This window comes from Acomys minous (genome assembly GCF_964271855.1).
Source record: "Acomys minous genome assembly, chromosome: 10".
NCBI classification, from domain to species: Eukaryota; Metazoa; Chordata; class Mammalia; order Rodentia; family Muridae; genus Acomys; species Acomys minous.
In genome coordinates this window covers 34,476,852-34,548,552 of record NC_140491.1, presented here as the reverse complement: position 1 = coordinate 34,548,552, position 71,701 = coordinate 34,476,852, and the positions used below count along the sequence as shown (strand labels likewise).

The window sequence follows — 71,701 nt, the reverse complement described above, 5'->3', positions numbered from 1 at the left end:
TGTGCACACATTCTCATATGTGTCTGGCTCTGTGTGTATATCACAGAATTCCTTCTTCTTCTTCTTCTTCTTCTTCTTCTTCTTCTTCTTCTTCTTCTTCTTCTTCTTCTTCTTCTTTTGAGACAGCGTTTCTCTGTAGCCTTGGCTGTTCTCGAACTTGCTCTATAGTCCAGGATGGCCTCAAACTCAGCTATCCACCTGTCTCTACCTCTCTAGCACTGGGACTAAAGGCATGTGCCACCACCACCTGACTCACAAGTTTTCTTTTTCTAAAGTACATTTTGTATTTACTAATTTGTGAGTGTATGTGGGTGTGGGTGCACAGGCCACAGTACATATGTGGAGGTCAGAGGAAAACCTGTGGCAGTCAGGTCCCTCCCCCCACCATGCGGGCTCTAGGTTCACCTCGCTGACGACTTTTCCTCTTCTTTGAGATAGAGGCTTACAGTGCAGCCAGCTGCTCTCCAATTCTCCCTCTCTCTCTCTCTCTCTCTCTCTCTCTCTCTCTCTCTCTCTCTCGTTTTGGGTTTTCTTTTTGGTTTTGGGTTTTGGTTTTTTTGTTTTTCGTTTTTTCAAAAACAGAGTCTCTGCGTAGTCCTGGCTGTCCTGGAGCTCACTCTGTAGACACAGGCTGGCCTCAGACTCAGAGATCCACCTGCCTCTGCACTCCCCTCGCCCCAGCAAGTGCTGGGATGGAAGCTATGCGCCACCACCACCACCCGGCTAGTATTGGAGTCTTTAGAACTTGAAGCTATAGCCAGCTGTGGGACACCATATGGATCCTAGTGTACTGGCTGGTTTTTATGTCAACTTGGCACAAGCTAGGATCATCAGAGGTGAAGGAGCCTGAATTGAGAAACACATCTCCATACGATCCAGCTGTAAGGCATTTATTTATTTTTTTTTTTTTTTGGTTTTTTGAGACAGGGTTTCTCTGTGTATCCCTGGCTGTCCTGGACTCACTTTGTAGACCAGGCTGGCCTTGAACTCACAGTGATCCGCCTGCCTCTGCCTCCCGAGTGCTAGGATTAAAGGCGTGCGCCACCACGCCCGGCTCATATTTATTTTTTATTATTATTATTATGTATACAGTGTTCTGCCTGCATGTACACCTGCAGGCCAGAAGAGGGCACCAGATCACATTATAGATGGTTGTGAGCCACCATGTGGTTGCTGGGAATTGAACTCAGGACCTCTGGAAGAGCAGTCAGTGCTCTTAACCTCTGAGCCACCTCTCCAGCCCCAAGGCATTTTCTTAATTAGTGATTGGTGGAGAAGGGCCCAGCCCATGGTGGTGGTGCTATCCCCGAACTGGTGGTCCTAGGTTCTATAAGAAAGCAGGCTGAGCAAGCCATGTGAAGCCATCTAGTAAATAGCACCCCTCCATGGCCTCTGCATCAGCTCCTGCCTCCAGGTTCCTGTCCTGTTTATGTCCTGAATCCCCAACTTGTTTTTTGGTCATGGTATTTCGTTGTAGGAAGAGAAACCCTAGACACTGGGAAACAAACCCAGGTCCTCTGGAAGAATAGCAGACCTGGCTCTCCTGGAACTTGCTATGTGAACCAGGCTGACCTCAAACTCAGAGATCTGCCTCCTGAGTGCTGGGATTAAAGGCCTGGACCATCACCGCCCAGCATGCAGCAAGTGCTCTTAACTGTTGAACCATCAGTCCAACCCCTGATTTCCAATTTTCAGTGCCCCGGCCTCTGCATCTGGACTGCTGGGATTACAGGTACGTTTCACCATCTCTGATGATGCATATGTTTTTAAATGACATGTTGCTAACTGTATCCAATGGAGTATTATAAGTGACACCTCCTGATAACTTTGGTCAAATACCCTCAGAAGTCTCCACACCAGAAAACATGCCACACAAAGGTGGCACAGTCAAGAACCTAGAGAAAGCAAACTGTACAGTTGTCTCAAACAAGCTCCATGAAGTTTAACATTGGGTTTGCTTGTTTTATATTTGTCTATGCGTGTGGTATACATATTTGGGCAAGTGGAGGTGGTCAAAGCTGACAATGGTTGTCTTCCTCCATTACTCTCCACTTTATTCTCTGAGGCAGGGTCTCTCTCTGCAGCCACTGCTCACCAATTCTACCTACTCTAGCTAGCTAGACCCAGGAATGCCCTGTCTTTGCCTCTCAGTTGCAGGTGGCTACCACACCTGTCTGGCTCTCACCTGCGTTCTAGTGATCTGGACTCTGGTCTTCACTGATGCTCTGAGCAACTGAGCCATCTCTTCAGGCCTTGATATCTTTTTTATTTTATTTTATTTTATTTTATTTTATATTTCAGTGTATGCGTGCTCTCTCTGTGTATAGACCTGCATGCCAGAAGAGGGCATCACATCCTCTTATAGAGGGTTTATACCTTTTCTTATTGTAACTTGTGCCGTGCTCTGCTGGGAGGCCTGCTCTTTTCTGAAGGGAAACAGAGATGCAGTGGCTCTGCGGAGGAGAGGGAAATTGGGAGGAGAGAAGAGAGGGGAAATTGTGTTTGAGATGTAATATATGAAAGAATATAACTTTTTTAAACAATAAGGAAATTTTTTACAAGTCAGAAAAATTCCAAGAGATAGCTACTGGTGAAGAATTCCCACAACAGGCATTCCACAGATGTGAACCTGACACGCTGCTTCAAGAGAACAGACACCAGTGCTCACATCCTGTCAGAGGCTGGCAGGCTCAGGAGGCCCAGGCCATTTGGATGCAGGCAGTAAGCCTTGGAGGCAGGCTATGGCTCAGAGAGGTCAGTGTCTGTGGACCATCAGCTTCCAAAGTCCTACTGTGGAGCCCATGTGGCTAAGGAGACCTTTCCAGGGACCCAGGTGCTCCTATTGGGAAAGAGTAGGAAAACGCACACTGCCTAACGCACACTGCCTAGACCACACCCAATGAGACACGACCACACTTGGGGCTTCATCACAAAAGTTAGGTGGGCAAGTATGCAATGACAGCCCGAAGCCCCACAGTAGCTTAAAACCCTCAGTGGATGCTCACTGGTGGAGGTGTTTCTGTTGTAGGTGTCTTCGGATACTGCCCAGAATATTCTGTGCCACTCCTTGGTTTCCAGGGTCAGGCGCTCATGGGCCTCTAGGTCACATCTTATCCCCTGACAACTCTTTGTTCTGCCTGGCTCATTTAAGCACAGACGGAATGCTCACTGCTGGTTAGTGAACGCTGTGCCCACAGCCAGCCAACACTATGTCACACATTTGGACAAGACTCCAGTAACACCCAGGTTCTCCACTAGGTAACAAGTAGCTGCCTGACACAGAGGAGCACTAGATGGCAAAGACCAAGAAAAAAAAAGCACAGCAAAAATGGGACACAAACAAACTCTAATATGACCTTTGTCACTCACAGAGTGTGGCCTTCTCACCTCTCCTAGGACCCTAGTAATTATGCTTGTCTGTAAATGACCACAAAGTACAGCGAGCATTGATTCGGAGCCCCCAACATGCTTTAACAGGAAGGCAAATTCACAAATACAGAATCTTACAAAGAACATGTTCTCCAAAAGTCACACACAGGACATCTATGCCAACACGGTACTGGAGGGCTGGTGAGGAGCAGAGAAGGTGGCTGTGGTCTAGGGACATCTATTTGGCCATAGGCACCAAAGCCAACTGACTGTTACTCAGGTGTGTGTGTGTGTGTGTGTGTGTGTGTGTGTGTGTGTGTTGGGTTAGGTAAGTGTAGCTAAGCCAGGCTGAAAGGGCAGCTGTGATAGAGGGGACTGGATATAGGGGATGACCAATGGCCAAGTGTGTAAAGACAAGAGGCCTGAAGGACCTAGAACAGTCCTGGGGCTGTTGGGTTGGAGTTCAAAATGACAGACACTCACATGGACAGACATGAAAATGTGGGGGGGGGGGCTCTGCATCTATAGATTCTATTAACCTCAGATCAAAACTATCTTTAAGTTCTGTCTATACTAAATGAATACAGATGACTCTTTTAACTCTGTAAACAGGTCAGTATGTCAACTGCTTGCATGGCATCCACCTTCTTGTAGGGACTGTAGGCAGCCTAGAATGACTGATACACCATGCAGGCTCTACACAAATAAAGCATCCTTCTACAGGAAGGATTTGAGCACCTGCAAGCATGTGCTGGAAGTTTTGGTTTCTTTGTAAAGTCAGTTATGTTCTGTAACTATGTTTTTGTTTTAATCCCAAGTGTGGGATTTTAGTTTGGGCTTTAGTTTGTTCACAGCTGACCACAGGGCATGGTCTTTGCCAGCTGGTAATGGCCTGCACAGAGGGGCATGGTCTAGGGCTCTGAGGAAGATAAATTGCAGAGCTCAGAGAGAGAAAGTGTGACCTGTGGTGGTGGCATGAGACACCAGAGACAGAGGTGTGGCAGACAGAGAGAAACGTTTCAATGCAGCAGCTCAGAGTAGATTGCTTGCTGCATTTGCTGTTGACAGAGATTTGTATTCCCCCAAAGAACCCAACTGACCCTAAACAGCCAGAAGTAAAGAGGTCTGTTCCCCCTCTCCCCGCTAACATTCTTTATGGGTTGACGGGAGGGTATAAATACCCAAAATAAAATAGAGTTTAAAAAGCAATCGTCAATACAAGGATCTTGGAACAGGGACTCTGGGGATCTGAGAGACATATGAACACTTACACATATTCGAGAATGGACACACCATAGATACAGGCCCTGTCCACCTACCCTGTGCTCAGAGAGCTTCCTCCATGTCCTTGCTCCTGTCCCTGAGGTCACTTCCCTCAAGACAACCCAGATCACACTTTGTCCTTTGCACCCTAGGGCCTCCACGCTACCCACTGTTGACTCCTATTTCTGACACCCTCTCCTTCTCCGGCCTCTTGTCATCCCTAGAGTCACTGACTCTAGCTGCCCCACGCACAGAATGCCACATCCTTGGGTTCTATTCCTGCAGAAGACTCTTCAGATGAGATCTGGATCCCACCCAGAGCTGGACCACAGCCGATGATTTTGGGACAAGCCCAGCTAAGGTCCGTATGTCACAGATCCTTGGACACAACAACATAGCCAATGGTTAATGTTTTGAGCAAATAAGTTTGGAGAAGGGCAAGATGGCTCAGCAGGTAAAGGCGTTTGCTGGCAAGCCAGAGACCTGAGTTCCACGGAGCCCGCACGCTGAAAGGATAGACCTGCCTCCTGCAAGCTGCCGTCTGATGACATGCATGGGGAGGGGCTAAGGAAGCCACACTGTCGCCACTGGGATCAATAAATGAATTCATGAGACTGTAGGGATAAGTTCAATAGACAAAATTCAACTTTATTCTACAAGCTTAGTGGAAAACAATCAGAAAATTAAAAAAAAAAAAAAGACCCAAATAACACCAAAAGGAAAGGCGTATGGAAATAAATTGAACAATTGTGTGCAAAAGTGCTGTGGCGATAATTGAGAGAAACTAAAGACGACAACTAAATAGGGCAAAGGTCATGGAAAACTCAATAGTGCTAAGATGTAAATTATCCTCTAAGTTGGTATATAGATCTAGCATGATACCAATCAAAATACCAATGGCCTCTTGTAAAACTTGCTGGGCTATGCAGAAAGTCTAGAATGACATAAAACTGTCTTAAGAAGGGATGAAAGGCCTGACATGTCCTACTGTAAGACCCTCTCTTACGCTTGAAGTGTGAAATGTCCCCACAGCGTCATGGGCTACAAAGCCAGGTGCCCAGCTATACTGAGGCAGTTTTGGGAAGTTCTTGAAACTTTAGGAGGTGGAACAAGTTCGATGAACCTTGTCTCTGGCCCCTTCCCCTCCCTCACGGGGTGCCTCCTCCAAAGCCCTGAGCTCAAGTAAGCCTTCCCTCCTCCCACAGTGAGGTCTGGTGTTTTGATCATGATGCCCTGAGAAGTGGGGCTGTTCCTGTAATAATCCTGACCATTTGGTTCTTTTTTTTTTTTTAAGATTTATTTATTTATTATGTATACAGTGTTCTGCCTGCATGTGTGTCTGCCCGCCAGAAGAGGGCACCAGAGCTCATTATAGATGGTTATGAGGCACCATGTGGTTGCTGGGAATTGAACTCTGGACCTTTGGAAGAACATATAGTGCTCTTAACCTTTGAGCCATCTCTCCAGCCCTGAACACATGGTTCTTATGCCACTGGAAGTGCATTGTGGGAGGAATATGGGCTGGGGAGTCATCGAATGCTGCCAAGCAGAGCCCAGTAGTTGGTGCTGCAGGGAGCTCAGAGCAGAACACCGATAGTAGTGTGGCCAGTGAGGTCTGCACTCATGAGGCTTCTGACGGGAAAAAGGACACTGTCAGCAACCGTGCTGGAGGTCACTCCTGTTATACTCTGGCAAGGTTGTGCACATGTCACCCATGTCCTGAAACACTGCAAGACCATAAGTCCAAAGTCGACAGGCTTCTTTTCGGAGGAAACACCTGGGCAGTGAGTGAGGTACTCCCAGCTGGGCAAGTTGTTTCTGGGTACCAGGTTCATAGAAAGAATCAGCAGCAAAAATCAGATACTTTGGAGAACTTGCAGTTTGGTCAGAAAAGTCCAGGCTAAGGAAGGCATTGTTGGCTTTCTTTCTTTCTTTCTTTCTTTTCTTTCTTCTGTCTTTTCTTTCTTCTTTCTTTTCTTTCTTTCTTCCTTTTATTCATAGGAAAGAAACCAAGGGCTTTCTCAGTGAGAAAACATGCATCTAGCATCCCTGAGGTTCTAAGTTCAGTTTTCAGCACGGGGCATAGAGAGGGGTCAAAGGTTGATGCCTTGAGGCCACCTCAGGAACCAGGTAGACCCACTGCAGGCTCCACAGCAGAACATTATGAGCCTGTTTAAAAGACTTTGAAAAGAGAGCTATCTTCAGGACACCCAGTCGCACAGGGCTACCTAGGAAGTGTGTTTTCCGGGTTCAGTCATCCAGGAACTTAGAAATCACTGAAGCTATGGGGTCTAAGAGGGCCCAGCCAATGCTCAGCCTGGCAGCAGACCCTGACATCACTCATGACTCTGGCTCTGTGTAATGCAGACTGCCAGGGCTACAGGGTCACAGAGATGATCATGAATGCAGAATCCAGACATGCCCACAACCACAGGGCAACAACAGAAGACACTAAGGGGTATGGGGTCAGCACATACAGTCAATTATATGGGACAAGACATTAATGCTCTTTAATAGAGTGAGGACGGACCCTCCCAAAAGCAGTTCTGCAGCCATCAGTTAACAGTCTGCAGAGGATGAACATCAGTGCCTTTATACTATAACCAAATAGGAACTTGGGCCTCACTCCAAAAGCTGACATCGTGACTCTTCTGGAAATTTCTCAAGATGACTTCACAGCTCTAGCCCATTCGCTGACGTCTGTGGCGCACTGTGGGCTGCTGCGGCCTATAACTGCTTACATACCACGTACCACAGCTCTGCTGCTACTGTTGTGCCAGCTGAGTGAAGTGTGGAAATGTCCCTTTGTCAGTGCCCCTCTGCCTGTCCCACTCAATGCACCTATCTCAGTCTGTGTCAGGAGTTGTGTAAAACCACGTCTGGTTTTTGCTTCAGGGCCCATGCAGGCTCTAGATTGTTCCCGAAGATGAAGAGGCCAGAGCTCTCAGCAATCACCAGCTGCTTTCTCCTCTCTCCTCACGCTCACTTCTTCCCAGGGGCACCACTAGCCACTCTTCTAGAGTGGTCTGCCAGTGGCCAACTCTTAACTTCCCATGACCTGGGATCATCTCGATCTACTAAAAGATAGCATTATGGGATGTCACATCTGCAGATATACCCTTCCTTCAGCAGATCCACGGGTTGAAGGTGTCTGCATCAGTGGGAACCTGTGTGTCAGGGAAGCTCCCTGCACACAACCTGTGTCACACTGCCATGGGAAGGGCACACCCTCAGCAGAAAGTGACCCAGGAAGCATCTGCTCGGCATGGGGTGGGCCAGTGAGCCGAGTGACATGCCACCGAGAAGGTGGAGGCCTGTGGGACACAGCAGCAAGACATTTGGAAAAACTGTCACATGCATTCCTTGGAAAGATGACAAAGGCAAGCAAAGTTCTAAGGGTTGGGGACCAAAGTGGAGCAGCCGCCACATTTGAGTGGCAAAGAGGGCAGCTAGGACTCTATTAAGGAGTTACCTCACACTGAGCCAGGGCCTCAAAATGCTGATGTTGAGTCAGTAGACATGGAAGGCGTTCATCCCAACGTGGACTGGCAGGCAAAGGACAGTCAAGCTCCAATGGAAACCAATGTAGGGAAATTCTGTGCCCTGAGTGTCTATGAGAGAACAGGACCTGATACCCTGGTCATAGAACTCAGGGTCCCTGGTACCCTGCTTCGTCTGGGTTCTGGGCTGGGACTCTACAGTAATGGTGGTACTCTGGGCCACTCCACAAAAGGGAGGATGGGAGAAAGACCTCTGGCCAGCCACAGGTGGGCAGATGTTTGCCTCTGACAATGGATGTGGGCTAGAGTGTGATCATGCTGTGAACCTGGCATGACCGTGGCTATGGGGCTGTAGAGTGGAAAGACTGACCCCTGGTCCCTGGCCAGCAGCTCATCACTGAGCTGGGTTGAGCAACTTGGACTTCACCCACACTGGCGACCCCTGAGCAACAGCGCGCTAGCTCTTAAATGGATACTATAAAGATATGGAGACATCTGTGAAACACCAGGCACCCCAACTAGAGCAGAAAGCAAGAGGAGGCTGAGCACTGTGGAGGCACCCAAACATCCCACGGTCCCCCTGGGCAGCAGGGCACTGAGGCTAGACACACTCAGCTACTCCCCTCCAGCACCTTTTACAACAAGTGGTTCACTAACACTAACCACTGCCTGCAGCTGCCAATGTAGGCAATCGGTCACCCTTCCACCCCATTGTGGGGCAGGGCAGGGGCCAGAGGCCTGTAGCAATGTGCAGGGGGAGGTGGGGCAGGACCCTGGGCTCCATGGGATCAGCCCACACCAATGGTCTAACCTCTTTCCTTTCTTGTCCAGCCAGGAACCCTGGGAAGGAGGCTGGAGCATGGATCCAGGGTCCCAACCAGGACAAACTCTGACAGAGAACAGGCCTGGCAGAATGCACAGAGGGGAATGCAACCTCCACACAAATGCTGGCTCCCGGACAGCTTCCCTCCCTCTGTCCCGTGACCATCTTGCCTCTCATCTCTTCTCTCCATGCGGCCAAGCTAATGTTTTATTGAGTGCCATCTTGTTCCCACAACAGATCTTCTCTGAGTGTGTTCAATAGCTGGTATTGAATGAACTGACTCTCCTGTAAGATATTCCCCAGGGTCCACCTCAGGCCTCGCCTTGTAGATGTGGGAGGATCTCAGGGCTGTTTCCTCTCAGAGTGGAACCTCCATGATTACTACCATCCTTGGCACTGTACAGGATCACACACAACCAACAACAGTAGACTACGAACAACAACAAACCATCCCAAGACACCAACACTCTCGCCAATACCGTTAACAGTAGCCCAACAGCAATAATAACAACACACCACCATCAATGCCAATATCATCAACAGTCAAAAACGTACCGCCATCAACATCCCTAATAAAACAGCAGCAATCCCTCAACAACAACAACACAATGCTAACAAAAAGACACCGCCAACACTGTCACCAATCCACAAGATACCAGCCACTGGGCACACCAACAGGCCCTGCAGGTGCCCTCAATCCTGGATGACTACATCGCTGAAGGCTCCTCACTGAGCCGCCCATACGGGAAATAGGCTTCAAATCCTGACAGATGCCTTAACCCCTGAATATACATGCAAACCTTGTACCCACCACTGAGATGCTGAGATGGCTGACACTGATGACAGGTGGTAACTAGAGGATGGCACATCTGTTGCGGCCACAGCAGGCAGAGGGAGGAGTCTCACTGAGGGTGAGAAGGCACAGGACTGCGCATGATCTCATTGTGCCACTAGGGACGGGTCACAATTTAAATTAGGAACTGGCGTTTCCAGTGAAATATTTCTGGGTGGAAGAAGGCAGCCTCAGCTGCCACATCCTGCTTGGATTGGTCCTGGAATCCTGACGGAGGTGATGCAGGGATTAAGAATGGACAGGCACACAGATGCATGTAACAGAAAAACCAGCATCAGGTGGGCTGTGCATCCTCTAATGGAGATACACCATCAACAACCGTAGCAACTCAGAAACTCGATGAGTTTATGTTCTACATCTGGATGGAGGAAGGGGGGGCCTTACTGTACATAGCTGAGCAGGAAGCAGGTTTGACTTGTCTCTGTAGGTGTTTCTGTAGTGGCGCCGGCTCAGGCTGCAGTTGTCCCAGAGGAGGAAGCTGTGGTGGGCAGGCCCTGCACACACCATCAGCATCCCCGTACAGAGAAAAGGAAGGCCTGCCGCTCCCACGGGTCTGAGACGCTGGGGTTCTTGACAATCCACATTCACTCTGCACCTCGTCCACTCACCACACCCAGGCAACTGAGACCAAGCAAAGCAAATCAGAGGGTGGGTGACAGACAGGTCTCTGCCCGACACTGTTAACTCCCTGTCCAGCCCTAGTTCAGTCAGCAGATCAGCCCACAGAGTTCATATAGGAAGTAAACAGAGACCAGGACAAAGGAAGGCCATCCCCAGGAGAACTACATCTGGAACTGGACTGGGCAGAAGACCTTCCTCGGTTGGCCAGAGCCTCCTCTGGTGACCAGGCATCCAGAGCAGGAGGGGCCGAGTGTGCACAGCACAGGTTGTGTGCTTTGCCCAACTACCATCTATCTCCATCCTAAACCCAAGCGGCAGACATCATGTCCCCACTGTTGCAGAGAGGGTTGACAGAGCATGGGGTGCCACAGTTACCACTCACAGCCATGTGGGTGCACAATGGCTCACAGGACCCCGTGTCTTAATTCTGCCATCAGTCCCCTTGCAGGACAGTAGAAACGAGGCTGATACAGCTGCCCACCTAGTGTGACAGCATTTGGACTATCTTCCCCAGGGCATGACACTGGCTACAGACCATGTCACCATGCTCCAAGTGTGTCCCCAGCTGCCGCCACTGGCAGGTGTCCTGTAGGGGCAGCTTTCCTGGTGACAGACAGCCTGGCTTTCCTGGTGATGTGCCCTGCGCCCTCCACAGGAGTGGCGGCACTGAACGAACAGTAGATGTGAGGCCCACAAGCCCGGAGTTCAACTGTGCTCTAGCAGGACAGGGCCATAGGGCTGGACAGTTAGTTTTCAGGGTCTATGTGGCTGCCTACCCTGAGATTGCCCATCTCCCCCAGAGGCCTGGCCCATTCCTCTAGTTTGGTGGCGGCTGCACGGTGACCTTGTAGTAACCCAAGTGCCATCCGTCAGCAGCCGGCCGCCAGCCTCCGGAACGCCGCTGCAGCTCATCTGAATTCAAATTACCCTGGGAGCTGCACGCCGGTGCCAGCCATAACTCAGCACTGGGAGGAGCATGGCCGCCCCTGGATTGGACATCACCATACATTCCTGGGGCGTCGGACAGGGCTACTAATGAAAATATCAATCAAAAAACTCGGCTGACTTAATGGTCAATTTAAATTAATTAATTGAGGAGGAGAAAAAAAAAAGTTGAGGAGGACAGCTCCGCCGGGCTCTGTCTCCAGCGGTGGTGAGAAGCACTGTAAGTGGCTAAGCACAGTCCCCGAGCAGGAGAGAAGCCCCATCCCAAAGGCTCCACAAGGCTCATCCCAGGGCCAGTGGCTATCCCTTCTGGGGAAGGGGTTCAGAGCCCAGACTGTCTGTCTCCGTAGTTCCTGGCCAGCTGTTCCAACCCGCACCCCTGCTAGGCTTTGCTGTTTGCCGGGATAGCCGGTGGCCTCCTGTCAGGTCCCCTCCCATCACTGAAGAACAGAAAACCCCACGCCTAGCAAGACTGGGGAGAGGCGCCAGGCGGTGGTGGCTCACACCTTTAATCCCAACACTCGGGAGGCAGAAGCAGGCAGATCTCTGTGAGTTCGAGGCCAGCCTGGTCTACAAAGTGAGTCTAGGACAGCCTAGGCTACACAGAGAAACCCTGTCTCAAAAAAAAAAAAAAAAAAAAAAAAAGACTGGGAGAGGCTGGCATCGTGGGCACTGGACAAGGGCCTCTGGCTCAGGCCTTGTCATTGTCCCTTCATCTGGAATAAGTTGCCACACCCACTGCCAAGACGTTGCTGGCTGAGGGCTCACCAGCCACTCTGGGTTAGTCAATAAACATACTTCTGCATAAGAGAGAAGATAAATAATCAATGGTCCAGAGTTGCAAGGTAGCCAGAGCCCTGGTGTATGGCGTTCCTGTTTGCATCAGGCAAAGCAGGATTCCAGTGCAGAGAGGCTTCCACAGTTCCAGAGCGTAAAGGATGACTAGTGTCTAACCCTCAGAGTAGCTGAGCAAGTCACCCAGGAAACCCCCCATGGGACGTTCACCCCAGGCACATGGGGACATTGCGCACCCTCAAAAGCAATGGCGGCATCCTCCGTGCAAACAGAGAGGTCAGGAGACCCATGGGTCCCTGCCATCCTGCAGGGCACAGATGAACTGACACACTCGCCAGGAAAGCTGCTGGAATCTGCACTAGAAGCAGCATCACCACCTAAGCTACAAAGCGAGGTCAGACTGAGGCAGAACAAGAAAGGCTTTATCTGGGTGGAGAATGCACGCAAGGACTCAGGACTGTGGGGATGGGACTTCCAAGGGCCACAGAGATTGCTGAGCCCAGGACTCCTCACCCAGTCTCACCACCAACCACTTACCTCATTGTACATCCCACCTGGGAAGGAGCCAGCTTTCTGCAAGGTAGGTACAGTGGCAGCAGGGATGGGGTGGGGTGGGGTGGGGTGGGGTTGGGTGGGGCTGGAGACAATGATGACAACGTGGACCATCTTTAAAGGGAAAGCTAAGGCCTTCAGGGGACAGTGCCTGTGAGAAAACCAGTCTCCAGGCTAAAGGCTTGCCACAGGCTAATGTGATCATCAGGACCCCCCTTCTGCCCAGGAATCTGCTCAGCCTGCCTTTGTGCCCTCACACAAGCTCCCTCACACTCAAGTCCCCAGCATGCGCACCCAGGGCTGTGCTGTCCAGATCAATAGGTGGGGAGGGGGGACGCAACACCCTGACCCCAAGCACCCTGTCTAGTCTGGCTGGACCAAGGCCAGTACATGAGTCAGCTGCCGCCACTATTCACTGGCCAGCTCCTGCCTTCAGGTAGCTCACTGTCATCTGAGAACTGCCCGTGCAGAGGCAAACATCCCAGACCTTGTGTGCTGTGATTGCTTCTCTAATAATCTAAAATGGACCGATCACCCCAGGGCAAAGCACACCAAGGTGCCACCAGGGTACACCCAATCGTGACTTCCCATTGTATGCCAGCCCAGGTAGCCCTCCATCCTCATGGCCAGCTAAGCCTTCTGTCCAACCTGAGGCCGGTCCTGCTCTCAGCACTCAGGCCAAGTCCTTGAGGCCAAAGGCAGAGTCTTCCATGAGTAGAATGGCCCAGAGCACAACCAAGACCAGCCAGAGGGGAAGGAGTCATGGAGGAAGCCAAGGCCAAACAGGTCCAGGTCATGCCCTGCCTTTCTCCCCGTGCCCACTTCAGCTTAAAGTGGTACCTCCTGGGACATGCAGCGCATCGGGGGCCTGGACTTGAACCTTGAGGCTCCCCACCCATGGTGAGGTGACTCCAACAAGCAGTCCCAGCTCTGCACCCAGCAACGAGGAGTGAGGAAGCCACACACAAGCCCCGTCGCCAACCCTCGAACTTAGGATCAGTCCTCGATGCCTTGGTTTTCATGGGGCGTGGGCAGGGGTCTCCTTCCCACCCAAAGCTCTACAGGATGCTTAGTGCTCTCTTCTGAGGGCAGCATTGATGCCCTCAGGGTGATCCTTAGGCAGAGCCAACTACAGCATGCCAAAGACACAGCCACTGCCTGGGCTGATCTCTGCTGCCACCCAGTGGCTGCTGAGGGCAGAGGACTGGCCAAAGGAGGCAGAACCACAAGGCCCTCGGCCCTCAGGGTAGCCCAAGGTGAGTCCTAGGCCTGGCCAGGAAGAAGTAGGGATCTGTGGAGGTCAGGTTAATTTCCCATCCATCTATCTGGAGATCTTTCTGCCCTCAGAATCACTTGGTGCAATGTTTATCTGCCATAGTTTCAGCTTCACAATGGTTCACATTTACGTGTGGCAAGGACCCCACATACAATGAGGCCAGGCTGCAATGCCCCAGGCTCTTAGGCTATGCATTGCCAGTCTCAGGATGGCATCAGGTTGGGCCACCACAGGAAGGGCCACGCCTTTCCTCACTATGTCCTCAGGCCCACTGGTGAGAGGTGGCTTCTCCATGGCTCTCGCCACTCCTGCTTCAGCCCTCATCTCGTTGAGCAAGTTGACACAAGGGTCAAGTTGCCTCCAGTACCACCACATCTACTAAGGGCCATCCTCCCTAAAGACCCCAGGATTCCTTTGGCTCAAAGACAGCATTGTCATTCAAGGCCCCAAATAACCAAAATCTCCTTGGCCATACACTCTATGCCCAGTGAGACTCTTCTACTACATCTAGAACATTCTGATCCCGTGCCTGACTCGGCACATCACGGCCACCCCCACCTCACCCGCAGCCCTCCAGCAAGGACCCAGCACATCTCAGGCCTGGAACCCACTTTAAAAACACTAATATGGGGACCGATGAGATGGCTCACTGGGTAAAGGCGCTTTCTGCCAAGCCCTGATGGCCAGAATTCAATCCCCAGAACCCACATAAAGGGGTTAGGAGAGAACTGGCCCCACAAAGTTGTACTAGTGCCATGGCGGAGGTGTGCACATAGTAAAACTTAAAAAAAAACTTATACAAGCAAAACTCAGATTACAAATGTGTGCAGATTGCATATATGTGAGCCAAGCAAATCGTTTCAAGGAAGTGTCCAGATGGAAGGGCTGGTCACCAGGGCTAGAGCAGGTACTCCAGGGAGCTTGGTTTGGTTTAAGGCTCTTTAGTGGCTTTGTTATAGGGTGCTATGCCTTGGAACTAAGAAAGGTTGTGTCTCACAGTCTTATGAATGTACTAAATGCTACTAAATTGAGCACTTTAAAATGGTTAATTTTACATTATAGAGTTTTTACTTTAAACCCTTAAGAAGACAGGTAGCATGCATATATAGTAATGTATAAAATTAATATTCCAAATCCATGAGTTTCATATATATAAGCAAAGGAGTATTTCTGGTAAGGCATCTCAACAGTCTCAAGATAATATTTGTGCCGGAGGAGATGAACTTGACCCTTAACCTTAGTCCCACCCCTCCTAGTTCCTAGGATGAATTCCATCTGAGGAGCAGCCAAGATTGGGGGACACGTCACTTGAGCCTCTGGACATGTCTGCAGGGCACACCTCTGCCCAGGCCCCAAGCTCTGCTGTGCACAGCAAGGACAAAGGAAGCTGAGAGGGGGACACACAGTGCCTAGGTCTCCTCTCTCATGCATCCTTGTGGCCTCTGGCTCTGTGACTATGCGCCTCCCTACCTGTGCGCTCCTGGAGGGGGAGGGGAGGGTCCCTTTTATGAACAGGATCGGTGGATGTGACAGTCAGTCACTGGGGAGCTGGTGACAAAGACTGGCTCCTACCTCTGTCACTTGCGTTTGAACTATGCTGTCCTAGCTGAGTGACAAGGAGCTGAGAGTGACTGACCCTGGAGGAGTCCTCTGCAATGCAAAGGGCAAACAGGAGCTTGACAGAGTGAGGAGCCCATGAAAGTGGTGATGGCTCATGGAGCTGAGAGAACACACACGGAAGTCCAGGCTTTAAAGGGCAACTGAGAGGCAAGAGGCTAACAGACAGACAGACAAAGTCCTGGTACTGTCAGGAAGGAAGCAAGGACACTAGAGCCACAGGCCCTGAGAACGTGAGGCCTTTGGAAAGGGCTAGACACGGCTGCAGGTCACCTTGTCACCAATTGGTAGAGATGGAAGGCCCATAACAGGGCTACAGAAGTTACAGCAAAGCAGAGTGTGAAACTGGTCAGGTAGGATGAGAAAGAGCTCTGTCTACTCCTGGAGCTCCTGAGGCTGAGTAAGCTGGTGGCCCAAACCGGAAAACATGTGCTGCAACTTCTGCACCAGGCTGGTGCACGGAGGACGACAAGGCCAGTTTACTGCGGGACCAAGGGATGCCAAGAGGAACAAGTTTTAGGCAGAAAGAGCTGCTAGCTGCAGAGCATACCTAGCAGGGCCCATGCCAGAGAAGAGAGCAGGCATGGGGAGTTGACCAGGCTTGGCTAGCAGCATGAACTACAAGTCCAGAGAGTAGGTGCTGTCTGGCCAACTCAACAGCCAAAGCCACTCCAACAGCGACACGGGCAACAGAGCGGAGCCCACAGGGACTCGGCGAGTTAACTAGTCCAAGAAACTAGGATAACTAGTCCATGTAACTAGTCCACCAACCAGTCCAGCTGGTCAGTTATTGGGGGGCCGAGGGGGGTCGCAACCTGTAGTTAAAGACATGGGCGAGAGAGACGCAGAGCTCAAGCGAACAGTTGCTTGTCAAGAGCCGTTTATTGAGGGTAATGGCAGGCTTTTTAAAACCTGCTTTAGGGAGGGCGGGGGTACGCAAGGAGAGTAGTGGAAAAGTACAAAATCTTCTGGGTTGAGCCCCGGGAACATTTGCAAGGGGAGGGGTCTTCCAGGTGAGACAAAGCAGGATGTCTCTGTGGTTATCTTAGGATCAGATCGCTGTCTTCTCAGGACTAAGCCGGATGCCTTGCATACCTAATGAGTGGCCCAGCAGGATGTTTGCTGCAAATGCTGAATGGGTGGGGGTCGGCCTCAGGCCTTTTGGTCCCTGGCAGGCGAGAAGGATTCCAAGGATGGCAAAGGGCATGAAGCGTCAAGACAAGCAGCATGAAGCACCTTTTAGAGACCCTCATGCAGCAAGCTGCAGTGGTGAGAATTAGCTTCAAACTTACCAAACCTGGGCAAGCCAGGTAATAGGACCGTACCCTAGAATCACAGAAAGGGGTCTGGTGACAGCTACCTTCTGTCTTCGGGCCCCACATGGTAGAAGGACAGAGCAGATCCCCACAGACTGTCCTCTTATGTCCAAGTGTGTGCTGTGGCATGCAGCCCCCTCCCACCAAACACACAATAAATACGTGCAATGTTTTAAAAGTTCATAAAGAGACGAGCTCTACGTAGCAAGCAACCTTCAAAAACAAGGCAAATAAAAGCAACTTCAGATCAGTGAAAGCTGAGCTGACAGACGTAAGCACAACATAATTGTAAACAAAGTGACCGAGGCTGAAGAGAAATGAATGCAGAGGGGAGGAAGCCCAGGGACTCTGGGAAAAGTGAGACACAGGAAAGCAGTAAGCCTGTGCCAAGGAAAGCTTGCCATAGCGACACTGGGGACGCTGCACTAACCTCTAGCAAAACAGAATTTAGGTGGAAAAAATATTACAAGACAAAAAGAAAAAGTCAACTTTAAAGTTTCAATCCATAAATAATTATAGTTCTAAACTATGTACCAAGAAAACTGGGAGGGATGGATAAATCAGCCAGTGCAGAATCTAACTCAGCAACCAGTAACTAAGATGCCATATATATATATGAACCACAAAGATCCAGGTGTGGTGGCACACGCCTTTAGACCCAGCACTTGGCCGAGGCAGAGGCAGAGGCAATCCTTGACTCACTTTGTAGACCAGGAAGGCTGGCCTTGAACTTACAGAGATCTGCCTGCCTCTGCCTCCCAGAGTGCTGGGATTACAGGCGTGAGCCACTGTGCCCGGCTGATTTGTACAATAGGAACTATTCCAGGTGTACATGGAATGGCCTGCACATGTGTCTGTGAGACATTTTCTTCGTTGCTGACTTACATGAGAGGCCTCTGGTAGCAAAGGGAGCATAAGAAAGTCAGTTGACGTGAGCCTGGGAGCGAGGCAGTAAGTGACGATCCCCCACAGCCTGCTTGAGTTCCTGCCTTGCCTTCCATCAGTGAGGACCCGTAAACCAAATAAGCCTTTCACTCCCTCAAGTTCCTTTTGGCCGTGATGTTTATCACAGCAACAGAAAGCACACTAGGATGCCAAGCGCATGCAGAGCGTCCACAGAAATTGCCACATAAAATTAAAATCAATTTGCTGCTGTGATAAAGTAAGCTCGATGATCAGCAAATCTTCACAGGCCATGGTGTGTGAACATTAGGATGCCAAATGAAACAACACACAGAACACGCTGAGTGCAGTGACGATGCCACTAAGCTGGAGCCCTCCTGTTCCACGGTGGCATACACAGTGAGTTGTACAGCCACTATGGAAAACAGTTGGTGCTTCAAATACTAAAAAATGCACTTACCAGTGTTAGTTACTTTTTTCCAAGCTGTGACAAAATTCTTGCCAAAAGCAACTTAAAGAAAGAAGGGTTTGTTTTGGTTCACAGTTGGAAGGGACTCCTCCACTGTGGAGAAGAAAGTCCAACATCAGGAGCCTGGGGCAGCTGGCCACAGTGTGCCGACAGTCAGAGCCACAGTGTGCCTACAGTCAAGGCCACAGTGTGCCGACAGTCAGAGCCACAGTGTGCCTACAGTCAGAGCCACAATGTGCCTACAGCCAGAGCCACAGTGTGCCGACAGTCAGGGCCATAATGTGTCTACAGTCAGGGCCACAGTGTGCCTACAGTCAGGGCCACAGTGTGCCTACAGTCAGAGCCATAGTGTGCCGACAGTCAGGGCCACAGTGTGCCGACAGTCAGGGCCACAGTGTGCCGACAGTCAGGGCCATAATGTGTCTACAGTCAGAGCCACAGTGTGCCAACAATCAGGGCCATAATGTGTCTACAGCCAGAGCCAGTGTGCCTACAGTCGGGGCCACAGTGTGCCTACAGTCGAGACCACGGTGTGCCTACAGTCAGAGCCATAGTGTGCCTACAGTCAGGACCACAATGTGCCTGCAGTCGGGGCACGGTGTGCCTACAGGCAGGGAGAGAGAGATGCATGCTGGACTTTCTCTATTCAGTCCAGGATCCACGGGATGATGCCACCGACATTCAGGGTAGCTGTCCTTTCCTGCATTAAACCTTTCTGGAAACACCTTCATAGACACACCAGATATGATCCCATGGCTATTCCAAATCCAGCTGTTGTGACACTTTGCTCCTGGGTGACTGAGCAACACTTCCTCTCAGGCCTTTCTGAGGTTCCAATGGCAAACCAGAGTTCAATTCCATTGGTGCTCCCTCTGGGGAAGCAGTGAATTTACAAGGCTATAACAGACCATAGATGAGGGGTTGGCTACCGACAGGAGCAAGGTGGCCTTAACCAGCCACGCTACATGTTCCGTACCTAGCGCCGCCACCACCGATTGTCTTATGGCTATGTAGATGGATCCCCCTCCAGGCTTCCCTAGGCTGTAACCTGACTGCTTCCACAAGACGGCCAGGTGTGAGGATTAGGGCAGAACTGCATGCAACTGGCCAGGAGGCGTGGCTAAATAGTCACATGACCTCCATGCTCCCTCCCTCTATGAGGAATTGTCAACAAGTAACAAGCCCAGCTGTGATGGGCAGGCACAGCAGATCTTATGAAGATGGTGGGTCAGCTAGAGGGCAGCACTGCTCAGCACCGAGGATGACTTCGCCATCACACGTGACCCAGCAACACTACTAGGTATAGACTGAAAAGAACAGAGCAAGGTCTTAAGAAGATACACGGACACCACTATTTATAGATGTATTATTCACAATAATCCCTCCCTCCAAAATGGTAGGCCCAAATGTCCATCAACAGTGAGTGAGAAAACTGTGTTTGTGGGCTGGAGAGATGGCTCAGCCGTTCAAGGCTCACAACCAAAATCATAAGAAAACTGTGCTTGATGGAATATTACTCTGCTTCAAAAAGGAATAAAAGTCAGATGCTTCCACAACATGTATGATCCTTGAGAAATTACGCGGAATGAAGAATGGGCCAGTCGTGAGAATGACGAATACATGAGGGACATAGAGCAGGGAGGTGGAATGGGGTGCCAGCAGCCAGGAAACAGGGAGCCAGTGTTTAGTGGGCATAGTTTCAGTTTGGGAAGATGGAAAATATGATGCTCAGGCTTGTATACATTGTGTGTTCTTACCACCACTGAATTGTACACTTTTAAAAAAAATGGTTAAAATGGCCAGGCGATGGTGGTGCAGGCCTTTATTCCCAGCAGAGGCAGGCAGATCTCCCAGTTAGAGGCCAGCCTGGTCTACAGAGCAAGTTCCAGGACAGCAGAACTACACAAAGAAACCCTGTCTCAAAAAAAAAAAAAAAAAAGTAGCAAATCTTACCATTACCTTCAATGTCTTTAAAGAAGTCATCAAGGTCCAGCCTGGTTTGTGGCAGTTTGTGATGGCAGCCCAAGATGCTCCATGATCATCTTAAGGGATGAACAAAACACAAGAAAAATCCCAGCTCCAGGAGAGACTAAAATGCCAGATTTGGAAATCTCCCAAGGGTCCCTCCACAGGGCTCTACGGCTTAACCATGTGAGGCCCTGCTGGAGGAAGAGCACAGGACCCCAGGACAAGGCCACCACCACTATGTTCTGTGCAGAAGACCCCACATCCCTCAGTGGCCTCTTCAGGGTAAGTCCAGTGACGTCAAAGGTGTCTGTCTTCCACTCTGAGTGTAGAGGAATTCAGATAGTCTTCACCCTCAGCCCTGATCACCACAGCACCAGTGAGCCTGGGGCATGTGTCATGCACATGGGTGCCAACTCCAGCGGCCCCTGGGAAGGCCAGTCTTCAGACCACCCTGGATGCTGCATGGATTTCACCAAAGAGCCTGAATCGAGAGAATTAAGCTGGAGTGCGTCCTTGCACCCCATAGATGGCATGTTCACCCAAAGCCACAGTTCATTCTGCATGTACACATACACATGTGCTTGGCTATGGACGCAGACTGCACCTGAGTATACACACATCTACAAAGTCACATAGAAGCTCATAGTACATTGGTATACACAGAAACACACACACATAGACCCACATGCAAACACACAGGTACATAGACACACACACGCGCGCGCGCAAATAGGTACATATGAGTTTGTAGGCCCCCACACAGATAGAGGCAAGCACACATAGCTATCATCTAGGCACATGTTAATGGTCATGTCTATAGAACTGTGCAATATATACACATGTGCACATGCATGTGCACAGAAGCACAAGGATGCACACACTTGCATGCATGCACATGTGTGTGTGAGGGTCCACCTTCATGCATACACACAGCTCTCTATAGGCATCGTTATTTAAACCCAAAAGTTCGGAAGAGGCTCTAAAAGCCAAAGCCAGATGGTTTGGAAATTCGGAGATGCTCTCCTAAATTATTCCTAAGCCAGAGAGTTAATAAAACGCGGGTGACAGGCGATTTTACAATTATACTGAAAGAGCAACTGCACATTCACGGAGCAGCTTCAGGGAGTTGGCGGAGAATTCACAACCTTAAATGTTTTTATTACTGAGCAAGAGCGACTGAAAATAAATGAACTAAACATTCGACACAAGGAGGGAAAAACAGAACAATAAAGTAAATCCACAGGAGGCAGGAGGGGGGTAAAGATAAAGTCGGATTAATGAATTGGAAACAAGAAAAATGGGAGTGCCTGTCAGTAAATCCAAGAGCTGGTTCCTCTAAATAAATAAATAAATAAAATAAAATAAAGAAACCTCTGGCCGTCTAATCAGCAAAGAGAGACACACACAGAGGCTCACAAGGATGTGGGGAAGGAAGTCAGAACAGCAAGAGAGACTGAAAGTGACAAGTTAATATGGCTGATATTCTTGACAAAATTGACAATTTTAAGACAATGTAAATTACCAAAATTAACTTAAAGATTTTCGTTTGCTTGTTTAGGGCACAAGCCCATAGAGTAGAACTGTAGGAAGAGGTGTGTTGCGAGGTTCCAGCTGGTGCCCTTGCTTCAGATCCAACACAGCACAGGGGCAGGAGCCCACGCCTCAGAGCCACCTCTGCACGGGCCCAGGACACTTCAAGGGGCAAAAACCCAGCTGGGGACCAGGGAGAGGCTTCTCTGGCAGTGGGGGAAGGGGGGTGAGTGAATGGCAGATGGAACCAGCTCAACGGCCCCCTCTAGGGGCACTGATTGGTGACTGTGAGGGATGCTGGGGGCCTTGTTCTTGGCCCTGTAGAAGGCTGGGCTGGAGGCTGAGGACCTGAGACCATGGTGGGCACCACCTGCCTGTGGCCTTGACACTGGGGGATGATAGGTAGGGCCTGAGTTTCTCTGTGCAACCAGAACCTGCGTTCAGATGTTGGGAAGAGAGCGAGGTGTGCAGGTGGAGAGGACCACTCATCTCCAGGACCAGCTGAGGCTCTGGCTAGCCATCCTCCGAGCTCTGTCCACGTTCCCTGACTGGACATGCATATGAGGTAACGATTCCCTCACACCATCCAGATATACAGGGAGTACAACAATGAGAGAGCACCAGCCCTCTGGCTCAACTCACAGATTCTGTCTGCTTTCATGTGGAGACCACGTGTGCCTTGTGCTGCGCTTTAAGAGGATCTTTCCCTCCGTTCTCAGAAACTATGACATTTTAGCTGAGCTGGGTGGTGTATGCTTGTAATCCCAGCACTTTGGAGGAAGAGATTAGAAATGCGAGGTCATCCCTGGCTCTTAGCTGAGTTCAAGGCCAGCCTGGATTACATGAGACCCTGTCTAAAAAGAAAAAGAAGGAAAGAAGAAAGAGAAGGAGGTGAAGGAGGAGGAGGAGGAGGAGAAAGAGAAGAAGAAGAAATTGTAAATGATCAGGATTTCCTTGTTTTGTAGGCCCGGCCACTAAAAATCACCCAGAGCAGGGTGGGTGATGGCTGAGCAGGAAAAGGTGCTGGCCACCAGCCTGACAACCTAAGTTTGATTCTCAAAACCCACATGGTGGGAGGAGAGATCTGATTCTCACAAGCACTATTGTTCATGTGCATATGTATGGTCATACACACACACATACATGTGGGGGTATGCACACATGTGTGAACACACACAATACATAATGCAATGAATATATATTATGTTATATTGTATTATGTTATATATGGGCATCTCGTCTGAATATATGTTCATGCCCAATGTGCGTGCGTGGGACCTGCAGAGGGAAGAAGAGAATGCTGGATCCCCTGGAACTGGAGGTACAGATGTTTGTGAGCTTCCATGCAGGTACTGAGAATCAAAGCCAGGTCCTCTACAAGAGCAGCAAGTGTTCTTCACTGCTAACCCACTTTCCCAGCCCATAAATGTAATTTTATTTTATTTTATTTTTTAGGTTTTTTGGTTTTTTTTTTTTTTTTTTTTTTTGGTTTTTTGAGACAGGGTTTCTCTGTGTAGCCTTGGCTGTCCTGGACTCGCTTTGTAGACCAGGCTGGCCTCGAACTCACAGCGATCCACTTGCCTCTGCCTCCCTAGTGCTGGGACTAAAGGCGTGCGCCACCACCACCCTGCTATAAATGTAATTTTAAAGTTTGCTTTTTTAAAAAAAAATCTTTTTAAAAAAAAAATCATCCAGAGTCAGCCATATGTGGTGGCACGTGCCTGTAATCCCAGCACTCAGGGAGGCAGAGTCCAGCCTGGTCTACAAAGTAAGTCCAGGAAAGCCAGAACTACTGAGAAACCCTGTCTTGGGGTGGGGGGGGAAAATCAGGGCCATTCTTATCTTTTTAAAAAAGCATTTGTTTATTTGCCTTGTGTATATGTTTTACTTGCATGTGTGTATATGCACCAAGTGAATGCCTGTCAACCCCTAGAAATGAGGCTAGGGATAGTCATGAACAACCATTGGGTGCTAGGAATCAAAGCTGGGTCCTCTGCAAGAGCAACAATGCTCTTAACTGCTGAACTCTCTCTCCAGCCCCCAGAACGAATAAGCAAGGTCTTACTGTGTAGCCCAGGCTGGCCTGGAACTCATGTGTCTCCTGCTTCAGTCTAAGTGCTGATATTAACAGGTATACCCTACCATATTCAGCTAAGGAAGCATTCTTTGTAATACGATTTCTAACTAACACTCAGATGAGCTTATGGCCCATAGACTACCTGTGAGTTCTCTTTCTTCTTGAGTCAGTTCCTGACGGCATCTTCTCTAAGATTTGTCTACCTCCTCTGAGCTGCCCCTAATATCGTCTCCCTTTTCTTGTCATCTACCTTTCTGGCACTGTCTCTGCTTCTATTCCTAAAAGTGTTAATCACTTTTTGAAGTCTTTGCCAGTGTGGTGGTTAAGTTTTTTGTTTTTGTTTCAGTTTTTGGTTTTGTTGTTGTTGTTGTTGTTGTTGTTGTTCTTGGAGGCAGGGTTTCTCTGTATAGTCTTGGCTATGCTGGACTCACTTTGTAGACCAGGCTGGCCTTGAACTCACAGTGATCTGCCTGCCTCTGCCTCCCAAGTGCTGAGACTAAAGGCGTGCACCACCACGCCCAGCTCTGTCTTGATTTTATTTGATTTGGGAAGCCCTGGCCATTTTAGGTGGCACCACTCCCTAGCTTTGGGTCCTGATGTGTATAAGAGTAGAGAAAGTGAGCTAACAGCAGGTGTGCATAGATTAACATCACTCTGCTCTCCACCATGGATGTGAGGTGACTGTTTCTGGCGCCTTGGCTCTGCTGCCATAATGGACGATGTCACCTGAAATTGTGAACTAAAATAACCCCCTTTTCCTTCTAAGTTACCTTTTTCTCAAGGTTTTTTTTGTTTGTTTGGTTGGTTGGTTTTGGTTTTGGTGTGTGGGTTTTGTTTTTTTTTTGTTTTTTTTTGGTTTTTTTGAGACAAGGTTTCTCTGTCCTAGACTCACTTTGTAGACCAGGCTGGCCTCGAACTCACAGTGATCCGCCTGCCTCTGCCTCCCGAGTGCTGGGATTAAAAGCATGCGCCACCACGCCCAGCTCTTTGTTTTTCTAAAACAGGTTTTTACTGTACACACACTGTACTGCACCTGGAACTCCTCGTGCAGTGAAATGGTGACAAAACTGTCCACCCCTGAGATCTGGAATTACAAGCATGAGGGACTATGCTGTGAGGCTTTTACACTTTTGAAGGGCTGAGAAAGAAGAACACGCAGGATGGCGCCTGTGGCTGATAAAACCCTAAATAAACACTATCTGATGCTTGAGAAGAACAAACTTGACACTCTTGCTTTCATTTCTCTAACTGGAAACTTACCTCATTCATGTTCTACTCTTGATTTCTTCTAGCACAATCGCCCGAGATAATAAAGCCCTGTCTATATTCAACTTCATATACATTTCACGGGGTCTGGTGTACAGCCTTTCCTCCAGCACCTAATCTTAAAGGTTTTCTGGGGGTCAGCCAAGCATGGTGGCGCACACCTTTAATCCCAGCACTCGGGAGGCAGAGGCAGGCGGATCACTGTGAGTTCAAGGCCAGCCTGGTCTACAAAGTGAGTCCGGGACAGCCAAGGATACATAGAGAGACCCTGTCTCAAAAACCAAAAGGAAAAAATTTTTTTCTGGGAGTCTTGGCAGGTGGGAGGTTGTTGTATTCATTTTTGGTTATTGTTTTTGAGGTTTCTTATTTGTTTTGTGCTGGAACCTCATGCATGCCAGGCAAATGCTGGGGTGCAAGCCATGCCCCTCAGTGGTGGATTCTAGACCAGAACTCAGTCACCAAGCCACACCTCCCCGTCTCTATTATCAAGCCATGCCATCTGCCTCTTACTGGTAGATTCCTGGTCAGAGTTTACTGTCAAACAATGCCCCAGTCCTTCACTGGTGGATTCTAGGCAAGGACTCTACTGTCCAGCCATGCCAGGCCCTCGCTGAAAGAGTCCAGGCAAGAGCTGTCACGGAGCCACATTTTCAGTTAGTTCTAAATGTTTTCTTTTCTAATTCCTATTATGTCTTCTTTGACCTGAGTTACAATAAGTGCATTTCTTGTGAATTTTTAGGATTTATTTTGTGTGCGCATGTACCAGTAAGAGGCAGATGGCATGGCTTGATAATAGAGCACTACCATGTGCTCAGACCCTACAAGACCCTATCATTGAGAACAGCCCCTCTCTGGCTTCTGGCCTCAGCTCTATAGTGATTGTCCTGGCTCCTTTGCTGGGGACCACTAGAATCCCTTGTGATCTCACCCATTCCTTGACCTGTCACCCTGAGGACATCACTCTAAGGCTGCTCAATGTCTCCCATGCCAACGATGGCCTCTTAGCCACCTGGCATACTGGAGGAGGGTGTCCTCATGGAAGACTGTAAGGACCGTAGGTTTGTTTAAGCCCCATCAGCATGCCTGAGTGGCTACATGCTTAAGTCAAGGCCAGGTAGGGCCGCCTGTTACCTGCTTGTTTGTCATATACCCTGTAGATTTTCTTTAGTTCTTAGAGAGCTCAGACCTTACAGAGACCACTGAGCCTGCCTGTCATTTATTCTGTTGCCCCTTCCTGTCGTCCTTCCCAGTTGCCTCTGTCTCCTGCCCTGGGCCTCTGAGCCCCACCCGAACTCCTCAGCCCTCCTGCATCTGCATAGGTGCCCTATTTCCTGCCCTCTTGACTGCAGCTAAGCGGCTTCTGGCTACAACCCTTCTAGCATCCTCCTGCATCCTTACCTCTGCCAGCATCCGCCACCTCCAACCCCTTCAGTGAGGCTGACTTCCCACCCTCCTCAGAGCTGTTGTCTGGTAACTGGCCTGCTGCTTTAGGTACATAGTTTGGTGGTATCACATGACTTCTATCTCCAGAACTTTCCATATCTTGTTGTTTTCGAGACAGAGTTTCTCTGTTTTAGCCCTGGCTGTCCTGGACTCACTTTGTAGACCAGGCTGGCCTTGAACTCACAGAGATCCTCCTGCCTCTGCCTCCCAAGTGCTAGGATTAAAGGCGTGCGCCACCACCACCTGACCCTCTCTTATTTTTTAAATTTATCATTTACTTAATTTGACATATGTGTGCTTCGCCTACACAGCGTGTTTGCAACATGTGTGCCTGGTGTCCTTGGAGGTCAGAAGAGGGTCTCCTGGGACTGGAGTTACAGAGGGTTGTGAGCCACCATGTGGGTGCTAGGAACTGAACTCAGGTCTGACTGTAAGAGCCACCAGTGCTCTTAACCTCTGAGCCATCTCTCCAGCCCTTGAACTTCCCATATCTTGAAGCTGAATCCTTCTTCCTCTTTCATCACCCTCATCACCTCCCTCTGTTGCTGAATGATGTCATTGTGTGGATCTTGTCTGTGACTTACACGGAGTCTCAAAGACACTTGTATTTGGAGTCTGTTAGACTTACTGTTTTTCAAGGACAGGCTAGATGGGTGGCCTGAGGCCTGCTTACTCTTGATTCATGTTGAGATAGATGATGGCTCTTATTGCTGTGAGGGGCAAAAACACACCCTGGCAGCTGCTCTGTCCAGCCTGCTGTGGACCCTGACTACCTGCTCAGACTCTCAGCTTCTGCTACCTGGCTGGCTCCTACCTCTTGAGTGCCATCTTCACAGGGCGAATCCTCTCCTGGGCCCAGACACTCCTGCCTGTCTCTGTGGGGCTCAGGTGGAGCAGGTCCTGCTGGTGTAGATGTGGCAGTGGATCCCAGACAATGGTGCCCTGTGGCTTGATACCTCACCCAGGCTTAGCAGGCACAGACTCTTCTCTGGGTTCACCAGAAAACTTGGTCTTAGGATCCATGTGCCCTGCGCTATTACCTGGCTGATGCCTGGGGACTGGGTGCTGCTGACTCGTGGGGAGGCATCTGAGGAGGCATGTTCTGCTCAGGGAGAACAGATGGTGGTGCAAAAGGCCAAGGGGAGGGACAAGCATAGGGTGCTGGTGGCAGCAAGCAGCTTCGGAGGAGGGAACAAAATATGGGCCCAATAGAATGGTAAAAATTGGTTCAAACACATAAATGAAAATAGACTAAAATATCCTGTGGGTAGGAAGAAACTGCAGATGTAGCTGTTCTCAGAAGCTGCATGCCATGACAAAACTGGACAGACTATAGAGGAAAAAAAGTCACCAATCTCCTATCCCAGTGGGGTATTCTGTTGAGTGCTAAGGAAAGACTGAGGTCATATGCATCCCCTGGGCTCCTAGTTAGTAGTGGGAAGTCCCAGCATTTCAGGCCCGGGAAATCTGTCAGAATGTGGCGATGAATAGGTCAGGAGGATATATCAATACATGCCAAAGGATTGATATCTGACCATAATTCTTTAACAAAAAACAAAGACTTTTTTTAAATAAACATAAATCTTGATTGTAAAAAAATTGATAAGAGGACTGGAGAGATAGCTCAGGCATGAAGACCACTGGAGGGCCTGAGTTCAATCCCAGCACCGTATCATGCGGCTACCAACCTCCTGGGCACCCAACACCCTCTTCTGGCATCCACAGGCACCCCCACATAGGTGAGGGCCACTAAACAGACCAGGCTGTTCTAGAACCAAACACTAGAAGCTCTGGTGTGGTTGCACGAACTAGCTGGGCCACTGCCTGCCTCATGGGGCTCTTCAAATGCATTTTCGGTTCCAAAAACACCCAAAACAACAACAAAAACCCCTCTGGGGCATCAATGGAAAGGAAACCTTTACGGTCATGTCACAGCTGTGCAAGTGAATGTGCCAGACAAGTATCACTGACCACAGACTCACATGGGTGCCACTGTCTGCTGGGGGGGTGGAGGTGGGGGGTGGCATACACTGGTTCCCAGTCACAGGAGAAAGGATAAGAGACCCTGAAAGCTAATCCTCATTCAACTTGATGTATACCCCAGATCACCTGAGAGAGAAGCCGGACTAATTATGTCACTCGTCTTTCATAAATTTTCTTCAAAGAAATTTTTTTTAAAAAAAGAAGACATTTTCTCCAGAGATAGTAATTCCCTCTGTTGTCATCATGATGGTGCTCCCTCGGTGGACATGCTAGGGATTAACAGCACTGAAGAGGTGCTAGCCATACTGCTGGCAGCATCACTTTTGGGGACTGGTATGGCCACTGCATATCCCAGAAGCTCAAAGCTGCTGGGCTACAGAAAAGCAGCATTAAGACTCAGCCCAACCCAGCCAGCACCTCACCATTAGAAAGCCAGGGGGTCCAAGCTGCCAGTTTGCCAACTGCAGATATCAAAGGCTAAGGGTACAGAACACCCCAAACTCTCAGGCTGTGATCCCTCCCCAAGGAGCCTGCAGACCATCAGCCCCAAGGTTGTCAAGCAAATCACTTGCTTTTCACAGCAAAAAGAGCAGAACTGGACAGACTCTAGGCAGAATCTTGTTTAATAGAATGCCCTGTGAAAACCCATTTCAAAATAGAGAAGCTCTCCCAAACTGTAGAAGCCATAAAAATGCAAAATACTTCTTTAGGAAAAACTGAATCAAAATTACGCCTCAATTTTCAAAATAACACACGTTATTTCCACTGGTCAGGCACCAAGGTGACAGACAGCAACCACTGCTCAGCCAGACATCAGTTGTTCTCGATCTGCTCCAGGTCCAGGTCGCTGTGGTCCAGTGGGAAGATGCCCTCCTCTCCTGCACTGTCCCAGTCACTGGGGTCCCCACTGCTCCCACCCTCGCCTGTGCTGACCTCTGGCTCCCCCGAAGCCCAGGCACTAGGACTGGTAGGGCCAGGCCTGAGAATCCCTGGGCTAGAGCTGGGTGTGGTGATGCCCACAAGGCCTTGTGAGTTACATGGGGAGGACACAACAGTCTTTGCCTGGGTGTCGTCCTCATCGTCTTCATAGTCCAGGGAGCAAAGGCTCTTTGAGTTTTTTAAAGTCTGCAATAGGAAAGACATGAGCTGAAGTCATTTCTGGTAGGTGTTGTGCAAGACAACATTCTGCATTCTGCCTACCTGTAAGGACGTCCAGTCCATCCCAAACAGTCACAAGCACCAGTCACAGCCCTTAGGCTGTTTCCTGCACTCCGCTCATCCCATCCCTGGCCTCATCAGAAACCAGGGCCACAGAGTTCCCATAGTGCCTGCTAGACTGTTTCTGGGAAGCCCAGCGTGGACCCACCCCAACCAAAGACACCAAGGGTGTGAGTGCCTAACACCTGGGAAGCCCCAGATGCCAGAGACCTCAGAGAGGGCTGAATCCCGGAGCCTGTCTTGCTTAGCGGAGAGACTATCCAGGAAGGTCTCCATGTACCCCATACCTCTAACAACACCCAGCTGTTCAAAATAGGCCTGAGACAAGGTGAGCCAGTTGGAACTCATCAGACCCCCCGACACACACACATGGTTCATTCCTCAATGTCTAACTGCTTCAGTCCTGCTCCCCACCTTCCTCTCTCTCGTATTCTAATACTAATGGACAACTGTTTTTTTTTAATGGAAAACTTTTTCATCCTAAAACATCTAAGACAAAAATACACACATACACACAGAAGGGGCCTCTGAATGCTCTTGTCCAGGCATGCACTCTGAGCCCTGCCGGCATCCTAGGCTGCCTCCAGCATACCCAAGGCATACTCAGGGCACAGAGCCATAAGGGCCAGCTGAGAGGCTGTGCGGTCTGCATGCCCTCTGTGAATTCAACTACCAGTCTCTGGCCTAAACCAGAGCTCTCCCAGCTGCAAATCCTTGCCAACTCAGAGGGCCCTTTGGACTATTGCACATCTCTTGGAATTCAACTATGTCCTAAGAGGCACATGTTAGCGCTACACATGCCAACTGCCTTTGACATGGCTAGGCCTTGCTTCCCTGCCACTTTCCTGGTATGACCTTGTGTTGCTCCCTTCCTACAGTACTCAGTCCCTTTCACGCGCCTGCCCTATCTATCTCCTCACCAGTCTCCACCAGGCTCCTTTAACCTAACCTCTTACTGTGCCACTACATGGATTGAGTACTCTAGAAGCTGTGTGGGTATCAGACAGCAGGACACAGACCATGCAAGCAACACTGCTCTTCAGAACATGAGCTAACAAGTGCTACAAAACAAAAGAAAAAGCCATCCTAAAATGCCTCTGGGATGAGACAGACAGACAGACAGACAGACAGACAGACAGGAGGGGCAGGGAGGCTTTAAACTTGCTATGTAGCTGAGCCTTGAACTTTGGATCCTCCTGTTTCCTCCTCCTGAATGCTGTAGTTTCAGACATGTGTTACAAAAATCTACCTTTTCACTAGAAGATCCCTAAAAACAGGCTCACCACAAACGTAAGCTCAAAGGGAGAACAGAGCTTCTTTCTTGCAGCTGCGTTTTTATGGGAATCAGTTGTCTCCACAAAACAAACAGCAAAAAGTGACTCTCTGCCAGGCACATGGGATTCGGCTATGCACACAGCTGTTGTCCTAGTGCTCAGGAAGAATTGGAGGGCAGGAGGATCTCAGTTTCTAGGCTACTGAGGGAGGATACACAAAGAAACCCTGTCCCAAAACAAAAACAAAAAAAGAGTGAACCAATTTGAGACGTAATATTCCAAAATGCAAATCCTTAAAGATAGAAGTAGCTAGATTTTGATCACAAAATAAAAGGGAACAGTTTATTGTTTTACTCAAGACGAATCTGACTATCCATGTCACTGCACCAGCTGGAGGACTCTGTGACATCTGGTTTCCTGTGGCCCTGCTAGACAGTGGAAACACCCAGACGCAGGACAGTAGACCCGGGGCTCACACCAGCAACCTGGGTCTGCAGTCAGCAGCCCGCTTTCAGAACTTACACACTGGCCTGACAAGTGTGAGGAAACACTGCTGGACCACACCACCCTCTGGGTCAGCTCAACAGGAAGCAGCAGCCTCTGAGGAACTCCTCTATTTATAGGGAAAAAACTGCCACTCAACAAAGAACCTGACACAAAACCATCATCACAGAGACACCAAACATCAGAATGTGGGCCTGCATCTAAGCTGACTTGAACTGACAGGATCCCCAAAGGATGTCTCCAAGGGAAGTCCCGGCACCTACTGCCACTCAATGATGATCTGTATCCAGACATACAAACCCACAGGAGTGTTTTTAAGGGGAGGAGGTGCTGTACATGCCAGCAGTTTTTTGAGTTGAGTGAAACTGACATGTTCTGTTGCATCCAGTTACCACTGCAAGCCTCCACAGCCATGATGAATCCAGGGGATTCTAGGAGAACACCTATCCTGTCACTGCTGCCAAGGCATCCAAGAGCCTTCCTCTCCTCATGCTGAGTCCTGTCACTGCTGCCAAGGCATCCAAGAGCTTTCCTCTCCTCATGCTGAGTCCTGACACTGCTGCCAAGGCATCCAAGAGCCTTCCTCTCCTCATGCTGAGGAAGCCACCTGGCAGACAGACACCTAAACCTGTAGTCAGATGTTCCACCTCCTGCCAGTAAAGCTGCTCCACAGCCCAAGGTGGAGCTAGAGTCTGAGCTAAGTGTAGTAAGTCATGCCTAGAGCATAGCCATATGTGGGTGTGTGCCAGGCCAAGAACCCGGTATGGCCAAGAAACATCAATAGACATCTGTACACATCCAGGAGGGCCTTTCTCAGGTGTCAGGAAGGGGGAAATCATCCTGTCCCAAATTAAAGAGGCCTTAGGGATACACAAAGCATCTATGCCTTGGCAGATGACAAAGATGGCCAGCCCCTGCAGCGTCTGCCCTCAGCTCTGCCCAAGAAGACAGGTCTACTGTCAGGAAAGAGTTAATTTTAAAAATGGATAAGAGTTTTAAGAACAGAGGGGATAAAGGAACTGAAAACCCTTGTACCCCAAATGTAGAGCCCCAGGCTCCCAAAGACCTCCACTCTCCAGGCAGAGATTGACAGTCTTCCTAGGAAGTCAGACTCTAAAGAACTAGCCAGAAACACAGGAGTTCCAACACCAGTCTACCATAAAACTTAAGGTGGGGTGTGCTCGGACTCTGTCTTAAACAGGAGTGAGTGGCACGTCCTGCCAAACATTAGAGAAACATCTCATCTGAAGACACACCAGAGTAAGCATGAGAGGAAGCAAGCTATAGGGACAAGAGCCAAGAAAAAATTTCTTCCTCTCTCAACAAAGTAGAGTGTCCACAGAGGTAAGACATCCCTATCCCTCCAAAACAAGACTCACTGGAGTGGCAGAGAAACACCAAGGAGACAGAAATATGTATGAGGGGTTCAAAGACACCCAGTGCTTCAGCCCCCCCTTGAAGAAAACAGAGATAATGAGGTGTAGAGGTCACAAAGACAGGATGGAACAGAGCCAACAGACTGGAAACTCAAAGGATTACCCTAGAAGTGGATGTTCAGGCAGCAGGCAAATGTTACTCCAACGGAAAACAAGGTTGATCAAGGTCCCAGGAAGAAGGAAGAGTGGGCTTAAGAGAATGTATGGGTGCACAGGAAAACTGAGCACCCTGGACATAGTGATCCATAATGCCCCACTATAAAAAGGACAGGGACAGATGCCAGGCCTTCCGCACAGTGAACACAATGCCGTGAGCTGCTGCTTCATAAACCCAATGCACTGGTGCCATGGTGTCACAAGCAGAAACCTCACTCTGCAGAATGTGAAATGTTACAACTGACACACCCTCCACCCTTGGTTTCTCGAGACAGAGTCTTCTACATTGCCCTGGCTGAACTCACTCTGTAGACCAAACTGGCCTGGAACTCACAGAGATCCAACTGCCTCTGCCTCCCAAGTGCTGCATTAAAGGTGTGCACCGCCATGCCCAGTTTAAACAACCTTAAACTGTGAAACAGAAAAACCCAGCAGGCAATCCTGAAGTCAACAACAGCAGGCAAGGATGGGGAGGGGTGGGGATCATTCACTGATAAGAACAGAGAGGGGAGCAGACAGAGGATGGCGCAGAGGAGAAATATGTGACAGTTTATGATGGAGTACCTAACAAGCAGGTAAGGGAAGTGAGGTAAGTGGGTCTGGCCACCCATGGTCTTATATGGTCTTTCAGGGCTATGGGTAGCAGGGCCTGAAGATACTGCCTGCCTGCGGGACCCTTTGCCTGTTAGTCTGCTGCAAACCTACTTGTGAGGGAAAGGAAGTCCCACTCTTTTATTCCCCCTTGGATTTTCAAGATAGGGTTTCTCCGTGTTAACAGCCCTGGCTGCCCTGGACTTACTTTGTAGACCAGGCTAGCCTCGAACTCAGAGATCTGCCTGTCTCTGCCTACCGAGTACTGGGATTAAAAGCATGCACCACCACTGTCCAGCTGAAGTCCCACTCTACAGCTATCAAAGATGCCAAACTATGGGCAGGATTTGTCCCTGTGAGGTATCAGTCCCACTCTGTTCATTAAAAAGGCAACTAAAGAAAGCACTGTAAAGTGTTGCTCAGTTATCCTTGGGAAGGGAGGCACAAATATCCACTACATTGCTTTTTAATAGCCTCATGCTAAAATATTTGAAAGATTATGATGGTAAGATTAAGAGGATGGGAGCTTCAACAATACAAAGCACAGGCCTGCACCTCTCCACTATTGGCTGCACTGTCAAGAGCAGAACCAGGGCTGGAGAGACAGCTCAGCAGTTATGAGCACTGTCTGCTCTTCAGAGACCCTGAGTTCAATTCCCAGCACCCACATGGTGGCTCACAACCATCTGTACTGTGATCTAACGCCCTCTTCTAGCATGCAGGTGTACATGCAGATAGAGCACTCATATACATTACATCAATAAAATTTAAAACAAAAAAGCAGCAGAGCTGTGCACACGTGCCTGTCAGGTGATGAGAATTTCAGACCTAATGAGCAGGGTACCAACTCCACCACAAGACATCATAATTGATCAAAATCTTGGGGAAAAGTTTAAAGTCCCTGTGAGGGAGGCACTTAAAAAGGAATGCTCAGGGGCTGGGATGATGGCTCAGTCAGTGACGCGCTCGCCACACAAGCATGAGGACCTGAGACTGACCTCCAGCACCTGGGTAAAAGGCCAAGTGTGCAGGGGAGGGGAATAGGTGAAAGAGGGAGGGAGGGGGAACGGAAAGATACAAGTGAGGGGATAACAACTGACGTGTTATTTGAATAAGTTACTTAATTTTTTTTAAAAAAGCCAAAAACTAAACTTAAAAAAAAAAAGCCAAATGTGATGATGCCACATGCTTGTATCCCAGAGGCGGGAGGATCCCTGGGCTCTGGCTAGTTGGCCTGGCCAAACTGGTGAACCCAAGTCCCAGAGAGAAACCTTGTTTCAATTAAAAAAAAAAAAAAGTGGTAGCCTGGTGTGGTGGCATACACCTTTAATTCTAGCACTCAGGAGGCAGAGGCAAGCAGCCTGCTGTGAGTTCGAGGTCAGCCTGGTCTACAAAGAGAGTTCCAGGACAGCCAGGGACATACAGAAAAGACCCTGTCTCAAAAAACCAACCAACCAAACAAACAAACAAACAAGCATAATCCCTAGTGGCATCAGAAATATTCACCTTATACCACAGAAAAGTGTAGTCCTCACCTCTCATCCATAAAACTTCCCTGCAACAGATGGAAAATCACAACCAATAGAAAATAAGGAGCTGTGAAGCCCAGCCCAATGGACACATTACAAAACAACTCCCTCACCTAAGGCACAGGGAACACTGCAGAAGATGGAACAGAAAGACCGTGAGAGCCAGAGGATCAGGGAGTTTGCTGTGAGACTGTCTCCTATAGTGTCAGAAGGCACGGGAATGGGAAAATGATGTAATTATAATCTCAAAACTAAAAGAATAAATGGGACGGTGGCACACACCTGTAATCTCACATTCTAGGGAGGCAGAGGCAGACAAATCTTTGAGTTCAAGGCCAGCCTTGTCTACAAAGCAAGTCCAGGACAGCCAAGGCTGCACAGAGAAACCCTATCTAAAAAACAAACAAACTAGATAAATAAATTAATTAACTAAAACATAAAAAATAAAGTGGATGACACTACCAAGTTTAATCTCTGGATTCAACATGCACTGTTCACATAAACACATGCACATAAATACACACACTAATAAAAATAAAAGCATATGCACAAAAAAACCCCACAATGCTGTTCTCACCTGGCCTCCTCTACTACTCATCCTGTCCCTACAACACCATCTGTCTGCACAATTCCAGGTGTTTTACGCAGTGCCTGTTCAGTACACAGGGCTTGGCACAGTTACTACAAATTGTTTGCAAGCCAGCTTTTTTTGGGAGGGGGGCCCCGAGACTGGGTTTCTTTGTGTACTAGCCCTACTGTCCTGGACTCACTTTGCAGGCCAGGGTGGCCTCCAATTCACAAAGATCCCCCTGCCTCCACTTCCTGAGTGCTGGGATTAAAGGTGTGCGCCAACACGCCTGCTGCAAGCCAGTTCTTTAAGCAGGAGCAACGCAATACACGTGGACTACATGGAACTCACAGAGACTAGGTCCCTTAAGACACTGCAGTGTCTCCTTGCCAGCTCTTCAGATCACCCCTCTGGAAAGATTAAGAACATTAATGTGCCCCACAAAGGCCAATGGCCAGGAGCCACAGGAGGGAGCTGGGAAGCAGGTCCTGCAGCCAAGCATGACCAGAACCTTTCTGCTGAGCTTCCTGTCTGATGTCCTAAAGGGATAGAGAGAAAGCACAGCTCAGATGCTTCCAGCTTAACTGGCTCAACTGTCAGCCAGCAACAGCTAACTAAACAGTCATCCTCACCTTTGCGTCTAAGTCACAATGGAGTGTGGGGACTACATGGAGGCTGACAAGAATCATATCCGTGTCAGGAAGAGGACAACTGAATCCTGAGGCAGACAACTGGGGTAGGGAGGGAGAAGGGACAGACCAGAGAACACCCAAGTGACAGCCACTGCTCAAGAGGACTGAACAATGGATCAGAGCTGCAGTGGGGCCCACCAGGTACCCTACTCCCATCTATAATGTCCCAGCACCAGCACCACCCTGGCCAGAGTTACAATCCTCTACCTCCTAAGGAGCCCGGAGTGTTCACAGCATCTCCAGAACAGGACTATCCCTTGGTCATCAGTCCATCTTTGCTACAAGCTATCTTCCTCCCCAAAATGCACTGAGTCAAGGATTCCTCTACTGGAAGCCTCATCCTATGCTGCTGTCATCCTGGCGGACACATGGTGATGCCACATACCGTACCCACAGCATTGGCTAGCAGGGAAAGCTTGGGTAACCAGAACTTGTTGCCAACTTTCCAATAGTCAACATCACACTAAAAGGACCACCATTTGCTTTATATCGGCCCTCTACAGTCACACCAGCTGTATGGGCTTTCAACTCTCACAGCCACCAAGAAGAAGCTTCTGGAAAACCTGTCACACAAGTCAACAGTCACATCAGCAGGATGCAGAAGAGGCATCAGCAGGAGCTGGACTACCTCCCATAAGACTGGGACTGCCAGACAGGCTTCTCCCAAACCTGGTGGCTGCCCTATCTGCACCATCCCCAATATGGGCTCAACAGACACATGAAAGCAGCTGCACTCAGGGTGGCCCTGGCCCCAACCACGACACCCAGAGTTTGACATGCATCCACAGCAATGCCTACAGGAGGCAAATCAGACCTGAAGCCCTGGGATAGGGATGACAACGAAGACTGAGGGAACTGCCAATGCCAGTCACCAAGAGAAGAGAGGCGCCACCTGCCTCCCTGCACACCCCCCAGTCCTGGTTCCTGCAAGGAATACCAAGGGACAGCACGTTTAATGCCAACATTAGTCAAATCTTTATGACTTCAAGGCCATGCTGTCTGGTCTCCATGAGTTACAAACCAGCCAAGGCTCTACAGTGAGGCACTGGCTTTAGGGGGGTGGAGTGGGGAGCAGAGTTTCTGGGCTCCAATCCAGCTCTAACAGAGGGTCTACCCAGGCCCCAGATGCATCTAAGGAGACATGCCCGCCTAGCCACAGTGAGGACATTCTCACTGTTCTCCTTCTCCCCATGGAGCAGTAAGCACTTCTCTGGGATCCACATGAGAGCAGGCAGTGGTGTTGCCAGACATGGTGCTTTACTATACCAGTTAAATAAATGCTCTGTCAAAACCAAACACCTCCAGAATGTGCCAGGGATGCCAGGGTGAGAGCATAGCACATCCAGGTACCTGATGGTCTCTCTGGCATAGCCCAAGCCAGCAGCTCTGGCTCCTGTAGTCATCACAAGCCAAGGGTTTTCAGTGGTGCCAAGCTCTGCCTCTGCCTCCAGGAATGGCTTCTCACTTTATAAACAGCTGCAACCCAAGAGATGAGGCTGCAGCAAATTCAACAGCTTAGTTGAAAGCTCACACTCAGTCCCTTCTTGCTTCCTCAGAGCCCAGGCAGAGCTCAGATCCACATGTGGGGGCTCTACTGGTGAGGTATGACTGAGGTTTTAGGGGTGTCAGCTGGGAAAGCCATCCTCCTACCAACCCAAGATATGTTCCCTGACAAGCTGGCCTTACACAGCATCTAGGCTCAAAAGAAACTAGTTAAGTAAGATTAAAGGATTGCTGACCACAATCAACCTCACTCCAAAACCAATATAAGGCAAAACATAGGCTTCCTAAGCACCCCAGAACAAAAATGTGGCCTCACCCGTGTCATTTTCAGAAAGTCCAAGGACGGGCGCGTCCACCTGGCATCCTCCTCCCGTCTCCGCTTGCGCCGGACCCTCCTCCCATCCAATACACAAGGCTGTGAGCGGCACCGAAGCAGGCCGTGGTGCCGGCCTAGCTCAGGTGTAGACGTGGGGGTGCTGCTGGCTGAAGGAAGGCAAGCGCTTGCATCTACAAGGTGCTCTTGTGAGAGAGACAGTCGACGCCTGGAGGAAAACGGGCAGGGTCCTGTGGAAAGCCAGGGAGGACCTGAGCTTGTACTGCCCTCACTGCCTTCCACAAAGCCACTGCTGGCTGAAGCTGGCCGGGGCGTCAGCGGTGAGGTAGGGCCAGCAGGTGGCACAGGACTCCTGGGTAGGCCTGGACCCAGACTTCCCTGCAGGGTAGGGTTCCCAAGGCCACTGCAGCACTGCAGTGTGGCACTCCCACCACTGTTGCATCTCCTTTTAGAGATGGGAGTCCACACCTTGGAGCTACCAGGGCGCCATGGAGAACGGCATCGAGCCAGCTCTTCTGGTTCTGACAGGGACCGGCAGTGTCGCTTGGTTGGTGGTGCTGCAGGAGGCCCTGTGCTCTCATGGAGGTCCAAGAAGCTGCCCACATCCATAGGCCCTGGGGATTCCAGCTGCCACTTGAGACCTTCGGTGTGAGCCCCACCATGTGAGCCCAATGGGAAGGGGCCTGAGGCCGCCTGGCTTCCAATGGGCCATCTTCCATGTATGGCCTTCCAGGGACTTTTGTCCACTAAGGAAACACAAAGGTGTGGGAACAGGTGAGCAATAGGGAGCCACCCTGCTGCCTCCCTTCCCAGGCTCACGGAGATATCTAAACAAAAAATACCACTGTTTACATGGTGGGTGATACTTCAGTGGCCCCCAGCATCTGGATGACCAGGCTTTACCTCGTCCTTTTTTTGTTTTGTTTTTGTTTTTTTAAGACAGGAGCTCTCAGGCTGGAGAAATGGCTTAGAGGTTAAGAGCACTGTCTTTTCTTCCAAGGTTCAATTCCTAGCAACCAAATGGTTGCAGAATACTGTATAAATAATAAATAAATAAATCTTAAAAAAAAAAAAAAAAGACAGGAGCTCTCTATGCAGCTCTGGTTGTCCTAGAACTCACTATGTAGACCAGGATGGCCTCAAAGTCACAGATCCCCTGCCTGTGCCCCCTGAGTTCTAGGATTAAAGGCGTGTGCCACCATACCTGGTTTTAGGAGTTGTCTCTCGACCTGTGTTTCCTGAAAATAATCTTGTGGGAAAGATTAAGCTTTGTCACAGGTGGAAGCAGTCTTGGCGGGCTTTACCCTTGGGGCACACCATGAATACCTTGTGAGAGACTGTTTGGAGCCTTCCTGGGCTTGGAATTCAGGAAGCCTACCTGGGAACCCCACCGTGGCTATTGTTTTCCTGATTGACCCTCGAAGGGAGGAGGAGACCGCCCTTTGCATGTGACTGGGAAGGTGGTGAGGAGAAAAAACAAGAGGTAGAGAGGAGGAAGGAGAAGGCGCGGAGAGAGAGGAAGGGACCGGACCAGCTCGTGGGACTGAGACACCTAAGGACCCGTCCTGCCGAACGGATTCCAGGAGGTTTTAATCTTCTGTCCCTTTAACCTTTTTTTCTTTCTTGTATATGCTAGTTGGGTTGTATAATAAAGTTTAATTGTTAATAAACAGAGCCAACATAATCTAGTTCTGACCTTCACCCCATTTCACTAATACGTTGTGTCATGAAAATGCTTTATCCCTGTCCCTTGCCAACCTCTAAAGAAAGACCTTTGGGGCTGGAGAGATGGCTCAGTGGTTAAGAGTTCTGTCTGCTCTTCCAAAGGACCCAGGTTCAATTCCCAGCACCCACATGGCAGCTCACAACTGTCTGTAATTCCAGTTCCAATGGCTCTGACACCTTCACGCTAAAATAAAATTAAATAAATTATTAAAAAAAAAAAAAAAGACCTTTGACAGCCAGGAGCTAAATACTTGTTGGAAATAGCCTCATTTCTTAGTGACCCAAGTGGACAGCCAGTCTCAAATCCTGTTACAGGTAAGAGGCTTCGGCTGAAGCTGGGTGCAGTGGCTCACGCCTGTGATCCCAGTACCTGTGAGGCAATTGCAGGATTGATGAGCATTTGAATTTTACTTTGTGTCTGGGATACACAGCGAATCCCCATCTCAAAACAAAATAAGACTTAGCCTGGACATCTGCCTGCTGGACAGTGGACTGGGACAGAGGCCTCCCTGACATCCGCAAGCTGCCATTTCTTCATCCCTAAAGCAGGGTGCTAACAATGGCCCCTCAGTGGCTGGTCATCCTGTAACACCATGTGCCTGAGACATGGCAGGTAGGTGCAGCACGAGGGGCACTCCTGCCCTTCCATCAAGTCCACTGAGGAGCATTTAGAGTCCTCACGGCATCAGAGCCCGGACTGTAGTTTATAAGGCTCAGCACCCAAGAGCTAATACAAATTTGCTTCTCCTGGGCATGTGCCCATATAACAGCTCTGCACCCACCTGTCCAGCCTAGTCCAGCTGCCCTCTTGTCAGCTCAAGCACTCAGTACAATTTGGTGCCAGACCCTGCATGAGCGTCTCTGAGCTGCCATGGCCCTAGCTCCTGTTCTTCTTGTTGGCTGTAAAGGGCAGACACCTGTTCCAGGTCTCCCTGGAGGAAGTGCAAAGTCAGGTATGTGAATGTCAGCCCAGCTGTAAAGCCCAAATATCGTATGACCTGACAAGAGGATACTCTGGACACTCTTACTGGGAGGGCATCCAACAAATTGCTCAGTTTCTCCTTGCTGCTTCCAACCACTGTCAAGCTAAAAGACACTGGAGCAGAGGCCACAGAGACCAAAAAGGAAACAGCCAGGGTCACCTCTGGGGAAAGATACATCAAGGGCCCTGGGGTGACCTGAGGCAGTTAAGGAGGTAAGACGGGCCTGAAAGGAGAAGGGAAGAAAGGAGAGCATTAGAGGCCCTCCCTCAGAAACTGTGACCAGGGACTGAGATAGTTAATGTGGTCCTATATGCAGGATGGTCTGGAGGAGCCAGTCAAGTGGAAGTGACACAGGCCAGGGAGGTGGGGGACAGATGGAGACATCACATCCTACTTCCTGTTCGTGGACAGCCTGGTCAATACCTCTATGTTAGTAATCTGGTGGTTAGCAAGGTGAACCTGACATGGTTGTACCGTGTAAGGTGTTCCAACTGCCAAGACCGACACAGAGTGATTCCAACCCCAGGGTCTTTGCTTGGATTTATCAGAAGTGTGCCCCTCACTTAGAAGCCACTATCCTCTCTAACTGCCAAAGAGCAATGTGTCAGGAAGTGAGGGCAAGCCTAGGGGTACTCATTCAGCCAGTGTGTACCACAGCAGAGTGGCAGCCAGAACACATACCACCTGCTCATCCTTGCCCTGACAGCTGAAGGAAGCACAAACTGGCCCTTGTGTCTCACATAAAAGCTTCCTCCCACATCACCAGCAGCAGCAAAAACGGAGGCTTTGCTGAGCCTTGACTCTGGCCCATGAGCAGGGAGGGTGGTGGCTCATCATCTTCCTCTCCCACATGTAGGCCATATAAAGTCCTCCCTGAACCTTACTCTGAATATCTGACTCAGACCAGCTCCAACACCCCATCCTGGCCAAAGGCCCAATGCTACCTTGCTCATCATCAGCTACTTCAGCCTTAGAAAGACCCTACCTGGGCTTCTGGGACACTTACCGCCAATCTCCAAAGGGAACAAATGGCCACTTTTGTTCAGTTTCTCAGCAGAATACTGAAAGTGACAAGAGAGAAGTCTCAGTACTCATGGGAAAACTCAAGAATTCTCCACAGTAATACTATTTCTCCCTAACACTTCCATTGGTGTTGAATATAAAAAGCACTGACTTCTGGAAAACACTTCTTAATAAAGAGGTTGAGGTTTAAAGAAAGTTTATTTTGTATGGGGTGGTGTACAGGGTCAGGTTATGCATGTGCTACAGTGCACATGTTAAAATGAGAAACAACATATGGGAATCAGCTATTTCCTTTTACCATGTGGGTTGCAGGATCAAACTCAAGCTTGTCAACAAATGCCTTTATCCACTGAGCCATTTCACTGGCCCAGTACAAGTTTTTTAAACCTGACAAAATCTAGCTGAACAAATGGGCACTGCCCCAAGGACTACAGACACCCTCGTGTTACTCTTTCTGGCCTTTTCCTTTCGTATGTTCTCTGCTAATGGTCTTTCAAACCTCACCACTTAGTTACGTTTCAGAAAGGCACTGCAGAGGCAGTTCAGTTAAGAGTATTGACTGCACTTTCAGGAGCCCAGTTCAATTCCCAGCACCTACACAGAAGCTCACAACTGCCTCCAATTCCAGGGACTTTGATGTCCACTTCTGGCCTCATTGAGCACCAAGTACAGACATGGTGCCCATTCATTCAGGCAAAATACTCATACACAGAAAAAAAATTAAATAAAACTATAAAAAAAAAAAAAAAAAAAAAAAAAAGACTGACCAAGACTTAAGAGTCCATTACTGCTCATGACAGTCCAAATGTAAGATCCAAGACTTAGCCTGATGGTCCCAGTGCTGAGAAGACAGCAGGGTTGACCCCATTCAGGAAGGCAGATAAACTACCAGTAATCTCAGAGATTAGCAGGAAATGCATAGCAACTGCACCACATAAAGAGAAAGCCAGGTGATTTGTACACATTTTTTTTTGTGTTTGTTTTGTTTTCTGTTTTGGTTTTTTAAGACAGGGTCTCTCTGTGTAGCCTTGGCTGTCCTGGACTCCCTTTGTAGACCAGGCTGGCCTCAAACTCACAGTGATCCGCCTGCCTCTGCCTCCCGAGTGCTGGGATTAAAGGCGTGCGCCACCACCGCCCAGCCTTTGTATACATTTATAATCCCACCATTCAGGGAGGCCAAGGTAAGAGAAATACTCCAAGTTCCAGATCAGCTTGAGCTACGTAGCAAGACCCTGTTCAATCAACCCATCAATCAACCAACCAATCAATAAACAAGCCAAGCACAGGGCACTTTCCTATAATCCATTACTTGGGTCTCCACAGAGATGGAAACAGAAGGATCAGGAGTTTGGCTACATGTCAAGTTCAAAGCCAGGTGACTAGGTAAAACTCCATTCTCAAAAAAAAATAAATAAAAATAAAAGAAGGAAGTTAAAAGTTGGGTTTGAGAGGCTAGAGAGATGGTTAAGAGAAGTGACTGCTCTTACAGGTCCTGATTTCAATTCCCAGCAACCACACGGTGGCTCACAACCATCTACAATGTGGTCTGATGCTCTCTTCTGACATGCAGGTGTGCATGCAGGCAGAGCACTGTTTATATAACAATAAATATGTCAATCTTTTAAAAGAAAAGGTTGTGTTTGAGATTAAGGAAAGGGAACCCTTGAACAACAGGTAGCCTGTCTTCAGATAGACAGGTCTTCCTTTGCAGTGGATCATGTTTCCCTAACGCAGCTGACCGGGGCTGGTGAGCACCTGGGCTCTGTGGTCACTGAACAACCTCAGGCTCAAACAGAAAGAGAAAGCTGCTCTATAGACACTGCGCAGGGTGGAAGCTCTTACAACACTGTGCATAATTAGTGAGCTGCCCACATCAAACAGCTGCAAATGCCCCAGCCTTGGGCCAGCATATTGGTTTCCCCTTCCATCTGGCTGATAGCCACTCCCTGAGCCGTCAGTCCTCATGCTGACGTCCAGCTACTTCTCAAGAGCAAGTAACTGGACTATTTTCACAGCCCCTAGGCCTGCATCCCCAGTGTGCATGAGAATACACCCACTACAATAACTCAAAATAGATTCCAGGAAGAACAGGATTTTCTTCATCAACAGAAATGGTTTCCTGTGTTACTTGAGGAGCTATGGGCCTATACCTAACCAGATGTACTCAGTGTACATCCAAGGACAGATACAGCAGAACCAGATACTTCACAGCAGGTATCTACAAGGCTTTGGCTGTGTGAGAGATGGACTGGTAAACAGCCCAAGGACACAGGTGCAGACACTCAGGACAGCGGGTGTCAATGCAAGAGAGTGCTGACTGCATCCACTTGCAGGTGCACCATACCATATCCCAGGGCCTTGATACATGGGCAGCCGCTGAGCCTCCTTGGGAGATACTCAAGAAAGTAGAGTTGCTGAGACAGCAGGGTCCTACTAGGCCAACTCAAGCCTGGATCTTCCCAGATGGACATGGCTGGGGAACACACACAGGGCATCAACCACCCATGCTACAGCCGTCTACACCAGCAGCATGATGCTCTATGCTTCTTGTTCCCAGCTCAGCCACCTAACACTTTCCTCTCCTGTTCCCAACATCTAGCTCACCAGCCTTTTACTCTAGCTCTACGATATCTATCCTGGAGCAGCACTAATGTTGGTGGTCTTGGATGGCTTCCCCTAGCCTCATTACCCTCTCTCCCACAACTAAAGGGACTGCTACCCTGATCTGAACCACGGTCCTTTGCTTCAAGCCTTTGGCAGCTAAGAGTCAAATCCCAGGACCAAGGCATATGTCTTAGGTTTTCTATTGCTGTGATAAATACCATGACCAAGAGCAACCTAGGAAAGAAGGGGTTAATCTGGCTTACATGTTCTGAGTCACACTCCATTGAGAGAAGCCAAGGCAAGAATTCAATCAGGGAATAAACCTAGAGACAGGAACTAAAGCAGAAGCCATGAGGAACGCTGCTTACTGGCTTGCTCCTCACAGCTTGCTCAGCCTGCTTCTGATACTATACAGGACCAATGGCCCAGGGGTGGTACTATCCCTACTGAGCTGTTCCCTTCCCACTAATCACTAATCAAGAGAATGCTTATAACCTTACTTTCTCAATTAAGATGATTTCTTCCAATATATGTCTAGGTTTGTGTCAAGCAGCCAGGAAAGCACTTTCCACCCACCTCATTGTCCACTTCCTTAGCTACACTGGCTGGTATCTCTCTGCCTCTCTAGAGGTAAGTAACCACTTTTCCAGCTCTGCATAACTGAGATGCACTACAAAATTCAGGTCCCAGTGCCCCCTGCTGTCCAAGGATTCTCTAAGCCCAAACACATGTGACAGTTGGATCCAACTACCTGTCAATTGTTCCTTCCTTGTTGCCCTGCCACTTTTTCTGCCAACAAAACATCCTTCCATCTTCAGTGTACACCCTCAATCACACCCCTAATCCTCACTGTTGCTCTGGCAGCCCAGTGATACACAAGGCCTCTGCCTTCACCAATCCTCCACCTATGGCCACAAACCATCTGTGCCTCTCCTCCCTTGAAATAGCAGTGAGAGTCAGCAATAGTCACTCATTTTTCCAGGTCTTTCTATAACCTCCAAGTATGAAAAGGCAAAGTAGAAAAAACTGGGTGTGTCTCAGGTACAGGGTGTGTAAATCAGGAAAAAAGGAGCCCATCTGACCAAATCAAGTGAACCAGACAGCAGAGATAGGAGGAGCCAGGCCTGCTGATTCACGGCCTGGAGGACACTGGCTCCAGAGGAGGGCCAGAGGTGCAGGACCAGGATACACGATGATGATAGAATCTATGGTGGCATTCATCAGCAACTGTCCCCAACAGAGCCCCAAGCCTGAGGGAGGTATTTTGCATTCTCCTCTAGCTCTGCTGCCCTTAGAATTCAAAAGCTCAATTATTCTGGTGGCCCAAGTGCCAGAACTGTGGCCACCACAAGTTGTCCCCACCCAGCACATGGGGTCTCAAGCAGGCAGCACAGCAATGGAAGCACCGATGTTTTAATGACTTAGTTTATTTTGAAATTTTACTTTTAAAAGTGGTACTCAGTTTTGTTACCAGAAAATTGTCACTGGGTGGTGATGACACACACCTTTAATCCCAGCACTCGAGAGACAGAAGCAGGCCAGCCTGGTCTACAGAGCGAGTTCTAGGACAGCCAAGGCTGCACAAAGAAACCCTGTCTCCAAAAACCAAGAAAAGAAAATTTTTAATTATGCTTAGGATAGCTTGAATAGGTGAATCTACTATTCCAAGAGTAAATTTTATGAAAAATTTATTAGGAAGAATAAACATCCTTTAGGCATGCAAATTTAGAAAGACTTCTGCCTACAGCCTGGACATAAATACTGCCCAAGTTGGGCAACATAATCATACAAGACCTTAAGAAAAGAGTGCAAGTTGTCTGCGTACTTTCTTTGCTTTGTATTTCTGGAATCCCTAGCTGTACTCAGAGTGTATCTGTGTTAGCTTCAAGTTTCATGGCACTGAAAACCAAAGACAAAATATTAAAGTACATCCAGATTCAGATGATAAGTAGTAAGTTACAAACATTAAACATTAAAAATAAATAACCAGCCGGGAGTGGTAACGCACACCTTTGATCCCAGCACCTGGGAGGCAGAGACAGTTCAAGGCTAGCCTGGTCTACAAAGTGAGTTCCAGGTCAGCCAGGGCTACACAGAAAAACTCTGCCTTGAAAAAACCAAAATAAATTAATAAATAACCAACCAACCAACCACCGGATGTCATGGTAGATGCCTTTAATCCCATTACTGAGGCAGAGGCAGGTAGATCTCTGTGAGTTCAAGGTAAGCCTGTTCTACACAGCTAGTTCCAGGCCAGCCATGGGTACACAGTGAACCCCTGTCTCAAACAACAACAACAACAAAAACCCCACAAACAAATGAAAAAACTTAATAAATTAATTATAAATTTAAGAAATAACTGACTTTATGGTTTAAAAAAAAAAGACCCACCAACTAAGCTAAAGCAAGTGAATGAGTCTATATTGATAAATCTGAGACGGGCGTAGTAGCAGGATCATAGGGTCACTTACCTTGACAGATCTGGTAAGCAAGCCACAGAATTCTGTGTAGGTCAGCTTTGCATTAGAAGTTGATTTGGTTTGTAGGGATGATTATGACAGACACTGGCTTCTGTCCAATGCCCCCACTCACTCTGCCTCCACCCCACAGTGTGCTGTCTCCATGTCTATGTCTCTGAACAGTGCACTCTACCCACCTCTGACCCCCTAGCTGACTCACCGGGCTAGCCTCACGGGCCCTGCGGGTAAGGTCATCCAAACTCTGGTTCTGCAGCTTCTCCGTGATGAGCGTGACCATGGTCGGTGCTCTTCCTTAGTCCACATCTACAGGCACTGGATTTGCAAAACACTGGACATCAGCAGGCTCAAGCCATCAGGGCTGAGCTAAAACTCAGGGTTTTAGCGCTGACTTAAAGAAGCTGACCCATTTCTAGACTCTTCAGGGGCTGTGTCTCTGTAAAGAGAAATCACCACATGGCCATATGCTTCAGTCAGTTATTTCTGTTATATGCAAAATATTCCTGTATACACAAAGTGTTCCTAACACCCCTCTTTGGCAAATACCTTCCAAATTCCCAAATAACCATGTATGTTCCTTCCTGAAAACTATAGTAACATTTTCTAGACCTGCAGTTCTCAACCTGTGGGTCATAATCCCTTTGGGGGTTGAATGACCCTTTCACAGGGGTCACCTAAGAGCATCAGAGAACACAGATATTTATGTTACTCATCATATAACAGTAGCAAAATTAGTTATGAAATAGCAATGAAAATAATTATATGGTCAGGGTCACCACAACATGAGGAACTATAAAGGTCCACAGCATTAGGAAGGCTGAACCACTGCTCTAGCATTAGACCAGAGGGTAATATGTTTATTAGAGCCAGCCTCCGAGGCCTTTCCTAGAACAGCAAGAAAGCTCATGGGTGGCTCTGTCCCCAAAGGACAATGAACATAGAGAAGAGACAACAGCAGTCACATCCAGTGATAACACCCATGGTACGCTACTGGGCCCCATACCACAGAGGCAGAGGCCTGCTAGCTCTGCAGTTGAGCATGCTGGCCCCCAACTCCAGCCCTTGAAGCCGGGGGTAAAGATGAGGGATGGGGTGCCAGAGACAAGCACAGAGCTCTACACTAGGTCCAGCCTGAGGCAAGGAACCAGGATGACCGCAGTACTGATGAAAAGGGGGTGCCATGGGCTCTTAGCTTCTCAGTCCCAGAAGTAAGCATCTAAGAACATGCAAGAGGCCCTGTACCCTTGCAGATATCACCCCAGTGCACGCATACAGCTCTAATTCTCAGTGTCTCACTGTGATTCAAACACGTGTGTCAGCCAAGGGCTACCGGATTAGGAAGCAAAAGTAGCCAAAACAGAGGGTGGGGAAGGGGAAACATGGCAAACTGGGATCATCAACAGGTAGAGCTGGGAGTGGGGCTCAGTGGGGAACACTTGCTTCCAGTGCAAAAAGGCCTGGGTTCTATCACAGCACTACAACAACAACAAAAAGTGTGAAGGTAAAATATCCTGGTAGCCAGCCTTGCCCTCAAAATAAGGCACTGTCATGTGACAGATCAATAAAGCACATTGCTCAAAAGAGGAATGCAGAAAAAAATAGAGCAGAGCTCCTAGAAGTTCAGTGAACCCAACAGAACTGAGGGGTTCTACAGTGTGTACCCATAACCAACAAAGCATCCTGGGGCACAGGCCCCCTCCTTCCACCCAGTAAGGCACTCCAAAAGAGAACAACCTTTGGGAGTGTTTGACCCAAGATCATTGGGTATGAGCCACAAGGTCTACACCTGCTGGATGTAACAGCTCAGCCAGGTAGGGATTGTGCTGGCAAAAAGATGCAGCCAAGCCCAGGGCTCTGTCAACAGAAACAACAAATACGTCCTCTCTGACTTTGAAACATGAAGCTCAAAAGCCAGCACATGACTGAACAGGGAAAGGTTGGCATGTTGTGAGGACAGGAATCGGCCACATGTCACCAACACCACACTGAGCACACACTGGCTAGCCTAGAGCATGGCATGAATTTCCATTAGTGGATGCAGGAAGCAGGTAGCCCAGCCCAGACGTATCTGTGAGCTCAATTCAACAAAAGGTGCCATCAATGCCTGGAGCGCTCTCAGCCAGGGGTACACACACCATTCGCACACTACTCCTGTTTAGCTTGTCTTAACTGAAATCTTGTCCAGCACGCCGAAAGGCACAGCATTTGGTACATCCAGCCCCAGAGGGGTGACCACCGTCTCCTACTTTCACTAGAGAGGAGCAACAGCCAGAGCAGGGCCAAACGGCTGCGTTTTCTTTCTTTGAAATGAAGGAAGCTAAACCAGAACCAGTCATGTCATAGAGCAGTACTGGTCCTCCATAAGCTTGGCAGAGGCAGCAGGGACACAGGGCCCTGCACAGCCTGGCCTCGCTGCACATCTAAACTGAAAGCCCCCAAGTCCCCAGCCTCTAAGCCAGGACAAGGGTTCTGCAGGGTCTTCTGTCAAGAAAAATGATGACAAATGGCCACTCCTGCCCATGTGCCACCATAAGGGCTCTCACACACCTTGTTGTGATTTTTTTTATTAAAATATTAAGATTTACTTATTTTTACTTTATGTGTGTGAGTATTTTGCCTGCATGCATACCTGTGCACTACATGCATGCGGTGTCCACTGAGGCCAGAGAGGGTGTCAGATCCCCTGGACCTGAAGTTATAAACAGTTGTTAGATGCCATGTGAGTACTAGAAATTGAACCCAGTCCCTCTGAGACAGGGTTTCTCTGTGTAGCCCTGGCTATCCTGGGACTTAAATCAGTAGGCCAAGGTGGCCTCCAACTCAGAGACACTCACCTGTTTCTACCTTCGGAGAGCTATAGCCACTGCTCTTAACCACTGAGCCTCCTCAGCAGCCTTCACTCACACACTGCTGTAACCTAATCACACAGAACACACACATCAACCTAGAAAGGCCACAGAAGTACAATGCAACTTAAAAAAAAATAGCAAAATCACTAGGATCTTAGATTTTAAAATAAGCCACACAGTCATTAGAGAAATGGCTGGTTCCAAAGCTGCAGCACTAGGAGTTTAGAGGCAATGTGTGACTCCAAGGAGGAAGAAGGGCTCCTAATGGAACAGGCACAGAACACTGGGATAATTCAATCCAAAGAACGAAGTCTGAGTCCCAAATGCGCATGAGTCAGTATCTGAGAAAAACCAGTCAGCAAAAGTGAAAAATTTTCCCTCCAGCAGTGACAACTACTAACAGAACAACAGAAAATTTAAAAATCGCCATCTTGGGGCTGGAGAGATAGCTCAGAGGTTAAGAGCACTGCCTGCTCTTCCAGAGGTCCTGAGTTCAATTCCCAGCAACCACATGGTGGCTCACAACCATCTGTAATGAGATCTGGTGCCCTCTTCTGGTGTGCAGGTGTACATGCGGGTGAAACACTGTATACTTAAATAAATAAATCTTTTTTTAAAAAATCCTTATCCTTTACAAAATAAAATAAAATAAATAAATAAATAAATAAATAAAAACCGCCATCTTATAAATATCCTAGCTAACAGTCTCCAGCAAGGATCATCTGTGAATTCCAAAGGTGAATAGAATATGTGAGTCTCCAAGGCACCTTCTCACAAGACAATTACAAAGGAGAAAAATAACGAAAACTAGCCTGAACCACAGGATCAAAGTGACACATCCAGTGACAGGACACACAGACCCCATAAGACTCCTGAGGGAACACTAAGGAGATTACAGCCTACTGTGGGACTCCTCACAAAAACATAGAACCTCAATTTAATCAGGAGGAAATGTCAGGGAACCCACTGAGGCAAACAACAAAATAGCTGACAAATCCTTCAAAAGCAGGAAATTGGGCTGAAAATACTCAGCAGTTCAGAGCACTCACAGCAGCGCACACCATCTGTAAGTCCAGTGCCAGAGGATCTGATGCTGTCTTTTGGCCTCCACAGGCAATGCACACACATGTGCACAGACAAAACACCCTACACACAAAACAAAAATAAAATCTCCCCAGAAAAAAAAAATGTTAAATAAATGCTGAGTCATAAAAGAGCAGTGCAAGACCCCAGCCAGGCCAAAGGGCACCAAATGTAATTGTGATCCGCAAAGGGACAACAGCCAGTCTGAATAATTGCTGTTAGATGACAACACATTACTGGCATTATTTTCCTAATTTTATCAATGTCCTGTGAGGCAAGGTATGGATATGTGGAGGGTTTGCATGCTGCTAAACAGGGGAATAGATAAATAAGCATGGAACTGCCACCCTGTCATAATCACAGATGTTTAAAACATGGGACAAAGAGCCCGCTGAAAACTGCTGAGGGAGGAGTTTTATATAGCGCAGTTCACAAGGATAGGCAACTCAAAAGCAGCTCATGGGATTAGGGTGTGGCTCGCTGGTAGCATCCATGCCTAGGTGCTCAAGGCTCTGAATGAACTCCATCCCCAGCACTGCAGAACAAGCAAAGCAATACGCACGTGGCATGGACTAGACAGGTGCTGAATAGAAAGCCTTTCCTGAAAAGACCCAGACAAGGTCACTTCACAGATCCTGAGGTTAAAGCTTGAATATAGCTTTGGGGGAGCCAATTCAACCCACAATGCCAAGTGAATCTCCCCTTACAGGAACATGAATGCACAAAATGAGACACAGCTCAAAAGGCCTACTTAGAGGGGCAATTAGAGAAGCCTCTCTGAAGGGTGACACGGGTGCTCAGCAAGACTGAGAGCCAAGCAAGAGAAGAGGGGGACAAAGGCCACGACTGATACCAAGGCAGACATAATCAGAGAAACCTGCTCAGAAAGTGGAACTGACCACCTTGACCAGGACAGAGGGCAGGCCACACCTGATGAGAGCTGAGAAAGGACCGCGAGCTCTGCAGTCCCACATCCACATCCTGAATGTCAACTGCCCACGTGGAATGAACATGCCACACGACAGGGTTTAGTCGGCTTACTTCCTTTCCCTCTACAATGCAGTCACCAAAACCGTGTTGTAAATAAGCCAGTAGCTCGGATGACCCTCTAACTGGCTCCCATCCTACTCAGCCTTCCGGGCCTGGGGACTGTGGACTCCTAAAACCTACTTAGAGGGGCAGCGTTGAGGCCCTGGGCCCGGCCTCAACAGGTAAAGCCAGTGCTCCAGCCTCCTCAGTCACCCTTCTAGGGCTCCAGGATACAGAGCAAAATCCTCACCCTAGGCCAAGATCTTCTTCTCTGTCAACACTATGGCCATGACAGCACCCCAAGAGTTGCCACCCTAAACAGGTACTCCACCAATGACAGAGACCTCATTACCTGGTGAACTACCTCAAAAAGACATCAAAGTAGGTTCTCTCTTTTGTTCATCTGTTGACTTCAGTTGATCATATGGAGTAGCCCGGATACTGCAGGACAATACTATCGCTGTCCACACTTACTGAACAGTCCCTCCAGACTGCCCTGTGAATGTGCTCAAGATTCTGGCTCACGGCCTCCATGTTCACACATGTCTGTGTCCACTGTCTCACTCTGCACAAGAACACTAGTCACTTGGGATTAGAGCCCATTCCACTCCAGCATGACTTAACTAAACACATGTAAAATGACTCTATTTCCAAATTTAGCTCATAACTCTGAGGTCTTGGGGTTACGACTTTCACATACAAATTGGGGATACTCCATTAAGCCCATAACAAGTCATATTTTATCTTACCATGGCAAGGTAGATCAAAGGTTCAAAGCCCATGCAACTGTGTATGTCTGAACCTGGAAAGGACTTGCCCACCAGCATCTCTCCAGATACACTGCATCCCTCAGCTCTGGACCTGGGACTGATGCACATCAGCAGTGAGAACTACAGACTCCTAGGATCCTCACTTTATACCAGTGGCCCCACTCCCTACACCCACAGCTATACTTCTTTGTTTTGTTTTGGTTTTCCAGACAGGGTTTCTCTGTGTAGCCTTAGCTATCCTGGACTCACTTTGTAGACCAGGCTGGCCTCAAACTCACAGTGACCCACCTGCCTCTGCCTCCTGAGTGCTGGGACTAAAGGTGTGTGCCACCACACCTGGCTACAACTATACTAGCCATCCACTCCCCTGTACCAGGTCATGCTACACTTCCTGAGCGTTCAATGAACTTTATTTGCTTATTTACTTGTTCGTTTATTTACTTATTTTGAGACAGAATCTCACTGTGTACCACTGGCTGGCCTGAAACTTAACCTGTACCACAGGCTGTCTTTGAACTCACAAAGATCCACCTGCTTCTGTCTCTTGAGTACTGGGATTAATTAAAGGCATGTGCTAACATGCCTGGCTATGTACATTCTTTAAAAAAAAAAAAAGAAGGAAGGGGGCTGGAGAGATGGCTCAGCAGTTATGAGCACTAGTTGCTCTTCCAGAAGTCCTGAGTTCAATTCCCAGCAACCACATGGTGGCTCACAATCATCTGTAATGAGATCTGGCACCTCTTCTGACAGGTAGGCAGAACACTGCATACATAATATATAAATCAATCTTTAAAAAAAAAAAAAGGTTTCTCTGTGTAGCCCTGGCTGTCCTGGAGTGAACTCTGTAGACAAGGATGGCCTCAAACTCAAGAGATCCTCCTGACTTTGCCTCCCAAGTGCTGGGATTAAAGGGGTGAGCCACCCCTGCCCAACTAAACATTTTTTAAACATTTACTTATTTGGGGGCTGGAGAGATGGTTTATCAGTTAAGAGGACTTGCTACTCTTGCAGAAGACCTAGGTTCAGTTCCTAGAACTCATATAGCAGCTTACAACCAAGTGTAACAGTTCTAGGGAATCTCATGCCCTTTGCTGGCCTCCTCAGACAGCATGAATAGATATGGTGCGTGCACGCACACACGCGAGCGCACGGACACACACACACACACACACACACACACACACACACACACACACACACACACACACTCCTGTCTGGGGGGTTGTTTTTGGTTTTGTTTTGTTTTGGTTTTTGAGACAAGATTTCTCTGTGTATAGCTTTGGCTGTCCTGGAACTCACTCTGTAGACCAGCTGGTCTCAAACTCACAGAGATCTGCCTCCTTCTGCCTCCTGAGTGCTGGGATTAAAGTCGTCCACCACCACCATCTGGCAAAATAAAATTAATTTATTTATTTTGTATGTGTGCACAGTACATGTAAGGACCAGCTGGTTCTCTTTCCTCAGGTTATCATGATCAGAGGTGCCTTTATCCACTGAGCCTTCTATTTTCAACACCACACTGCCTATGAAAAATGGTCCAAACAAACTACAAATTAAGGTCTGTCTGCCCCTAAGCCCCCCACCCCACCCAAATGTCTCTGCCTAGTAAAGTTCTCTCCCAAAAGTCTCTTGCAGGATTATAAAGCTCGTGGGGTGAGTCTGCTGGCTCACAGATGTCGCCCCTGTGCTGTCTTGGGAACAGTGCTTTCCTAAGCCACTGTGAATGGCCTCATCTTGCAGCTTCCTAGGAACGGTGCCCCTGAAACCACACCTTCTCCTTCCTGCTCCTTGAAGGAAACTTACTCTTCTGGCTCCTGTTGGGATTCAGGATCTTCTCTCTCCAGTGTTAGAATAATGAGCAAGAACTTCAGGTACCTCCCAAGTCCTTGAGGCCTTGGATACTTAGTGGCTACTGTGCTTTTCTGGAAATGGTCCCAGACTCCTATTCAGAGCACTGAATTCATCTCTTGTCTCTCCTGCCACCTCTAATCTTTAGGGCTGCCTCTGCTCTAGAGCCCACCTTCACCTTCAGTTTCTAACTTTTTTGTGACTTACACACGCCCAGTAGACATGGCCTCCACAGTGCTTCCTCATCCCTGCTGCCTGGAGCGTGCAGTCTCTCCTCTCTCAGCCCACACATCACCTCATCTTTACCCTCCTCCTTTGCTCCCACTCTACACACTTCAGGATCTCTCTGTCATTCTCTCTCTGCTCACACTATGAGATGGAAGAACCGCTGCCACCACACTGCAGAGGGTGTCAGGCACAGCTACAATCCCTCTGAATGAGAAGAACTCATCCTGGCAGCCTCACAGGCAGGCCACCTGACACAGTAAATCTTAATAAGGATTTGTGTGAATAACCAGGCTCTAGACCCCGGAAATAGCAGGGACTGGTGGAAAAAGTCGCCTTTGAGCAGCAGGTTCAGAGCAGGCACCCAGCTAACAAAGACCTTAACACCAAGTTCAAACCTAAGCTTGATACGCTACTCCACCCCCTCATCTCGGCTCCTAACATATTACATAGCAAGAAAAACCTTCAAGTCCTGCTTAGAGAGCTGCCTGTAAGCACAAAACCTGGAGCCTAAAGCACAGAACTTGACCAACAAAGAATTACTACTACCCCTATTGCTCCCACTACACAGACAAACGCACTGCAGCCTAATAATCTGACTGCATCTCAATTATGACCTGTCAAAGTTGTTAGCAGAGGCTGTAGAACATGCCTGAGACACCTACGCTCCTCTCAGAAAAAGCAGAGTCTATTACCCCCTTAACAGTGGACAGAAGGTAGGCAGTACAGAATAAAGTCAAAATGGTATTCCATCTGCCAGGCTCTTTAGGGGCAAACCCCCAAAGGCAGCACACAAAGAGACATGTAATAATGGCCTAGTGAGCCCCTTGTGTGTATATGAAGTCCAGCCAGACCCTCCTGATCAACATACCTGAGACTCTATACATGGGCTACCCCACTGAGCTGCTGTGCAATCCCACACCCTAGCAACCATGGACAGAAATCAACTACTATTACTATTTCCAGCTACCAACCGTGGAGGTAATTTGTTATGCTGACACAGTAGCCCAAATAATGACACTTAATCCACAGGATAGAGCGAAACACCCTGTTCCTCTCCTGGGGCTGGTCACCAGTCCTGAAGGAAACCTGGAGGGTAGAGGGCTAGACCCTCATGTGCCACACAAGTCATGCACCTGAGCCAGTGCAGAGTATCTACAGAGACATCTCGGTATCATAGTGATTCCTGGAGAGACTGGAACAGCCTTATTTAGGTGTCACTCTCTTTTAAAAGACCATACATAGACGTTATACTGGTTCTGGAAAGCCTGGAACAAGTCCTGTTTGGGTGCCACAACACTGGTACTTCTGATCAACTGTACAAGTTTGGGTTTCTGTTGTTGTTTTATTTTTGTTTTTTTTAAACCTTTCAAAACAAAATGAGGAAAGGACAAAACTTCCCTGACATAACAAATCAACATCTTGACAGTATTAAAACCCACAACTAGTTGATTTGGATGGTAGGATGTTTAGTTAAAACAGGACTAAAAGTCAACTCATGCAATCCATCACACTGAGAAGGCTAAAAAGAAAAAAAAAATCACATTTTGGGATCAAAAGATGCCAAAAAATATTAGACAAAATGAAATAAACAACCAATTTGTGATAAACACACAGACACAGTCACACACAGAGACATACACACATAGCAGGAACAGCTGGTGGTGGTGGTGCTGCTGCTGCAGCTGCTGCAGCTGCTGCATCCTTTACTCTCTGCAAGTTGGGAAGCAGAGGCGGACAGATCTCTTGAGTTTGAGGCAGCCTGGTCTACAGAGTGAGTTCTAAGACAGCCAGAACTACACAGAGAAACCCCATTTTGAAAAAAACCAAAGCAAACAAACAAACAACCCACATGAACAGAAGATGAGCTGGGGGCAGTTCAGTGGCAACACACCTGTCTAAACAAAGATTTGGGTTCCACTCCCTAGTATCAGGAGGAAAGAAGGGGGGAAAAAAAAAGGAAAAGGGTGTTGCTGTTTGGCTGTTCCTTCCATCTCAGACCTCTTCCCTGATGAAAGAGGCTTCTACAGCTCATCCTTTAGCTGCCCAGCACATGAGGGAATCTCTCTCTTCCACCTCAGTAAGACCACAACCTTTTCTTTCCCTCCTAACACTGAAGCTCCTCCCTCCCTTCCCATCCTACTCCAACATGGTCTTCCCCTGCCTTCCTCCCCTGCCTCCCACCACCAAAGGACATGGCCTTCCCCTCTCTTCTAACCTGTGAGAACACAGCCTTTCTCTCCCTTCCACCAGAGGACAAAGCCTTCTCTGCTGCAGGTCATTTGATCCCACTGTGAACCCTGAGATTGTGAACTGTAAAAACCTGTCTTTTGTTTGGTGTGGTTCATCCCTACCACACACCTTTAATCTGAGAACTTACTGTTTATTGTAAACAGGTGATTATGGTGTGGCTCAGCCCTAGCACACACCTTTTTTAGTTTTGGTTTGGTTTTGTTTTTTTTTTTGGGGGGGGGGAGTGCTGTTTGTTGTTTTTCAAGACAAGGCTTCTCTCTGTAGCCTTGGCTGTCCTTGTCTCACTTTGTAGACCAGGCTGACCTCAAACTCACAGAGATCCTCCTGCCTCTGCCTCCCTGAATGCTGGGATTACAAGTGCCTAGCACACAACTTTCCAAGAGCTTTTTGTAGACAGGATTTAATAAAGTTAACCCTAGGTGAAGAGGTGCAGCAAGAAACCAGATGACAGGGAGTAAAGAGTGGGAGGGTATTTAAGAAGTGTGGATAAGAAGAGGCTTTTGGGGCTAGTGAGGTTAAGAGTACTGGCTGCTCTTCCAGAAGTTCTGAGTTCAATTTCCAACAACCAAATCGTGTCTCACAACCATCTGTAATGAGATTTGGTGCCCTCTTCTGGAGTGCAGATATACAGGCAGGCAGAACACTGTACACATACTAAATAAAAATAAATAAATAAGCAAACAAACAAACAAATCTTTAAAAAGACAAAAACAAAAAGAGGAGGTTTTGAGCTTTGAGTTAGCAAGCTCTTTGGCTTTTAGCTTTTTTGGCTTTTCCTCCTGGGTGAGGAACTGAGATACTAAGATTTTTGGTTTTTTCTCTAGGACACAAGCTGAGTAGGACAGTCAGCTGGGTGCTTTTTCTGCCTCTCTGAGCTATCAGGTTTTTACCTTAGCATCTGTCTCCTGAGTCTTTAAAAATCAAATGCTTGGGAAGCTTAATAACAACACTTCTCCTTCCATTCTATCACAAGATGGCATTACTTTGTCCTTCCTTCCTAATGTGAGGACATGACTCCTTCCCTTGCCCCAGGTAAATACTACCTTTCTCCCTCCATCACACTACATGATAACATGGCCCCTCTATCACCCGTCTCCTCCCTCCTCCCACCATAATATGAGAAACTCTAATATTAACTTATCCTTACATAATGCCTTGTCCAATAGTAAATAGCAAGATCCCCCCCTTGAGAACAGATCCTGCCCTTGTGCTCAAGAGGGGCACGTTCAAGAACCTGGGCAGTGTCATGGAGACCGTCAGCATAAGGCCACTGTCTTTGTGTACAATCACATTTAACATGGTTGTCCTTGCTTCAATCATGCCAGTGCAACAAAGTCCCCATAAAAACACAAAAAGGCAGCCAAGTGGTGGTGGTACACACCTTTAATCCCAGCACTCGGGAGGTAGAGGCAGGCAAGTCTCTGAGTTTGAAGCCAGTCTGGTCTACAAACTGAGTCCCGGACTGCCAGTGCTACACAGAGTAACTCTGTCTCAAAAAACAAAAACAAACAAACAAAAACCCCACTGTCATTTATGTTGATACCACACAAAATTACTGACATATATATCTAATAAGCTATATCCTATGTAAGTCTGATTAAACAAATCAGAGAAACACTGAACAAATGAAGAAAAAGCCCATGTCCATGCATAGGAAGACAATAAGGATGCTGACTTGTCCTAATTTGATCTACACAAGCAACGCAATCCCAGTATCTCAGTCCACAAGAATGTCATAGTGGAGGCTGGTGAGATGGCTCAGCTATTGAGAGCACTTGAATCCCTTGCAGAGGGTCCAGGTTTAGCTCCTAGCACCAACATGGTGGTTCACAACCATCCCTATCTCCAGTTCCAGATCCGTTCCACCTTCTGACCTCTGCAGGCACCAAGCACACATGTGGTGCACATACATGCATGTAGGCAAAACAATCACATAAAATAAAATGAATATATCTAATAAAAAATTTTAAATACATTCATTAATTACAAGAATAATACCAAAAGGGCCTGGAGAGATGCTCAGCAGTTAAGAGCACTAGCTGTTCTGCTGGAGGACCTGGGTTCAATTTCTAGAACCACATGACAGCTCACAACCATCTGTAACTCTAGTCCCAGTAGATCTGACACCTTCCCTGGCCTCCTTGGGCACTGCATATATGTGGGTCACAGACAGATAAAACACCCACACAGATAATATTTTTTTAAAAAGAGAATACCACAAGCCAGGTGGCTTATAAACAACAAAATCTTATTTCTCACAGTTCTAGAGGCTAGGACACTTTTTGTAAATCTAGACACAGACCTGATACTCTTCACAAAAAGTAATTCAAAAGGACCACAGACCTAAGTGTGGATTAAAACACTGTAAAACACAATGCGGGAGCAATGGCTCTGAGGTTAAGAGCACTGGTTTCTCTCCCAGAGGCCCTGGGTTTGATACCCAGCACCCACGGGGCAGCAACTGTGCATAACTGCAGTTCAGGAGATCCAGTGCTCACGTAGTGCCCAAACATAACTATAGGAGGCAAAACACCATGCACGCAAAAAAACTTTTCTAAATCATAAAGGCTTTAACTCCTAGACCAGTGGTTCTCACAACCTTCCTAATGCTGCACCCATTTAACATAGTTCCTCAAGTACACCTGCAGACCAGAAAAGAGCATCGTATCACATTCAACCCCCAAAGGAGTCCAGACCCACAGGTTGAGAACCGAGTGGCTGTCCTAAATAATATTCATGTCCTTAACTTTGGCAATAACTTTAAACAGGCACAACCAACAGGGCACGGTGGTACACACTTTTAATCCCAGCACTGGGGAGTCAGAGGCAGAAGACTGCTGGGAATTCAAGGCCAGACTGATCTACATAGTGAATTCCAGGCCAGCCAGAGCTACATAATGAGACCCTACTTCAAAAATAAAGAGCCAAGATGCCCTTTGGTATGTGACACTAGGACTGGACAAAAGGCCCAGCGGTTAAGAACATGTCTTAATTAGAGGTTTCTACTGGGATAAAACACCATGACCAAAAGCAACTTAGGGAAGAAAGAATTTATTTCAGCTTACAGTTCTACATCACAGTCCATCAACAATGGCAGTGAGGCAGAAACTGAAGCCATGGAGAAACTACTTACTGGCTTGCTAAGTCTACTTTCTTACAGCAGAGCAACCACTAACCCAGGGGTGGCACTGCTCACATCAATCATTAACCATGAAAATGCCCAACAGGACTACCCATAGGCCAATCTAGGGGGGGCATTTTCTCAAGTGAGGCGCCTCTCTCCAAATGACCCTAGCATATGTCAGGATGGCATCAAACTAGCCAGCGTGCAGTGCAGGTCTTCTTGCAGAGATCCTGAATTCAGTTTCTAGCACCCACATTGGGTGGCTCCAGCTCCTGGTGAGTCCCCTCTCTTCAAGACTCCTCCAGTCCCTGTGCTTAAGACACTTGTACACTTACACATACAATGCACATCATTAGAAATAACATTTAAAAAGTGAGGTATAGGGGGGCTGGCAAGATGGCTCAGAGGTTAAGACCTTTGTTTTTCCAAAGGTCCTGAGTTTAATTCTCAGCAACCACAAGGTGGCTCACAACCACTTATAATGAGATCTGGTGCCCTCTTCCGGTGTGTGGGCAGAATACTGTATAACTAATAAATAAATAAACCTTAAAAAAAAAAAGTGAGGTATCAAGTCAGTAAATACATATTACTAAGTGAAAGAAGCCAATATGAAAAGACTGTCAAATATATGACATTCTAGAAAAGGCAAAACTATAGCAAAAGTAAAAAGGAGGCGGGGTGGGGTGGCAGGGGGCATGCCTTTAATCTGCCTGCAGAAGCAAGCAGATCTGAGTTCCAGGCCAGCCAGGGTTACACAGAGAAACATTTGTCTCAAGACAGACAGACAGACAGACACAGACACAGACACACACATCCCAGAAAAAAAGGATAAGTGGTGAGCAGTGGCTGACAGAGGGAGGGATGAACAGGTGAAGCGAAGAGCCATTATTAGGGCATTGAAATTATCTGCTTAGCATTGTAATGGTAAATCCATATCACTTCAGATTTGTCAAAACTCAAATAGCCCAGCATTTGGGCTAGAGATATGGCTCAGCAGTTAAGAGTATTCATTCGTTTCTCTTGCGCCAGGCATGGTGGCACACGCCTTTAATCCCAGTACCTGGAAGGCAGAGACAGGTGGATTGCTGTGAGTTCGAGGCCAGCTTGGTCTACAAAGCAAGTTCAGGACAACTGGGGCTACACAGAGAGACCCTGTTTCAAAAAACAAAAGCAAAAACAAAAAATAAATCTTTTTAAAAAAAAATAGTAAAAAGGGAGCCAGTGCTTGGTGGCACACGCCTTTAATGCCAGCACTTGGGAAGCAGAGGCAGGCGGATCACTGTGAGTTGGAGGCCAGCCTGGTCTACAACGCAAGTCTAGGACAGCCAAGGCTACACAGAGAAACCCTATCTCAAAAAAACAAAAAAAAAAAGTAAAAAGGTCCAGTACCAACAACTGTAACAAATATGCCACTCTAATAGGGATATTGATAACAGCAAAGAATAAGTAAGGTGGGAAAATGAAGAGTAATTTCCTGTGAACCTAAAACTATTCCCCAAAATAAAGCATTACCGGACATGGGAGCACACATCTATAAGTCCAGCATTTGAAAGGCAGAGACAGGAGGTTTACAATTTTCAGGGCAGCTTGTGCTACATAGGGATACCCCGTTCCGAAAACAGTAAAGCTTTTTGGTTTTTTTTGTTTTCTGAGACAAGGTTTCTCTGTGTAGTCCTGACTGTCCTGGAACTTACTCACCAGGAACTTGACAGGCTGACCTTGAACTCAGAGATCTGCCTGCCTCTGCCGCCTGTATGCTGGGATTTAAGCTGTAAGGCACTGCCACCCTAGAAACAGCCACCACCACCCTGGAAATAAAGTTTTCCTTAATTAAAAAAAAAAACAAGCCGGGCGTGGTGGCGCACGCCTTTAATCCTAGCACTCGGGAGGCAGAGGCAGGCCGATCACTGTGAGTTCGAGGCCAGCCTGGTCTATAAAGTGAGTTCAGGACAGACAACGCTACATAAGGAAACCCTGTCTTGAAAAACCAAAAAAACCAAAAAACAAACAAACCAAAAAAAAAAAAAAACTGTTTCGAAAGCACCAGTGGAAAATACCTAAGGATTTTCTTGACTCTCGTCTGTATAGGGAAAATCATGTTTTCTCTCAGACTTGGGAGCACCTTGCTATTCCTAGACTCTGAGCACATGTGTGTACATACCCAAAATCTCTGTAACTAGAAGTTTAAAAGACAGCTGGGGCTGGAGAAATGGCTCAGTGGTTAAGAGCACTGGCTGCTCTTCCAGAGGTCCTGAGTTCAATTCCCAGCAACCACATGGTGGCTCACAACCATCTGAATCTGATTCCCTCTTCTGGTGTGCATGAAAACAGAGCACTTGTATGCATAAAATAAATAAATCTTTTTTTTTTTAAAGAGAAAAGAAAATATAGCTAGTTAAAAAGAAAAAAGAAAAGAAAGCCAGGCAGTGGTGGTACAGGCCTTTAATCTCAATACGCCAGAGGCAGAGGCAGATGGATCTCAGGAAAAAAATCACATCTCAAAAAAAAAAAAAAAAGAGCAAAAAAATAAAAATAAAAAAAAAATAAAAAAAGGAAGGAAGAACTGCTTGCGCTAGAGGGATAGATAGCTGGACGGTTAAGAGCACTGGCTGTTCTTGCGGACAGGTGCGGACGGCCTGTGCTAGGTGCCTAGCAATGACATGATACTTCAAAACCATCTGTAACTCCAGTTCTTCGGGACCAGGGACCCTCTTCTCACCCCCAAGGGCATGAAGCATGCAAGTGATGCAGACACACAACACAGGCAAAACATTCATTCCTTCATTCACAGGGAAACAAAATTTTTAATTAAAAAAAGATTGCCGTTTTCTCCGTCTCAGAGTAGCAACTAAAACTGTCTCTTTTATGGTTGTAAAATCCAACCTAGGTGAAGAAAAACTGAAAGGCCATGTAAGCTGGTACGGCTCTAGTCCAAGCCACAAGCTCTCATACCAGAGGAAAAAGCTCCAGAACCAAGATCTAAGCCCCAGCGACAGCTAGCAGAACCATTTGTCAAGCCATTGGAAGCGACCAGGCTTGCTATGCCCAACACACAAAAAGGAGTAAGGAGGGGACAAAGTGCCAGACCCAGGAGAGAATCATCTGAAAGAATGCCACACCAACCAAACCTGTGTCAAGAAGATCCAGTTTCTAAACAATCTCAATTTCCATCTTAGAGTAATGTTCAGGATTTGGAAAGAAAACCATCCTCAGCCCTACCTTCTCAGTGAGATGCTCAACTTCCCTTTTAAGACCCACTTTCATCAGAGACACAAAGTGACCAAATATGTATTTGAAGAAACTGCGTCAGTAAGCACAACATCAAATTTCTTAATGTAAAAACTCAAGTACACTCTTGGAGTCAAACTACTCCATCTTTAAAATTCTCAGAATTGAGACATTATTATAAACTATGTAATGGGGCTGGAGGTGTAGGCATGCCAGGCCCGGGTATAGAAAAAAAGTTATGGAAGCTTAGATCCATATTTTAAAGATATATGTAATGATGAAATACTTAGGAGTGCAAAAAAATTCAACCGTACTTTTAATCTGGAGTGATATATTTCAGATCTGTACTCAAGACTAAGGGAAAATTAAATCCAATGTACAAAGTAGGGCAATAGCCAATCAGGGGCGGTAAAACACACTGTGTACATCTCACATTCCATCCTCCACTCACAGGAAGTCTTAAAAGGACTTACACACCCTTCAGTCTACGCAGAAAAGTGGCTTCGGAATACACTTCCAAGTCACCTCCCGCAGGAAGGTCGTTGGGTAGGATCTGCTCTTGGGATTCCCTCAAGGGACCATCGTATCTCGTCAAACTTCCTGCTTCCTGAGTACAAAACAACAATCACCGAGTCTCAGAAACAGCGGACTCACGGGGCCCACGAGCTCAGCATGGCGACAACAGGTCTCAAAGTCGACACGAAAAGTGATTCAACAAGTGGCAGCGCGCCCCAGGCGCAGCGGGCAGGCCTTACCGCCCGGCGTGCAGGAGCGAACACAACAGGGGTGCTTGGGGCCTGGTCAAGCTTAGAGGGGTCCCGGGATTCGTGGGGCCCAGGGGATCTAGGAAGCTGGGACCCAGGAGTCTTTGAGGTGTTGGGTCCCCGGGGTCCTTAGGGTGTAGGGAACACGGAATACGAGGACGGTGCTGGGCCCGGGGCGCGCGGGGACCTTAAGGTGCTGAGGCTCCGGCCGGCCGGAGGGGGTGTTCCGCGCGCTGCGGCGATGCACCCGGCTCTCGACGTGCGGCTGCGCGGCGCCGGCCGACGTGCGGAGGAGACTCCGGGCTGACAGCGCAAGGGCACGGCGTCCGGGGGCCGGAGTCCGTGACGGTGTGCAGGCGAACCACGGCCCGGAGCACTCTCCGTGCGGTGGGCGAGCGCCGGGCTCCGTACCTGGGGCGGGGCGCCGGCCGCGCAGGCCGCGCTCCGCGCATGGGGACAACGCGCCTCAGCCACCGCGGAACAAAACCGCAGCCGACGCCCCGCCCCCTCTGGCCGCCCTCATTGGCCGCTGCGCCGCGCCGCTACCGCCGCCCGGAGCCGTCAGCCGTCCGCTCGCGTACCCGCGCGCGGAAGCCGCCGCTAGCAATCCAACCTCAACCCGCGCCGCCGGGCGGGGCGACGTCACCACCGCCGGGCTTGTTGTGGGCGTGGCCTCGTGCCGCTCCGCCCTCCGCTTTCACTCCCCTCCCACGGACAACGTGCGCCGCCGCTGGCACCGCCCCCGTCAGGAGTACCGCCCCCTTGTGTAAGCTGGCTCGCACCGGGTGTGACGTTAGCCTCCCTCCCGGTGGTTGCAGGGCGGCGGGGCCTCGCGGCCGCTATTCGAGTCTGCGGGCAGGGATCAAGTGGCCCCCGGATTCCAAGGCCTGACGTGGCCACCTTCATCTCCCTGCCCTTTTTCCTTTTTCCTTTTTTTTTAAACAAGGTCTATATAGCTCGTACTCTATGGGCTGGCCTCGAACTTACAGAGATTCTTATGCGTGCCAAGCCATGGAGTTAAAGGCGTTCGCCGCCGCGCCCAGCTCTCCCTGGTGGTGTGTCTTTGGGTAACTCCGTGCCCTCTGGGGTCTCACTTCTGGACCTACCGTGTGACTGAGAGGCAGGTGCATGTTGGTGCTAGGAAGTAAGGCTGCTCTGCAGGTGGCCACAGGTGAATGTGGCTGGGATGAAGCACTTCCCAGCATGCAGGAGGCCAGGTTAAGCAATAAAAAAAACAAAAACAAAAAACAAAAAAAAAACCACTCAGGGACCAGGAGAGATGGCTCAGAGGTTAAAAGCACTGCCTGCTCTCCTAAAGGTACTGAGTTAAATTCCCAGCAGCCATATAATGGCTCACAACTATCTGTAATGAGATCTGGTGCCCTCTCTTGACAGGCAGGCCAGAACACTGTCTACATAATAAATTAACAAGTAAACAAACAAACCTTTAATAGTGAAAGAAAGATCATGTTTACTTGGGCTGGAGGGATGGCTCAGAGGTTAAGAGCCTGACTGCTTTTTCAAAGGCCCTGAGTTCAATTTCCAGAAAACACGTGGTGGCTCACAATGAGATCTGGTGCTCTCTAATGGCATGCAGGCAGAATACTGTATAAATAATAATAAATTTTGGTTTGGTTTGGTTTGGTTTGGTTTAAAAAAAACATGCTTACTTGGCTAGGACTTGACGTGATGGCTCCCATCTGTAATTCCAGATGCCTAGAATTCATAGACAACTTTGTCCCTAAACAACAAAAAATTTTAAAAAAAAGAAAGAAAAGAAAAGTTGCAGGCTAGGTATAGCTACTTGAAGTAGAAAATGGAGTAGTTAGCTCCAAAAGCATTCACAGCCGGGCGGTGATGGCGCATGCCTTTAGTCCCAGCACTCAGGAGGCAGAGAGGCAGGCAGATCTCTGTGAGTCGGAGGCCAGCCTGGTCTACAAAATGAGTCCAGGACAGTCAAGGTTACACAGAGAAATACTGTCTCGAAAAACGAAAAAGAAAAAAGAAAAAAAATGAAAAGAAAGCATTCACAATAAGACCTAAAAATGAATATATTAGGAAAAGCACTGGGTATTTGGGTACTCCTGGGGCTGATGCTAGGTGTTGCTAGGAACACCAGGAGTCGGACGCGGCCTCCACAGGTCCTGTACAGGCTCAGAGGCCCAGCCAAGTGGAGCCAAGACGGACTATGAAGAATGCCCTCACCTGCCAGATGACCAGCTACCGACTTTTAATTTCCTCCTGCAGGTTTCTTGAGGACAGGGGGATTGTGACCCGGTCACAGCAGGCAGGGGCCAGATAAGAACTGGGACATCTGGCCAGGCACCTGTGCCCAAGAGGAACTCTGCCCAGAAAAGTCCTCATCCCCCACTCCTCCCTCCCCCGGCATATTTGGACCCATGGTGGCCTTCTCAAATCACCACCGTCACCTTGTGTTTCCCAAGCCCTATGGCTGATTAAGTTTCCTATGCCACCCTGCTCAGCTGCATTTGAATAATTATTAAAGGCTTCCAGGGATTGAGAGTCTGTGCCCATTTAGGGTAATATCCATTGAGTTGATGAATTTATACAAAACCAAAAAGTATTTCGAACTCTCCTCCAGGTCAGATCGCAGGGAATGGCTTGCAGGCCAGCAGTGGGGTTTCACCCAGTGTGTGATGGTCCCCCTTGAGCCAGGCTAGTGATGCTGAGGACAGGTGCCAGCATCACCGTGTTTATCAAGTCCCAAAGGGGACCAGCCAAGAGTACTAAAATCATCCTTGGGTCACAGATAAGGAAGCTGCCGCTCCACCAAGGGGCTGTATCCTCTTCCCTCCCGTGACATCGATTAACAATGTCACCAGCCTGTCTCCTCAATGTCTGCCTCCAACGCCGTCTGAGAACACTACACGCACCAATCTGGGAGAAGCCAAGCTCTTACTGGGCAGTGCCAAGGGGAGGACAGTGGTGGCCTAAATTAACACCTCCTCTACCCAGTGCTGTACTACTCGAGCATTGACACAACCCAGATCATTCCAGGACGCCAGTTTGCTGGTGCAGCTTCAGGTTAGGATAGGTACCAGAGGCATACACCTGGACTATCACAGCCCACCTCAGTTCACCCCAACAAATCCTAGCTCACCTCAGTCCACCTCAGCTCACCCCAATACACCTCAGCAATCCCAACACGCTAGACACCTTAATATACATCAGGACACCTGAGATCACCCTGACAGACTCCAGCACACCTCAACACACTTAAGCACAGGGTCTGTATGGCAGAGCTTAGGAGGAGAGTGGTTCGAAGAAAGGCCTCAGGCTGCTGGATATTGCCCTCACTGCCTCCCACCAGAGGCTGGTCAGACTAGAGGGGATGTTAGTGAGCTGACAGGTACCTCAAATGCATGACATCACTGAGCCAAACCAGCTGGCTAGTAGCTACCCTTCCACATAATGGCTGTCACCTGCTCTACTCACGTAAGTCTGGGCTAATATGCAAAGACCCCGTGGAGGCTTCTGTCCAAAGATGCTGAATATTCTACAAGACAATGCCTCTCTGAGCAGACAGCTCTCAACAACAAAAACCATCGCCAAATGTGATGGCACTTGGACTTCCTGCATTCTATAGAGCAAGACCCAGCCTCAAAAAATAAGAAACTTCCAGAAACCTATTCTCCCTCATTCTGAGGCCAGGAGTTGGGAAACCCAGTTGTCACAAAGCTGCACGCCCTTCAAGACAGGGCTTCTCTGTGTAACAGCCCTGGCTGTCCTAGACTCACTTTGTAGACCAGGCTGGCCTTGAACTCACAGATCCACCTGCCTCTGCCTCCCAAGTGCTGGGATTACAGGCATGCGCCACCATGATCCAAGGGTTCTGGGAAGGATTCTTCTTGCCTCTTCCAGCCTCTTGTGTCCGTGTCACTTTGGTCTCTGACTCCTCTCTTCTGTGACTTTGTTCCTTCTCTTGGTATTGATTTTTTTTTTTTTTTTTTTGCTCTTTGGCATTTTTAATTTTTGAGCATTTATTATTTTGCCAGCCTGGTCTACAGAGTCCAGGTCAGCCAAGGCTACACAGAGAAACCCTGTCTCAAAAACAAAAACAAAAAACCAACAAAAAAATTATGTGTATTAATGTTTTGCCTGCATATGTACACAGCATACATAGCATACCATCCGCAAAGATCAGAAGAGGGTGTTAGGTCTCCTAGTACTGGAGTTACAGATGGTTGTGAGCCAATATTTGGGTGCTAAAAATCTTAGCTGGGTCCTTTGGAAGAGCAATAAGTACTCTTAACTGTTAAGCCAACTTTTCAGACTCTTTGGTAATTTGCTTTTTGTTTTTCCAGACAGGGTTTCTCTGTGTAGCCCTGGCTGTCTTAGGCTCACGTTGTAGACCAGGCTGGCCTCGAACTCACAGGAACCTGCCTGCCTCTGCCTCCCAAGTGCTGGGATTAAAGGCGTGTGCCACCACTGCCCGGCCCCTTTGGTAATTTTTAAAGATACTAGTTATTGGACTAAAGGATCATTTGAGTTACTAATACTCTCAAGCTCTCTTGGTCAAGAGAGACTACCCTCTGATACTGTTGATTTAAGATAAATCGGTTTTTGTTTTTCACAAAGATTTACGTACTTTATGGCTTTATAGTTGTGATGGCTATTCACACTTTTCACACTATTCAACTTCGCTATAATAGGAATTAACTAAAACCCAAGCAGCTGGCACACCTGTGATGGATTTTCTTAATTCAATCATTTGAGGTGGGAAGATCCACCATTAGTGTGGGTCACACCTTCTGCAGTTAGCCTGTATAAAGGACATGGAAGAAGGAAGCTTCCTTTGCCTTCTCGCTCTAGGTGGCAAGTCCGTACCTTCACTGGCATTCGAACCTACTTCTTTGGGATGCTTGTGAACACTGACGACTAGCTGAGACATCCAGCCTCACGGACTAAACAGCTACTGGATTTTGGGGCCTTTCATTGATAGACGGGCATTTTTGGACTAGCTGGACCAAATCCTGTAAGCCATTCTAAGAAATCCTAGGTAGATAGGTAGGTAGGTAGGTAGGTAGGTAGGTAGGAAGGAAGGAAGGAAGGAAGGAAGGAAGGAAGGAAGGAAGGAAGGAGATTCTGTTCCTCTAGAGGGCCCTGACTAATACAACACTTAGACATTTGTGAGCTGCCACACGGTGCCTCTTCAGGAGCAGCCAGTCCTCTTACTGTTGAGCCATCTCTCTTCTTATAAATTGGTTTTGTCAGGTACTTCATCACAGTGACCAGGGAAGAAACACACCAAATAAGGCCTGAGTCACAAGACTCAGAGATTTTTTTTGGATACCTTTTAGCATGTAACTAAAATTCTGGCTAGCCAAGAAAATCCAGGAGATAGGTGAGAGGTTAGAAAGGCAGGGGTTAAGTAGAGCCCTGACATCAGGATCCTTCTCCAGCTGCAGGAGAAACCATGGGAGGGGCTCCGCCTCAGCTTCCTGTTATGACCAGCTCCAAAGGGACCACAAGCAGAGCAGCTCCTGGCTCTGGAGAGACACCACCTCCACAAGAGGCCATGTTTTGCTGAGCTTTCCTCCCTCCTTTGATACGGATTCCAGGTGTCTGTCTAGACCATTCAGGGAAAAAGAGACCACTCGTGCACCATCACGCCGCGTTTGCACACGCCTTTAATCCCAGCACTCAGGAGGCAGAGGCAGGTGGATCTCTGTGAGTTCGAGGCCAGCCTGGTCTACAAATTAAGTTCAAGACAGCCAGGGCTATGCAGAGAAACCCTGTCTTGAGGAAAAAAGAAAGAAGAAAGAAAGAAAGAGAGAGAGAGAAAGAAAGAAAGAAAGAAAGAAAGAAAGAAAGAAAGAAAGAAAGAAAGAAAAAGGGCAGGGGGAGACATGTGCCACCACGCCAGGCTGATGGGCTGACTGTTGTTGCAGAGGATCCAAGTTTGGTTTCCAGCACCCACATGGCAGCTCACAGCTGTTTGTAACTTCAGTTCCAGGTGATCTGCCACCCTCACACCAGCGCACCGTAAAATAAAATCTTAATCTAAAGAAAATAAAAGAAGCCCTCAACAGTCTTAAGTATATTGAATTATGCGAAGTGCACCAGTTGTAAAGTGGACAAGCCCACATGCCCACGTACAAGGGACGTCATCTGCCCAGTTACATCAGAGCTTACAAACTCCTTAGGTTCAGCCGGAGTCGATGACTCACCTGGCATCTCCACTGACACTGACAGTCTCCCACCAAAGAGACAAAGAAGTTAGCAACTCAGCAGCTGACCTGCTAAGAACACAGGACCCTGACAGCAGCCAGAAACAAGGACAGCCTCACAACAAAGAGCAGCAGCCAGAGGCTGTGGGATGACAGCCCTGATAAGCTGACCCATCCACCCTGACGCACGCAGGGAGACGAGATAGCAATCAGCCCGGGACTGTGAAGAATTAATCATGCTGGGACCAACTTAATTTAGTTCTGACACTTCTTGGCTCTAGTGCCAGGGAGGCAGCCCAGCGGTAAAAGCACTTGCTGCTCAGGCCTGAGGACCTGAGTTTAATCCCCACAGGGCAGAGCGGAAGCAGACAATCAACCCTTGTGAGAAGGCACGTATTTCCAGAGTGCGCGCACGCATACACGAATACATTTTTTAAAAAGTAACCCAGTCCCTAGCTTACTGGTTATTCAAATAGAAAATACTAGATTTATATTACCAGCATTGTGAGCCAAGGCCTGAAATCTGAAGATTGATTTTTCTTGCTGTGTAAGAGAGCATTCGAAAAATTTAGGGCCAGGTGTAGAGCCATGCATGCCCTTTTAAGGTGGATTACTGTGAGTTTGACGTCAGCCTGGTCTACACAGTGAGATCTAGGCCAGCCAGAGCTTTCTAAGGAGATCTGTCTCGAAAAAATACAAAGAAAAAAAGCCCGGTGCAGAGGTACACGCTGTGATCATAGCACTCTGGGAAGCCGAGGCAGGCAAATCGCTGTGAGTTTGAGGCCAGCCTGGTCTACAGAGCAAGTCCAGGACACACCAAGGCTACGCAGAGAAACCCTGTCTCAAAAACCCAAAAGGCAGGCAGATCTCTGTGAGTTTGAGGCTAGCCTGGCTTACAAAGTGAGTCCAGGACAGCCAGGGCTACACAGAGAGGCCATCTAGAAAAAAAGAAAAAAAAAGTAGCCAGGCACAGTGGTGTGCACACCTGTGATCACAGCACTCTGGGGAGGCAGAGGCAGGCGGATTGCTCTGAGTTTGAGGCCAGCCTGGTCTACAAAGTGAGTCCATGACAGCCAAAGCTACACAGAGAAACCTTGTCTCAAAAAACTAAACCAAGCACTTCTAGAACTCATGGCAAGGTCTATTAGCTT

General features: G+C 48.4%; 1 protein-coding gene across 12 annotated transcripts; it reads right to left on the bottom strand.

Moving 5' to 3' along the window:
• Positions 1-29,174: 29,174 nt before the first annotated feature.
• Positions 29,175-64,992, bottom strand: FAM53A (family with sequence similarity 53 member A). Of its 12 annotated transcripts, none has more exons than XM_084797636.1 (7): positions 64,941-64,992; positions 64,073-64,202; positions 50,021-50,103; positions 47,389-47,622; positions 42,089-42,143; positions 38,357-39,120; positions 29,175-29,694 (listed from the first exon to the last, which is right to left on the bottom strand). In XM_084797636.1, the coding sequence occupies exons 4-7, from the start codon at positions 47,464-47,466 to the stop codon at positions 29,383-29,385; spliced, it is 1,209 nt and encodes a 402-aa protein (XP_084653762.1). In that variant the 5' UTR covers positions 47,467-47,622; positions 50,021-50,103; positions 64,073-64,202; positions 64,941-64,992; the 3' UTR covers positions 29,175-29,382. The 12 variants fall into 12 exon arrangements, with proteins under 12 accessions (XP_084653762.1, XP_084653770.1, XP_084653766.1 ...); XM_084797644.1 differs by lacking the exon at positions 64,941-64,992 and adding an exon at positions 49,816-49,875 and having other exon boundaries at positions 64,069-64,914; XM_084797640.1 differs by lacking the exon at positions 64,941-64,992 and adding an exon at positions 49,816-49,875 and having other exon boundaries at positions 64,073-64,914.
• Positions 64,993-71,701: the final 6,709 nt, after the last annotated feature.

What these genes read in the sequence shown, in the direction of transcription:
- FAM53A (XM_084797636.1), bottom strand. Translation starts at nt 47,466, where the DNA reads ATGGTCACGCTCATCACGGAGAAGCTGCAGAACCAGAGTTTGGATGAC. An exon ending in GGGCCCGTGAGGCTAGCCCG is followed by an intron (nt 42,144 to 47,388) that starts GTGAGTCAGCTA and finishes TGTCACTTTCAG; the next exon opens with TATTCTGCTGAGAAACTGAA. An exon ending in ACTTTCTGAAAATGACACGG is followed by an intron (nt 29,695 to 38,356) that starts GTGAGGCCACAT and finishes TTCCTATTGCAG; the next exon opens with ACTTTAAAAAACTCAAAGAG.